This window comes from Pogoniulus pusillus, chromosome 37, assembly GCF_015220805.1.
Source record: "Pogoniulus pusillus isolate bPogPus1 chromosome 37, bPogPus1.pri, whole genome shotgun sequence".
NCBI lineage: Eukaryota > Metazoa > Chordata > Aves > Piciformes > Lybiidae > Pogoniulus > Pogoniulus pusillus.
In genome coordinates, this window is record NC_087300.1 from 9,385,744 (window position 1) to 9,446,691 (window position 60,948).

Here is a 60,948-nt window from a genome sequence, read left to right on the forward strand (position 1 = left end):
ACCCTTTCAAAGTGCTGCTTCTATTCAGTGAAGTCTGTATACATCTCCTGACAGTGGTTTGCTCACTTGGTGTTCCTAAAAGAGACACCTGCAGTACAGATTATTTGCTCCTGTAGCCCAGCAGCACCCTGGGTTTGCTTCACTCACATTTATTGGATGAACCCTTGCAGCAAGGGGGGGCATGAGGGCTATTCTAGAATGCTTCTGAAGCCCACAAGAATGTTACAGTTTCTTAATATTTAAGCAGACTAAGAAATGGTGTTTCACCAACACTTGTGCTCTCTGCATGACAATTGCCTGCATTGTACTTCAGTGTAGTTTCTGTCCTCAGGGCAACCAGGAGGAGGTATCCCAACCTTACAACCCTAGACTTTGATGGCTTCAGGGATCTTCTGGCCAAAGTATCATGGGACGAAGCCCTAGAGGGAAGAGGGGCCCAGGACAGCTGGGCAGTGTTCAAGGATCACCTCCTCTGTGCCCAGGAGCAATGGATACCAACAAAGAGGAAGGCAGAGCAGAATGCCAGAAGGCTACCTGGCTGAGCAAGGAGCTCCGGGACACACTGGCACACAAAGAGAGACTCTGCAAGGAGTGGAAGAAAGGACAGCTGGAATGGGGGGGATATAAGGAAGCTGCCCCAGCAGCCAGAGATCTGCTTAGGAAAGCCAAGGCAGAGTTGGAATTGAGTCTAGCCGGGGAGGACAAAGGGAACACCAAGAATCATAGAATCATAGAATCATAGAATCAACCAGGTTGGAAGAGACCTCCAAGATCATCGAGTCCAACCTAGCACCCAGCCCTAGCCAGTCAACTAGACCATGGCACTGAGTGCCTCATCCAGTCTTTTCTTGAAGACCCCCAGGGACGGTGCCTCCACCACCTCCCTGGGCAGCCCATTCCAATGGGAAATCACTCTCTCTGTGAAGAACTTCTTCCTAACATCCAGCCTATACCTACCCTGGCACAACTTGAGACTGTGTCCCCTTGTTCTATTGCTGGTTACCTGGGAGAAGAGGCCAACCCCCACCTGGCTACAATGCCCCTTCAGGTAGTTGTAGACAGTAATAAGATCACCCCTGAGCCTCCTCTTCTCCAGGCTAAACAGGCCCAGCTCCCTCAACCTCTCCTCATAGGATTTGTGTTCCAGGCCCCTCACCAGCTTCGTTGCCCTTCTCTGGACATGTTCCAGCACCTCAACATCTTTCTTGAATTGAGGGGCCCAGAACTGGACACAGTACTCAAGGTGTGGCCTGAGCAGTGCTGAGTACAGGGGAAGAATAACCTCCCTTGTCCTACTGGCCACACTGTTCCTGATGCAGGCCAGGATGCCATTGGCTCTCTTGGCCACCTGGGCACACTGCTGGCTCATCTTCAGCTTACTATCTATCAGTACCCCCAGGTCCCTTTCCTCCTGGCTGCTCTCCAGCCACTCAGTCCCCAGCCTGTAGCTGCTTGGGGTTATTGTGGCCGAAGTGCAGAACCCTGCACTTGGCCTTGTTAAATCTCATCCCATTGGCCTCTGCCCACCCATCCAGCCTGTCCAGGTCCCTCTGCAGGGCTCTCCTACCTTCCAACAGATCAACACCTGCTCCTAGCTTGGTGTCATCTGCAAACTTAGTGATGCTGGACTCAATGCCCTCGTCCAGATCATCAATAAAGATATTGAACAAGACTGGGCCCAGCAATCTCTACAGGTACATTGCTGGCCAAAAGCAGCCTAGGGAAGGTTGGGCCCTCTCAGAAAGAGAACAGGTGAAATGGTCACAAGTGACGTGGAAAAGGCTGAGGTTCTCAAGGACTTCTTTGCTCAGTCTTCACTGCAAAGGCCTCCAGACACACTCCTGCAGCCATGGAAGGTAATGGCAGGGGCTGGCAGGAAGAGCTGCCCATCAGAAGTGAAGATCAGGTTCGTGATCACCTGCTGTAGGGTAGGATGTCCCTGGGCATGGCAGGGGGGTTGGAACTGGATGATTCTTGTGGTCCCTTCCAGCTCTGAATGATTCTATGATTCTATCACAAACAGGGCAGTCTGGGGACTGTCTGCACTACTCCTGGGAACTGGTGAGGCCACATCTTGAATACTGGGGACAGTTTTGGGCCCCTCACTCCAAGAAGGACATTGAGGGGCTGATGCATGTCAAGAGAAGGGCAACAAAGGTGGGGAAGGGTCTGGAGAACAGGGCTGGGGAGGAGCAGCTGAGGGAGCTGAGGGTATTTGGTGTGGAGCAGAGGAGACTGAGGGCAGAGCTCATTACTCTCTAAAGCTCCCTGAGAGGAGATTGCAGTGAGGTGGGGGTTGGACTCTGCTCCCTGGGATCAGGCGATAGGAGTGGAAATGGCCTGAAATTGTGCCAGAGGAGTTAGATTGGAGATGAGGAAAAATTTCTTTGCTGTGAGTGGTCAGGGACTGGCACAGGTTGCCCGGGGAGGTGGTGGAGTCCCCATGCCTGGCAGTGTTCCAGAACTGTGTGGCCATAGAACCTGGGCCATGGTTTAGTGGCCATGGTGGGGCTGGGTTGGTGGTTGGACTGGATGACCTTAGAGGGCTTTTCCAACCAAATTCTATGAGTCTAAATGTTTTTGTTTGTTGGCTGAAATCATTGATTCCCTCCAGTGATGGCACTAAAAAAGCATGTACGGTTCAGCTCATTACATATTTTAAGGTAGATTAAAGCAGGAAAGGAAAAAGAAACCAAACCAAGCAACTGATTCTACAGCCTTGGTTGCAATTTCTTACATGACCAAACAAATTACATAACTAATTCAGATTAAATTGCTTGGAGCAGGCACTTCCCCAGGATGTGTGTCACCTTCTGAGATGCAATTTCAAGCAGTGTTTCATGGAAACAATCTCATAACTGCCCCTGAGAGCTCTATAAGAGTAGGAAGATAAAGTTTAATAGCAGATTGTCATGCCTGCCCTACTTCTAAACACATAGCCATTACTCTCCCACTGTTTTATTGGCTCATTATAAATACTGTGACTTTTAGAAAGGCCAAAGGACTTGTTGCCTTTCAGGGCACTGCAGCAGGACTTACCCAGCAAAGCCTAAACCAGCAGCTGCCTGTTTACCTTGCATTCACCCAAGCACAGGTTAAGACCTAATATTTTCTGTTCACCAGCACATAAAGGGAGGCTACCAGGAGGATGGAGACTTCCTTTTCACAAGGAGTCTCATGGAAAAGCCAAGGAATGACAGGGACAAGAGATTCCCATTGGACTCCACAAGAAAATGTTTGCCTATGAGAGCAGGCAGACATTGGGATCATCTCCCGGGACCAGCAGTGGAGTCCCCTGCACTGGGCAGCTTTCAGACTCAGGTTGCTGTGCCAGCTCATTTCAGCTCACTTAGACTGGGTATTAGGCAAAACTTTCTCACAGAAGTGGTTGTCAGGTACTGGAAGGAGCTGACTCGGGAGGCAGCTGAGCTGCCGTCCCTGAGCACATTTAAAAGCCATCCAGATCTGGTGCCTGCAGACACAGCTTAGTGCAGACTTGGTGGAGTGGCTGAAACTGTTCTTCATCTTGGAGGTCCTCTCTGGCCTGGATGCTTCTGTGATTCTGTGTGACTTCAATTGCACCTCCACCTAGAAATGTTGGACCAGATGGTCCTTGGGGTGCCTTCCAATCTGGCATTCTGTGACTGTGAAGCCAGACTTGTCTCTCTCTGGCTCTGCAGTGAGCCTTCCCCTGCATCCTTCAAGTGGCTCCTGGCATCTGGCCACAGGATGAGGTGTGTCAGGAAACAGCCTGTTCCACCCAGCTTCCTGCTGATCCAGCCCATCTGAAGGACAAGTTGGACCTTGCCAGGCACACAGGCGAGGGCATAATCTTCCCACACAGGGAGCAGATGGTGGCACTGCTCGGCAGGGAAACCACACACAAAGCACTGCTCCTCCACAGCTTCCCAACAGGCCGCTGCAGAAGGGCCAGGCCTAGCAGTGAGCTGTGCAGCAGTCAGCCGCCAGGCCTCGCAGTGGGTCCCCCTCAGCGCTGCACTCTCCCTCCCCACTGGGATCTCCTTCAGCACTGGGGTCTCCCTCGGCACTGGGCTCTCTCTCCGCTCTGGGCTCTCAGCACTGGGCTCTCCTTCAGCACTGGGCTCTCTCTCCGCTCTGGGCTCTCAGCACTGGGCTCTCCTTCAGCACTGGGCTCTCTCTCCGCGCTGGGCTCTCTCTCCCTGCTCTGGGCTCTCTCTCCGCACTGAGCTCTCTCTCTCCGCTCTGGGCTGTCTCTCTCCCCTCAGGGCTCTCTCTCAGCTCTGAGCTCTCTCTCTCCGCTCTGGGCTCTCTCAGCACTGAGCTCTCTCTCTCAGCACTGAGCTCTCTCTCTCCGCTCTGGGCTCTCTCAGCACTGAGCTCTCTCTCTCAGCACTGAGCTCTCTCTCTCCGCTCTGGGCTCTCTTTCCGCACTGAGCTCTCTTTCCGCACTGAGCTCTATCTCCACTCTGGGCTCTCTCTCAGCTCTCTCTCACCACTGAGCTCTCTCTCCGCTCTGGGCTCTCTCAGCACTGAGCTCTCTCTCCGCTCTGAGCTCTCTCTCAGCACTGAGCTCTCTCTCCGCTCTGGGCTCTCTCTCAGCTCTGAGCTCTCTCTCACCACTGAGCTCTCTCTCCGCTCTGAGATCTCTCTCAGCACTGGGCTCTCTCTCCGCTCTGGGCTCTCTCTCCGCTCTGGGCTCTCTCTCAGCACTGAGCTCCCTCTCCGCTCTGAGCTCTCTCTCAGCACTGAGCTCTCTCCGCTCTGAGCTCTCTCTCCGCTCTGGGCTCTCTCTCAGCACTGAGCTCTCTCCGCTCTGGGCTCTCTCTCCGCTCTGAGCTCTCTCTCAGCACTGAGCTCTCTCTCCGCTCTGGGCTCTCTCTCCGCTCTGGGCTCTCTCTCCGCTCTGATCTCTCTCTCAGCTCTGGGCTCTCTCTCCACTCTGGGCTCTCTCTCCCAGCTCTGAGCTCTCTCTCCCAGCTCTGGGCTCTCTCTCCCAGCTCTGAGCTCTCTCTCAGCACTGAGCTCTCTCTCCGCTCTGGGCTCTCTCTCCGCTCTGGGCTTTCTCTCAGCACTGATCTCTCTCTCCGCTCTGGGCTCTCTCTCAGCACTGAGCTCTCTCCGCTCTGGGCTCTCTCCGCTCTGAGCTCTCTCTCACAGCTCTGAGCTCTCTCTCAGCACTGAGCTCTCTCTCAGCACTGAGCTCTCTCTCCGCTCTGGGCTCTCTCTCCGCTCTGGGCTTTCTCTCAGCACTGATCTCTCTCTCCGCTCTGGGCTCTCTCTCAGCACTGAGCTCTCTCCGCTCTGGGCTCTCTCCGCTCTGAGCTCTCTCTCCGCTCTGGGCTCTCTCTCAGCACTGAGCTCTCTCCGCTCTGGGCTCTCTCTCCGCTCTGGGCTCTCTCTCAGCACTGAGCTCTCTCCGCTCTGAGCTCTCTGTCTCCGCTCTGAGCTCTCTGTCTCCGCTCTGAGCTCTCTCTCACAGCTCTGAGCTCTCTCTCACAGCTCTGAGCTCTCTCTCCGCTCTGAGCTCTCTCTCCGCTCTGGGCTCTCTCTCAGCACTGAGCTCTCTCCGCTCTGAGCTCTCTCTCTCCGCTCTGAGCTCTCTCTCAGCACTGAGCTCTCTCTCACAGCTCTGAGCTCTCCCTCCGCTCTGGGCTCTCTCTCCCCGCTCTGAGCTCTCTCTCCGCTCTGGGCTCTCTCTCCGCTCTGAGCTCTCTCAGCACTGAGCTCTCTCTCAGCACTGAGCTCTCTCTCACAGCTCTGAGCTCTCTCTCCGCTCTGGGCTCTCTCTCCGCTCTGAGCTCTCTCTCAGCAGCGGCGCGGGTGGAGCTCGCGCCCGTTGCCATGGCCCCCGCGGGCTCCGCCCCTCCCTGGCCGCGCATGCGTGGGGCAGCGCGCGGCGCTACGCGGGGTTCCGTCAGCGGCGGCCGCGCATGCGCGGAGCCTGCGGGGCTCTGTCAGCTGCTCCGGGCGGTGCTGTGCTCCTGCTCTCGGCCCGACCATGTCCTACGGACCGCTGGACCCCTACCGCCCCGGGCCGACGGCCCCGCCGCGGGACTTTGGCGCCATCATCCAGACATGCAGCGCCAACGTGCAGCGCATCGCGCAGTACAGTGAGTGCGCCGGGGCCCGGGGGGACGCGGCTCGGCTCGGCTCCGCTTGGCCCGGCCCGGCCCAGCAGAGCCCCGCCGGGGCCGCGGGGGGAGCTCTGCCGGGGTCCCGTGGGAGCAGCTCTGCCCAGGGTCCCGCGGGAGCCGCCGTTCCCCGGAGCTGGCAGAGCCTCCGTTAGGGTGGTGCCGGGCGGGGGAGCAGCACAGCCCCGTACCGTGGACAGCCGGCAGCGGAGCCCCTTCCTCCGTACGCGGTCGTTAGCAGCTCGGCTGCTGCCGTGGCTTCAGTGCGGGGTTTGTGTCACCGTGATCGAGCCGCGCGTTTCCAGCCGGACTGAAGCCCTCTGCCACCCCTGGCTTGTGCTCTGCTTCTGCTTCGTCTTGTGGGGCCGTCACTGAGGCGCTGAGGTGGGAGCGGGGACCAGAGGCTGTCACGGTTGTCCCCCCGCCTTGCGCAGAGCAGGGGCAGCTGCATGGCAGCTCTTGGCGTTGAGCTGCCCTTGCCCTCCTAACGGCTGGGGGGTCCTCACGGAAGGCTTCTGCTGCTGCCGGGCAGGTTGCTGCGAAGGCAATGAGTGGGCTTGCGGTTTCTTGGTCCTGTGGCTGTGGCTGGAGAAAGTGATCAGTGTCATCAGCTAATCGTTTGAAATCCTTGTATTGGTCGCTGAAATGCTGCTTCCTAGATGAGCCACTTCCAAAAGAGCCTTTGATCCCACCCTAAGTGCTAAAAACGGTGTTAACTGTCCCAAATTGCAGTTTTTAGGGCGAGCTCAGTTGAACGCTTTAGTTCTTCCTAAACTTGGTGACTTACCTGATTCGTTTGCACAGAGCTATTAGCGTAGCTGGCACTGCTTTGACTTTGCTCGGTCACGTTCCTTTCCTTGCACACAGGCGTGGCTGTTATCTGGATTGCTTTTGAGTTCACCAAAGAGCAAAGGAGTTGGCTGGGCTTTGTCCTTTTTTGCCTTTCCTTACACCCTGCCTCCCTCACACGGCACTGCTGTGAGCTTCCCTTCAAAGTGGTTCAGCTCCTCTTCCTCTCAGGGCAAGCTCCCACTGTCCCATGACCAGCAGCCGTCTTGTCTGGCACACTGACGTTCACACATGAAACAAACAGCCCAGGGTGGGTGGAAGAGGCAGGACATCTGACTGAACGTTCTGGTTATTCACTGCAGCACACATTTCTCAAAGCTCGCTGTTCAAGCCTGGGAGCAGAGATATGGAAGCCTTAAGCCTCTCCCCATTTCTCCTTCCAGTGGGGACTACTGACTATCATTGAGTGCTTTTGGGGAACTGCAGTTAGCATTTCACACAAAATGAACTGAAAATGAGTGACCTGAGGTAGCAAAGCTGTTACTTGCAAGACTGTTAGATTACCTAAGCACCTAGAGCAGAGATTGAAATGTCTTAGGAAATCTTAGGTATGAAATAGACACTACAGGGAAAGCTTTGCAGCCTAAAGTTGAAGAGTTTTGGAGACCAAAAGCTGTTATCCAAGGAGGCTCTCTGTGTGGTGTGAGCACCTACTATCCAAAGAATCAAGCCAGGAGCTCCAGCTCTTGCCTTTGGCCTCCCAGACACTTGGCTCTGATTTTGTGCAGACTCTGCTGGCTGAGGTAAACCGAAGTGTAGTGAACTGCTGGACAGGAAGCACAGTGCCTGGCAGAGAAATGGGACTCGGGAACAATCTTCTCCCAGTGGAGGAAGAAAATAGATCATAAAGTATCTGGACATTGGAACTCCTTGATACCCACATACAAGGTGTACTCCATGTGGTGTTTGTTTGAACTCTTCTGACCCTCGTGTGTCTGACAGAGCTGTCGGGCACCTGCAGCCTTGCTTGCTAAAGCCACGTTCAGCTGCGTGTAGGAGCTGCACAGCTCCTCACTGGTTAGGAGTCTGGAATTCCCAGAGCTGGATGCAAAGCTGGAATCCTTGCCTAAGTACTGATACATCGTATTGCAGCCTTAGCCAAGCTGCACTTGTTCTCAGCCACTGGCATTAAAAGAAGTAGCCGCTGGAGGACTGTGCTGTTTCTTCAGAAGCACAGTGAACAACTTGAAGTGGCTTGCTCCAGGCTGAAAGCAGTAATGGTACTGGTAGGATGTCACTGAATTGGAAAGAGCTCTTCACAGAATCACAGAACATTAGGGTTGGAAGGGCCCTCCAGAGATCATCCAGGCCAACTCCCCTGCCACAGCAGGGTCACCCAGGGCAGGGCACACAGGAACACATCCAGGGGGATCTGGAAAGTCTCCAGAGAAGGAGACTTCACAACCTCTCTGGGCAGCCTGCTCCATGCCTCCACTCCCCTCACACTGACAAAGTTTCCCCTTCTGTGCCCGTGGTACCTCCTCTGCTCCAGCTTGACCCCAGTGCCCCTTGTGCTGCCCTTGGACATCCCTGAGCAGAGCCTGGCTGCATCCCTGCACATCTTTAGCACAGCTCTGAAGGCAGCCATCAGGTTCCTCTGCTCCAAGTTCCCAGCCCCAGCTCCTTCAGCCTGGCCTGACAGGAGATGTTCACTGCCTGCAGCATCTTTGTGCCTCTGGTCTGGACCCTTTCAGGCAGTTCCCTGAGGTCCATCTTGAACCGAGGGACCTAGAGCTCGACACCATACTCCATGTGCAGCCTCACCAGGGCAGAGTAGCTCTTGTTAAGGAGATATTTCAACTCAGTTCAGCTGCCTACAGACCTTTATTAATCTGATCCTCCATAATCTTGCCTCTTAATGCTTGAGGGGGCAACATTTGGTTTCCTGAGCAATTGGAGTCAGCCAAACCTTGTGCTGCTGCCATGAGCACCCTTTGTCTCCAGCAATGCCAGGAATTGTGCCCCTGCAGAATGAAGTGGTTCAGCTTGGCAATCTGCCAGAAAAGATAATCTGAGGTGGGGACACGAGATGGGTTTGGGTTCAGGTGGGTTAGCAGTTGGAGGTGATCTCTGTGTGGCTGCATGATCAGCAGTGCCTGCAGAGGGCAAATGGGGAAAGAGGACTGAAGTGCAGTTTCAGACCAGTGCAGGTTGATCACGAAGTGCAGTTTGCAGTCTGCTGCTCCTGAAGAGTTCTTTGTGCTGGACTTGCAAAAGGTTTGGGCTGTCAGGAATAGAAAACTTTAGTTCTTTCTCTTTGACTGACAGTAAACCTTGGCTTTTTCATTGGGTTTTTGTGCTTGCCTTTGGGGTTAGTTTGTGTTTGGTTTGTTTGCTGTTGCTCTCAGTTTTGTTTTTTGAACACTGCACCAACAAGTAGATTCCGAATATGTAGAATGCAGAAATGGCAACACAGCATAATAAAGTTGTTGTGCAGCACTGGTAGCCTAAACCACTGAACTACAGGGCTGGGAGAGACAGCCTGGTGTGTTAGTTGTGCTGAGGAAATGAAGAGCAGTGCAAAGCCTTTAGCTGTGTGCCCTCGTCCTCGCTTCATCTGAGGGCTGAGTTGTGCCTAAAAAGGGATGTTTCAAAACCACTTTGCATTTAAAGCAAAGAATGTGAGAGAAGAAAAAAGTGAGGAAGGGATGTGTCTTGGCAGCTTCAGTCAAGTCCAACATTGAGATAAATTCTTTGGGGAAAGCTGGAAGAATACGTCCAAGGAGCAATAAAATCACTAGAGCTTGTCTTACTAACTCATCTTCTTATCTTCAGCTGCTCAAATAAAGAATTTGATGATCCAGCTGGGAACCAAGCAGGATTCCAGCAAGCTTCAGGAGAACTTGTAAGTATTCACTGAGCTAACATTTGTGTAGGTTCTCTTTCATTTTTCTCTGTTCTGAGAGGAACTTGCTCTGGAGGTGCTTGATGAGCTAAGTTTAACGTAGTGATACTGATCAAAACTGCCTAGCTGCATTGAGCCAGTTACTGGATGAATTAAGGGCTCTGCAGAAGCCATTCAGAACTACAGGAATGGTTAGAGAACATTTAGTTCACTCACAAAGGATCAGAGGACATCAGCTGTGTGTTAGCTGAGCTCTGACAACTCCCCACAGTAGCTTCACCTGTGATTTACAGCAGACCTGTGCTCTAGCAGACATTTGGCCCAAACATAAGAGCAGTAAGCAAAAGCAGCAAGGAAGATCCATAAATGCTGAGAAGGGTGCAGGTACCTTGTGGTACAGGTAGATTTAGGCACTAGGAAGATCAGCCAGCCTGTGTGGCAGCCACACTGCCACGTGGCACTTCAGAAGAAGGCTATGCAAGTGGGGGGTCCTGGAGGAGATATGTAACTGGACATAGTCCAAACTGACCCCTAGAGAGACTGAGCAGGCAGTCTGTGTGTCTGGGCATCTGTTACAGACTTGGGATGCATAAGGAGCAAGTTAGGAGAAGATTAATTTATAGAGTCATAAAAGAAAACTTGTAAGTTCTGCCATCATCCCCTGACATAAATCTCTGAATGTGCAACCTCCCCATTTCCAGAGGAGCTGAGTGTTTGGGAAGTCCATGGCTGCTCTTGATAATCACCTTACACTAGATGGGTGGGATCAGGTGAGATTGGAGCCTGGTTGGTGGAGAGAGGAATTGGCCTGAGCTGCTCAGTTGCCTGGATCTGTATTTAATCTCTAGATTAAAGAAGTAATCAGCAGTGACCCATGAAATAGCTTTCAGTGAACAGCGTTGTAGAAGTGGCCCTGCTCGTCAGGGTGGTTGTGCTCCACAGACTGTCAGCTGTCATAAAACATAACACCAAAATGCATGATGGGGCTATCAGCTCACCCACCCTGAGCACTCTGTAGCTCTGGGGCTGGTCAGCTTCACTTGGGCACCTTCCATGTGCTGCATGGCAAAAGACTCAGCCCTTGGCTCAGTGGTTTGTGCCTTCCTGGTTTGTGTGCAGATGACTGCAACCTGCAGCTCGTGGTTCTGCTCTCCGTCTGTCTCATCAGCTGTGTCCTGGCTGTGCCAGGTGATGTCTGCACATGAAGTTGTGTCACTGATGTCTGTCTGCAGTGTGCTACTGGCAAAGGTGCTGCTGCACAGATCCTTTGCAACAACACCTTTGAATTGCAGTGTTGTTGGACAGCATGAAGGCTCAAGGCAAAGCCTCACACTTCCAGGAGCAGAAGCTGGATTGTTCCTCTCCCTGGCCATTATTTTTCACAACAACATATAAGAATTTAATACCTCTGAGTATTGGACATTTAACCAATGGAGTTTGCAGTTTTCAAGTGGACAGTTACCAACTGGCACACTAAGAGTTCACCCTGAAAATGGTGCTGCTCACTGAGTGAAGTTCTCTGTCCCTTAAATTTCTCTCTCTGATGTCACCTCTGATGTCACTGAATTGTAAAATAAAGTGAAATATTTTATAACCTGAATTATCCTGGCCAGCAGGGAGCACAGAGCTCTGAGTTAAGTGTAGCCCAGAGTCAAGCTGATGGTCAAAGCTAAAAGTGCCTCTCTGTACCACATGGGGGAAAACCCAACCATAATGATGGAGAGGACCCAGGAGAGGGCATGGAAATGTTCAGGGGCTGGAGAGCCTCTGGTACAAGTACAGGCTGAGGGAGCTGGGGTTGTTCAGCCAGGAGAATAGAAGGCTCCAGGGAGACTTTTGAGCAGCCTGCCAGTACCTGAAGGAGGCCACAGGTAGGCTGCAGAGGGATTGTTCTCAAAGGCCTGCAGGGACAGGCCCAGGGACAATGGTTCAAAAGGAGAGCAAAACAGATGGAGATTGGATGTGAGGAACAAGTTCTGTACCAGGAGGCTGCTGGAACACTGCAACTGGTTGCCCAGGGAGGTGGCTTAGGCCCCATGCCTGGAGATATCCAAGGTGAGGCTGGACAGGGCTATGTGCAACCTGCTCTGGTGGAGGATGTCCCTGCCGAGTGCAGGGGCTTGGACTGGATGAGCTGTGGAGCTCCCTTCCAGCCCATTCTGTGATAAACTGTGGCCCATCTCAGATCCCCTGCTTGGTCATTGTGTTGGAAAGGCAAGTGCTCAGAGCCTGCTTTTGTCCCTGTGTTTGCCCTTCTGCAGACAGCAGCTCCAGCACTCTGCCAACCGCCTGGCCAAGGAGACCAATGAGTACCTCAAGGAGCTGGGCTCTCTGCCGCTGCCTCTCTCTGCTTCGGAGCAGGTAGGCTCACGGAATCTGCCTGTGCAGATTGTGCATCATTCACTTCATGCAACTAGCTTAGACCACAGCCTCACAGACTGCAGCCTGCTGCAGTGTTGCTGAAGGAGGGACACATCGACCTGGCTGCATTCCCAGTGGCAAACAGGTCCAAAACTTCATCAGATGAGAGTAAGAAGCCCTGAATGTTTGGGGAGAGCCCAGTGCTGCTTTTCTGAGTAAACCACTTTGAATAGGGTCAGAGTAGTTACACAAATTAAATGTAGTTACACACATTACAAACTACAAATGTAGTTATACAAATTAAACTTAAACATTCACAAGCCCATGGGCCCTGATGAGATGCACCCAAGGGTGCTGAGAGAGCTGCCTGAGGTTTTTGCTCTGCCACTCTCCATCATCTTTGCCAAGTGCTGGCAGACAGGAGAGTTGCCTGAGGGCTGGAGCAGAGCCAATGTCACCCCAGCCTTCAAAAAGGGCAAGAAAGAGGTTCCAGGGAACTATAGACCAGGCAACCTCACCTCCATCCCTGGAAAAATGATGGAGCAGCTCCTGCTGGAGGGCATCTCAGGGCACTTGGGAGAGCAGAAGTTACCAGGAGCAGTCAGCATGGATTTACCAAGGGGAAGTCCTGCTTGGCTAACCTGGGAGCATTCTGTGATGCTATAACTGAATGGGTAGATCCAGGGAGAGCAGTGGATGGAGTCTGCCTGGACCTTAGCAAGGCCTTTGGCACCTTCTCCCATGACATTTTAGTGAGCAAGCTGAGGCAGTGTGGGATGGAAGAGCAGGCAGTGAAGTGGGTTAGGAACTGGTTACAGGATAGAGTTCAGAGGGTGGTGATCAATGGTGCCAGGTCCAGCTGGAGAGCTGTGACCTGTGGTGTCCCCCAGGGATCAGGTTGGGGCCAGTCCTGTTCAAGATCTTCATCAATGCCATTGCTGAGAGCACAGAGAGACAGAGTCTGCTCAGCAAGTTTGCTGCTGACACCAAGCTGGGAAGCTTGGCAGAGACAGCTGCAGGCTGTGAGGCCATCCAGAGAGCCCTGGGCACAGAGGAACCAGATGAGGCTCACCAAGGCCAAGTGCAGAGTCCTGCACCTGGGCAGGGATAACAAACTGCAGCAGTCCAGGCTGGGAGGTGACTGCTGGAGAGCAGCCCTGGGGAGAGGGGCCTGGGGGTGCTGGTGGCTAACACCCATGGCACAGCAATGTGCCCCTGGGGGCCAAGAAGGCCAATGGGATCCTGGGGTGCATTAGGAGGATGTGTCCAGCAGGTCAAGGGAGGTTCTCCTCTCCCTCTGCTCTGCCCTGCTGAGACCTCGTCTTGAATTCTGTGTTCAATTTTGGGCTCCCCAGTTGAGAGGGACAGGGATTAGTGGAGGACTGCAAGGATGAGGAGGGGACTGCAGGGCATGGCTGATGAGGAGAGGCTGAGGGGCCTGGGGCTGCTTAGTCTGGAGAAGAGAAGACTGAGAGGGGATTTGATCGATGTTTATAAGTATCTGAGGAATGCCAGGAGTGGGGGGACAGGCTCTGGGGGTCAGGATTGGGGGGACAGGCTCTGCTCACTGCTCCCTGGGACAGGACAAGCAGCAATGGGTGTAAGTTGCAGCACAGGAGGTTCTGCCTCAGCACAAGGGGGAACTTCTTTACTGTAAGGGTCACAGAGCCCTGGCACAGGCTGCCCAGAGAGGTTGTGGAGTCTCCTTCTCTGGAGACTTTCAAGGCCTGTCTGGATGTGTTCCTGTGTGATCTGTGTTAGATAGGATTGTCCTGCTCTGGCAGGGGGTTGGACTCAATGATCTCCTTGGGTCCCTTCCAACCCCTAATATCCTGTGAGCCTCTGAGAGAGGGGATTCTGTCCCTAGACTCTGCTCTGCTGAGGCAGAACCTCCAATCCTGCTTCCAGTGCTGCTGTCCCCAGCAGGAGGAGGACTCAGAGCTGCTGGAGTGAGGCCAGAGTAGGCCACAAAGATGAGTCGAGGGCTGGAGCAGCTCTGCTGTGAGGGCAGGCTGAGGGAGCTGGGGGGGTGCAGTCTGCAGAGGAGAAGGCTCCAGAGCTGCCTGCCAGTGCTGGAAGGGATCCAGAAGGGATCCTGCAGGAAGGCTGCAGAGGGACTTTGCATGAGGGTGTCTGAGCCAGGCCAGGGGGGAATGGTTTGAAGCTGAGGCAGAGCAGGGTTAGAGTGGAGCTGAGGAAGAAGTTCTTCAGTGTGAGGGTGGTGAGAGTCTGCTGCTCAGGGAGGCTGTGGCTGCCTTCTGCCAGGGGGTGTTCAAGCCCAGGTTGGATGAGGCCTTCAGCATCTGAGTCTAGTTGAGAGGTGTCCCTGCCCGTGGCTAGGGGCTGGAGTAGATGATCTCTGAGCCATTGAGTGGATGATCAACCAGAGCCATTCTTTGACTCTTAAAAGAGTCTGAAACACAATTATTTATCAGCAGAGTTATAACGAAGTGCTTGGTGCTCTGAGGCAGCTTTTGGGATAACTCCTAGCCCACTACATGTCAGTGTGAGATGTGACCACACCAAAAGCTTCTCCTTGCATGTGATCTATCAGCAGCAGGGAAGAAGCTGACTCACCTGACTTGTATTTGAATACAAAATGCAGCCAGGCAGTGACTCTGTCTCTTGCCAAACAGTCTTTTGAGTTCTCCCTTCCAGTTCTCTGCTGCTGGCATTTGCTTCCAGTCAGTACCACAAGAGTGATCTCTCTGGATGTGGGTCAGCAGATGTTGTCCCACTCTCAGTCTGTGCTCAGAGGTTTGTGCGTCAGTTGCAAGCATGGCCACGTTTTGCCTGTTTGTTCTGGAAATACCTCTCAGTTAATCTCCCTCTGGTGAACAAATTCCTGTCACGTGCATCTCACTGAGTGCTGCAGTCACTTTGGGAGCCCAGTGAAGGCTGCTGGAGCAGTCCAGGCAACACCTGCAGCAGCTGGCAGGACTATTGCTCCTAGCTGGCTCGGCTGGAAACTGCAGTGTGTTAGGAGGCTGCTGTAGTGGTTTGTTGCAGGAGAAATTAATTGCAAACATTCATTTCCTTGGAATTGCTGTGGCCTGGATAGAAACTCGTTGAAGGATTGCAGTACTGGAAAGCCTGAGGCAGCTGTTGGGAATACCTTTAATAGAGAACATAAAAACTGAGCTTTGTGTCCAGGTCTGAGGCCCCCAGCACAAGGACATGGAAAGGTTGGGGAGGATCCAGAGGACATCATGAAGATGATCAGAGGCTGCAAAACCTCCCTTGTGGGGACAGGCTGGGAGAGTTGGGGCTGTGCAGCCTAGAGAAGAGAAGGCTGCAGAGAGACCTCAGAGCAGCCTCACAGTACCTGAAAAAGCTCTAGGAGAGCTGGGGAGGGACTTGTGACAAGGGCTGGGAGTGACAGGATGGCTTTGAGGTGGGAGAGGGGAGGCTGAGACTGGAGATGAGGAAGAAATTATTCAGCGTGAGAGCAGTGAGAGACTGGCACAGGTTGCCCAGGGAGGTTGTGGATGTCCCCTCCTGGAGGTGTTCAAGGCCAGGCTGGATGAGGCCTTGAGCACACTGTGCTGGTGGGAGGTGTCCCCTGCCCATGGCAGGGGGTTGGAGCTGAATGAACTTTGAGGTCCCTTCCAAATCAACCCATTTCATGATTCTATGACCAGAGTTGTGAGCATCCTTGGGCCAAGTTTTTTTCCCAGCTCTTGTTTCCCCTACCTGGGATGTCAGCACTCCAAAGAGATGCTCTCTGGAAGCTAAATAAGTTGATACTGTAAAATGGAGAGAAAAGGTAAACTGAAATGCTTATCAGGACTAAGGATGTTCTCTGATCCAGCAACAGCAGGCTTGTGGTGTGGTGTGGCTGGGAGAGACAGCTAATTGAAGTGGGGTCATGGGTTCTGGCTGGGGTCCTGGAGGTGTGGGGCTTCCTGTGACTGTGAGATGATTGAGGGGCTTGGCTTAGCAGGGCATGAGGAGGTTGAGTAGCACCAGATTGGCAATGTGAAGGCATTATAGGTACCAAAAGGTACACCATTAGATGTGGCAAATTACTGGGCCATGATCTGAGTGAAAGCAGTGATGTAGCAGAGCTCTCTACTTCACACCTAAAACTATAGACTGAAATTGGAGAACCTTCCTGCCCCAAATCTGTTCTGCAGTAGGCAAGGCACAGAGCACTGGGTGTAAGGAACTAACCAGGGTGGGAGTACCCCAAAGGATCCTCGAGTGTCAGCTCTCACTGTTGCTGTTGCCAGGAAGGGTCTGGCAGTTACATGACCATGGATGACCACAGCTGAACTCTTGGTTTTGTTTCTCTAGCGCCAGCAGAGGCTCCAGAAGGAGCGTTTGATGAACGACTTCTCCACAGCCTTAAACAACTTCCAGGCAGTACAGAGGCGAGTGTCAGAGAAGGAAAAAGAGACTGTGGCAAGGGCAAGAGCTGGCTCCCGCATCTCTGTGAGTATGGGTACAAAGCCTGGTGCTGATGTAGTGAGCTTGGAGGTGTGGAGAGGTCTTGTACCTCCCTGCCAAGCTCACAGCTGTGTGCTGACACCCTCCTGAGTGCAGGTGGGGTCTGGGTGCATTGGCTCCATTCTAGATGTTGTAAGCAGGCACCAATTTCAGTGTGCTCCTCCTGAGTGTTTGTAGAAGGGGGTCCAGAGGAGTGCCACAAAAATGATCGGGGGGGTTGAAGCACCTCTGCTACAAAGACAGGCTGGGAGAGTTGGGGCTGTTCAGCCTAGAGAAGAGAAGGCTCTGGGGGCTCCTAATAATGACCTGCTGGTGTCTAAAGAGGCTACAAGCAGGCTGCAGAGGGACTGTGCCCAAAGGCCTGCAGGGACAGGACAAGAGCAATGGTTTGAAATTTGAGCAGAGCAGATTGAGATTGGATGTGAGGAACAAGTTCTGCACCAGGAGGCTGCTGGAGCGCTGCAACAGGTTGCCCAGGGAGGTGGTTGAGGCCACATCACTGGAGATGCTCAAGGAGTGGCTGGACAGGGCTGTGGGCAGCCTGCTCTAGTGGAGGATGTCCCTGCTGAGTGCAGGGGTTGGAGTGGATCAGCTTTGGAGCTCCCTTCCAGCCCAGACCATTCTATGACTCGATGAACCTGGTAGTTGCAGACGTGAGGATGAGCTGGGGATTCACTGTGCAGCTACTAGCAGAGTGCTGCAGGCTGCTCCTTGCTTGACACCAGCCCTAGGCTGTGAAATGTAAGAGATCATTTGGAAGCTGCTCACACCCTAAATTACATCTTAACTCTCACACTGTGTTTGTTTAGTATCTTGTAGGCTCTTGTCCTGCCAGTGCCTCCAGTGTATGTTCAAACCTTCTCTCTGCTGGGTTTCGACAGCCCCCTGAGAATTTGTAATAAACCAGCAACCTTTGTCCCCTTGCCCTGGGGCTGTGTGTTAAGTAACCACTCTTCCCTTCTCCAGGGGAACCTTCGTCTGTTGGGTTACACTCTGAGAGCCTTTTGCTGTCTGTTGAGAAAAGAAGTGCTGAGCAATGGCAGCAGAGCTGGGTAAACAGAGGAGGTGCTACGATTGCTCTGACTCAGAGACAGTCTGAATCTAAGAATTAAATCTAAAGATGGATCCAAATCTTAAGCAGCCTAATTTAAATCTGGAAGTTGAAGTGCCAGTGGCTTTCCCAAAGATGTCTCTGGACAGAGATGCTCTGCTCTGCCTGCTCAGGCCACATCTGGAATATTGTATCTGATTCTGGGTCCCTCAGTTCAAGAAGGACCTCAGAGAACTGCTGGAGAGAGTCCAGCACAGAGCCACAAAGCTGCTGCTTTGTGGCTCTGTGCCACAGTGAACATCTCCTGTCAGGCCAGGCTGAGGGAGCTGAGGCTGGCAGGTGGCAGCAGAGGAGCCTGAGGGCTGCCCTCAGTGCTGTGCTAAAGATGTGCAGGGCAGTGTCAGGAGGATGCAGCCAGGCTCTGCCCAGGGGTGGCCAAGGGCAGCACAAGGGGCACTGGGTGCCAGCTGCAGCAGAGGAGGTGCCATGGGAACGGGAGGGGAAACTTTGCCAGTGTGAGGGGGGTTGTGGAAGCTCCTTCTCTGGAGACTTTCCAGACCCCCTGGATGTGTTCCTGTGTGCCCTGCCCTGGGTGACCCTGCTCTGGCAGGGGAGTTGGACTGGATGATCTCTGAAGTCCCTTCCAAATCCTAACATTCTGTGATTCCAGATCCTCCTGTTGATCTGGATCCTGACAGCAAGACTAACAACTGATTTCTGCCTTGCAGGCTGATGAGCGCTTCAGAGAAGAGCAGCTTGTGTCCTTTGACAGGTAACAGTTCCTTCTGCTCCTGATTTTCTGCTTTTAACTCTGTGTCACTGAAGATTTTGTGATGAGAGATGTTACTGGAAATTGGGCAAGGCTCTGCTGGCTGTATGCAAAGCAGAAAGCTTTGAAATGCAGCTATTGTAGAGCTTTAAATATAGAGTGTGAAGAAAGAACTGCCTATGACAGTTTTGTCCTCCTTAAATGTAGATTTGCAGCCCTGAGGAGGATAGCAGAGTCCCTAGAGTCTGGCAGTTGGAGTTCCTCATATTCTGGACTGTGAGCACAAGATTACCAGACAGGGTTTCACTCTCTGTGACTTCTTCCACAAAGTGACACTGTCATGGGTTTGGGTATTCTCCAGCAGCCTGCTTGGAGCTATTAGAGAGTAGTGGATGAGGCTGCCTTAAACTGAGAAGTGCTAAATGTTGTGCACTGGCAAACTAGTCCTGGAATGTGCACACAACAGAGGATTCCTGTCACTTGCCAGAGCAGTATCAGTGTGCCTGCAGAGCTGACAGGCTTGGGAAATGCTCTTAACTGCCTGGGGTGGTAGAGAGAACTCAAGGCACTGCCAAAGTGTCTGTGGCCCTTGCCCCTCTTCCTATTGGCGTTGGAGAGAACTGGAATGAAATCTGTCAGCCCTACCTGTATAAACCAAGAGGCCTGGCTTACACACCTCAGCTGCACACAGGGAAGTGCAAACTGCACCTCAGCTTGGCAGCCACCTGCTGTGCAGCCCACGCAGTAGTCTGTGGCCAGTTGGGCTGCCCAGAGAGGTGGCTGAGTCACCAATGCTGGATGTGTTCAGAGGTCATTGAGATGTGATGTTTGGGGATAGGGTTTAGGGGAGAACTTTGTAGAGTAGGGTTAATGGTTGGACTTGGTGCTCCTGAGGGGCTTTTCCAATCTGAATGTTTGTGTGGTTCTGTAATACACAGATGCTGTGATGAGTGTCACTGCCAGGGGAACCAGACAGGTACCTGTTCATGCAGAGGCTCCCATTGGTGAGATAGTGACACATAGCAGCTACTTCACACTCAGAGGTGTGCTACAGGGCAGAAAGTTCTGCCTTAGGTATTTCAGAACCCTGCTGGCATGGTCAGCTGTCTCTGAGCTAGTCCTGTGGTTTATCTTCACTCCTCTTGGCACCTTGAGACTTGCTGTGTGGTGTCGTAGAGCTGACACTGAAATGTCAGTGCCTTTCAGCACACCTCCGCTGAGAAGAGTGAGATGCTGCCCTTGAAGAACTTTATATGGTGAACATTGTAGGTACTGTAGGAGGTGCTGCCTTCCCTGTAGCTTGTGCAGCAGTTACCAAGTGCCAGCTCATCAGGAGAGAGGTGGACTGGGATGCAGAGCTGTCTGCATTCTAGCATCTCTTCTGGTGTGTGAGGTTATAGCTAGACCAATGAATAAAAATACTAAACTCCTTTAATCTCCAAATGCCAAATAGCAGCTGAGACTCTTAGAATGCAGAGTCTTTGTTCTGCTCCTGTTGTGCTTGCAGGCTACTTTCTGTCAGAACCTTCACCTTGATTTCTCCTGGTTTAGGGGATGGTGAGAGGAGGAAGGAAGAGAGGTTTAAAAAAAACGCAGGAGAACTGCAGAACCGAAGTAAGATGTCTCCATCTGTAGTGCTGCAGATAACTGCCACCTGTGCACTTCACCAAGTGCTTTCCAGCTGCTTCATCTTTGCTGACCTGTCTCTGTTTCAAATGTTCCAGTTTGTAACTTGTCACAAACCAGCCCTGTCTGTGTATACAGCTGCAGGGCCAGGAGCCTGGGGGTTGTCTTGTAGGAAACTTCTCAGCTTGAACTCACTGGCACCTGGCTGTAAATGCAGTGTGGTAATACCTGTGCTCAGAGAAGGAGTCCAACTTCCTTTCCATCTCTTTCTAGTGGTGAAGATTGGAATCAAATGCAGTCTCAGGATGAAGATGTGGCAATAACTGAACAGGACCTTGAACTCATTAAAGAAAGAGAAACAGCAATCAGGCAATTAGAGGTGACCAGTAGATCCTGCACACTGCGACAGGATTGGCAGTTAATCCAAAGAAGTCTTGCAGTGCTAATGGATGGGATGGGCTGAGGAGATGGGAATGTGGAGGAGCAGTTTCTTGTGGAGAGGACAGATACCAGGCTCAGTCTCTCTGCTCCTGCTGAAGGACACTAGGTGTATTTTGCTTTGGTGTTGACTGGTGGTCCTTCAGAGGTGGCAGCAGTGACTCCTGTTCAGATCATCTCAGTCCCAGACTGTGCTAGTTGCTGGTGCCATGAAACAGATATTCCATAGTAGCAATATTGTGGGCTCCTGTGTTAACCTCAAGTTCCATGGGTGGTAGCATCAAGTGACCTTGGTCAGTGAATGGTGGTGTCTGTCCTGACAGTTTGGCAATGGTCAGAGGAGGAACTGAGAATGAAGATCAGAAAAATGGTACCTAATGTTTGTTGTAACTTCTCAACCTGTTGTCTTCAGGCAGACATTTTGGATGTCAATCAGATATTTAAGGATTTAGCCATGATGATCCATGACCAAGGAGATATGATTGGTAAGTGTCTCAGGACAAGATATTTCTTATTGGTTACCAGTTTTGCCTATGTAAATTAATTTTCCCAATGTTTTGTCTCACAATACTGCTGATTTGGTTTGATTTTGGCTTTTAGACACCTGCAGTTCTGCCCTGTGTTGCAATGAATTCTCTTGTTTTTCCATAGATAGCATAGAGGCAAATGTGGAAAGTGCAGAAGTCCACGTGGAAAGAGCCAGTGAGCAGCTACAGAGAGCTGCCTATTATCAGGTAAATTCTGTCTGCTGGGATCACTGAGCAGAACAAGACACAGAGTGGGGACTGCAGCACACCAAACGTTATTGAGAACAGCTCATGCAAGCTGGCACTCGCTCAGGTCTGTGCTGCAAGGAGTAGAGTCAAAAACCCAGCACTGGCATGAGCCTTCTGCTGCAGAAGATGCTCAGTGCTCAGCTGTCATTGCTGTTCCCAGGAGTGAGAGCAATTAAACAAGAACAAATTCTCCTGTCTTATCCATCTTGGAAACAGCCAGGGCACTGATGCACAAAAGTCCTTGCCCAGGGTCAGGGAGCTCTCAGCACCTGGGACTTCCAGCACCTTTCTTTCTGACTGCTGGGTTTCTATGCCTGTCCTCCCTGTCCCATCAAACCTCCTGCAGCAGTTCTCACTGCTGCTTCAATCTCCTGTGAGTAATAAGGGTCCTGCTTCACTCAGTCCCATGCAGAGTCTGACTGCTAGGACTTGAGGCTTCCCCACAAGACAGCAAATGGGACTCTCAAGCTGTTCAGTGCAGGGCATTAGGAGGCAGTGAAACTACTGTGCTGTTTAGCACAAGGGTGGGAAAGCAGCTTTCACTATCTGGCAGCATTTAGTTAGTAGTTTTCTCTCTCCATAGCCTCCTTTAGAAAGCTTTGAGGTGTGTTACAAATTTAAGTCTGGGAGCTTTGGATGTGTTTTTCTGGGTGGAGAAGGAAGTGGTTCTATAGAACTGTCCTCAGCTACTGAGTGTAGTGGTTCAAGTTTCCCCCCACCCCAAGATTCACCAGCCCAGCTCAGCTGGCCAAGGTGAAGGCTGAAGCTCCATTTTAGGGCCCAGCACAGATGGACAAGCATATGTACACAATAACCACAGGCACTTAGAACTATTTACATTGACATTTGGGGTAGAAGTAATACAGACATTCAGATCTCCTCCCGAACAGTAGAACTGCCCAGGAGGGTTCCCAACTAACTCCTCTCCTCCTTCCCACCCCCTCCCTTATCTCAGAAGACTTACAGCAGTGCAGGGGTGAGATGCAAATAAGGGTTAGAAGGAGAATAATTAGATTGAGTTAACTCCAGGCAAAGGAGTTAACAAAGCAAGCAGCAGCCAGAGACTAAGAATCTGTATTCATGTTTTGGCTTTCTCTTATGTCTAAGCAAAACCAGTGGCTATCACAGACATCACTGTTTGCTTCTTTTCACAGCCAATGATCTAATTTCTCTCATTAAAATATTCCAATTGGCCTCAAACCAGCATCCTGAGAGATCAGGTTAAAAATGCTTGGTGTGCATGGACTGCCTGGAGTTTGCTGTGGTGAATGAAGTGAGCCAGGCTGTCCAGTCCAAGCACAGTAACATCACAGTAAATCCCTTAGGCTGTACAAGTGCAGCACTATTTCCACACCATCCCCCAGTGGCTAAGGGGATTTTATCAGAGAACTGTTCAGCAGTTTTACTGCTCACCTGGAAGACCTAAACAGAGATGTTTGGCCTTCCCCTGAAGCCACGCTGCTGACAAGCATGTGGTTGGTGTCCCCAGGTTCTCTTTTTCTAGCCAGCTTGACAGTAAGCTTCTATTTTTCCTTTAAGGCAGCAAAACTTGTCATATTTAGACTTAAATGCATCTCTTAGACCACTGTGCTCCTAAAACTAAAAACAGCAGTTTAAGGGACACACAGAAGTTCAGACCACACTGGTTGCTTCTCCTGAACAAGGAGTGGCATCAGATGCTCTGGTTTGCTGAATGAGTGCCATTAGCTGGCAGACTTGCTTTTCATTTTCACCTCTTCCTGGTGTCAGTGGCTGTTTTGTCTTCTTTTATCAGAAGAAATCCCGTAAGAAGATCTGTATCCTGATTCTTGGCCTTACTGTGGCATGTATAATCATAGGAATCATTATCTTGCTGACAAACAAATGAAAGCTCCAGGTGGGACCCAGTCTCATTGCTGAGATTCCTTTCCCTCAGAGCGAACAGGCTGACCAGGCTCGGAAATGAACTGAGAGCACAAGCTGGAACTACTCCTGGTAATAGATATTAGCAACTAATGTGCAGATAAGTAGTATTTGGAATTAGTGAACCATGGAGACAGTATTTATCAGTTTATATACAAATTATATTGTTTTATGTAACAAAGATCTCGTGGGTTTGCTTTCTCTACTGTATTATTCCCTGTCCCAAGTGTATGCTGAAGTGTGATCAATAATTGGAGCTGTCTTGCTTTTGACAAGTGGCAAACCTGTAACCTTTTATGTGTGTGGGTAACTCTGGTGGACTGGAATAAGAATGACCTTCAAAGAGGGCACAACACTGATTTCACACAACCTTAGTCCAGCAGTTTCTGACGTCTCCAGTATCTGGCCCATGGTTTTATTAGTTCCCAAGTGGTTGTGGTCGTCGATTCTCTTGAAGAGAAGGATGTCATTACAGGTGTGAATGGCAAGGAGAAGCATGCATGGGTGACAGTTGGAACCACCATGTGCTGGCCAGTGTAGCCTTGTGATGTTTCATTTTCTCAGCATGGTTTGAGTGGTTCTTCTGTCCAAAATTCTACATTTGAGGACAAGATGTTCTTTGACTTAGAATCTAACAATGCAACTTCCTTAGAGACTTCAGCTGGTTGTTTATTCCTGGACAAATACCTTCCAGTGCTGACTCCCAAGCACTAGAAATACCAAGTTTAGCTGTTCTGTTTGTCTGCAGAAACTTCCAGGGTGAAAAGTCACGTTAAAATAAGGAAGTGGGCACCAAAGTTTACCAGCTAGCAAGATAGATGACTGGTAGATGAAATCTTGCTCCTGAAGAAGTACCCCTGGAGCTCCTTTGTAGCATACTAGTAAATATCACGCGTGGCTTGTTAACACCTGGTGGTTCCCCTTCTTTCTGACTCATAGAGCAGAAGCTGGCCGAGTGAAGTGCTGGGTTTCTCAGGCTGAGGATGGGGGTGCAAACAGAAGCTGGCTGCTCCCAGCTGTCTTTCTAGTAGGGCTAGTCTGGGTAGCAGCCACTCCCCGCTCTGATAGAGCTCTGAACTGACATTTACTGAGGGAACAAAAATCTGTCCAGAGCCCAACTGAGTGTGGTGAATGCAGCATACTGCCCCATTTTGTATTTGCTCCTTATTCCGTGTCTCCTGTGTAATAGTCAATGTGAAACTGGGAGGGAGGTGTTCTCCCCCCCGCAGTGCTCTGCACTCCTGCACCATCATTCCATCTAACAACCATCAATAAACGCTTTTAAAAGCCTGGATCAGAGCTTCTGTCTCTTGCAGTTCAGACGCTGGCACAGGGCTGGTTGCAGGGCTGTGAGCTGGGCAGACTTGGTACCGGCAACAGCAGTGTTTCCTCCAGCTTTAATTCCGTGGCCTCTGCTTGCTACAGAGTGAAACCAGCTGCAAACAAGGAATTGCTTTCACAGGGGCGTACACAACTCCTGCGTGGAGTAGCTGAAAATCAATCTGATGCCTTAGAAATAGTGTTGGGTCAACTTTGACTATTTGCCTGTGCTAGACTGTCAGGCCTGCTCAGTCTGAACAGTGACATCTGACTTGACAGCAGGGGAGCCGTGTGTCATTCTGATCCTGATTTTAAAGGTGCACCCCCCCCTCAAATGCTGGTGCCTGCTGCTTTTGTGCACTGCTGCAGGGGGAGAGTCCTTTGGATGTCACACTTCTGCCCTTAGCTCCTCACCATGCTGAAAGGGAGCCTGAGTGCACTGTTGGTAGGATACGTCCTTACTCTACTGTGTTTTAGTCCCCTGGCAACTGGGATCGAGAATGCCAGTCCATGTTGTTGCACTCAGGATTGCTGCCATACCTTGACTCCTTTCCCCTCTTTCTTGACATCATTGAACTCAGCAGCAAAACTGCTGCAGAAACTCTTTTCGACCACTTTTGACTAATCTTGTGACCACAAGAAACCACTGTTGAGAGCACCTTTCGCTATCGCTGCAGCAGCCTGGCACTGAGCTTTCCTGGCTCTCGCATGTGTCTCCTGCCAGTCGGAGAGCTGCTGGAAACGTACTCTGGGAGGCCTGGCGCTCGCTGTGAGAGCCAGCGAAGGGTTAGCTTGCTCCTGGCGCTCATGGGAGCTCTGCTTGTGCCGCACGGCAGTGAGGGCCTCTGAGTGCAGAGCTGTGGCTCCCCGGGGCCATGCCGGAGATGTGTGGAGTTTGTCTCCGACAGCAGCTCAAGGCCCCTGCACCTGCCACCTAGCTGGCTTTGCTGCTCGCCTGCCAGACCCCGTGCGCTGAGAGCCCGCCCGGGGGCTGCTGGGGCTGTTCCCCTGCCGTCACACCGCAGCCTTTTACCCACCCTCCTCCGCCCGCGGCATCTGCGGCCGCGAAGCCTGCCGCTACACGGGGCCTGCGGGCACACCGAGCCACCGCAGGAACCGGCGCTGCGCCCCGACAGCCACCCCGGCCCCGCGGCCACCGCCGCGCCTAGCGCCCAGCCCCGCCCGGCCCCGCCCGGCCCCGCCCAGCGCCCAGCCCCGCCCAGCGCCCGGCCCCGCCCAGCGCCCGGCCCAGGGCAGCCGAGCCCACGGCTGGCCCCGCCCCGCCCGCTCCGCGCGGGGCACGCTGGGAGCGCCGCGCGCACCGCCCGCCAGCTTCCCAGGCTGCCCCGCGCCCGCCTGAATGGGGCAGAGGCAAGATGGCTGCCAGCGCGAGCGCGGCCGGCGGCGGCCTCTCGCTCTTCGAGTGCCCGAGCTGGTGAGAGCCGCCGGGGCCGGGGCCGGGAGCCGCGGGCCGGGGCCGTGCGCGGGGACTGCGGCCGAGCGCGGGTGCCCGCCGCGCCGGGGGAGCTGCGCGGGGCCGGGGAGCGTGGGGCGGGAAGGGCCGTGGGGCTGCGGCCGCCCGCCCGGGCCTGCGCTCCCCGGGCCCGCAGGGGTGCGGCTGGCAGGGGCTGCCTCTGGCAGGGGTGCGGCTGGCAGGGGCTGCCTCTGGCAGGGGTGCGGCTGGCAGGGGCTGCCTCTGGCAGGGGTGCGGCTGGCAGGGGCTGCCTCTGGCAGGGGCAGGCTCGGGGCGCATTCCCTGCGGGGGCATCCTTCGGCAGCGGCTGGCAGGGGCTGTCTCGGCGCCGCGCCACAGGGCAGCGCTGGGTGAAGCTCCGAACGCTGCCCGGAGGTGCCGATTCTCTTCCCGAGAGCCTAACACAGTGTGCGATGTGCTGCAGATTCCGTTCTCGGCTCAAGTTACCTATTCCGTTTGCGAAATCAGCCGGCTTGGATTTTTTTGTCGCGTTAAGATGTGAGGGCAAAGCAGTGTGCTGCTGAAGCAGGATCGGGTTCGTGGACAGGGCTGGTTTCAGACCCGCAGAAATGCTGGACGAGCTCTCTGGACATCACCCGGTCCAAGTCTGTGCTGACAGCACGGCCTTAGGTCAGGTTACCTGGGCCCTGTCTTTGGTTCGGGTTTTGTGATCCGTTGCTGCGTAGCTCTGTGCTGTGTACCCTTTGCTGTGGTGCCAGAACGCTGACGACTGAGGGCATGGCTGCAGGTTTAAATCGCACGCAAAAGGGCAGAGCACTGCAGCTGGAGCGCCAGGCCCTGTGGGGGGGAGCTGGCTGTGTGCATGCACGGCCGCAGGCTCCAGCTGCGTTGTCATCTGGTTTACACCGCTGGTCCCTTACCCTTCAATCTTCGGTGCACTGCTCAGTGAATGGATACTTAGCGAAGATGCTTGTGAATGTCTTCCCAAGTGCTTGCTGTAAGTAGTAGGAACATGTAACCCTCTACGGGGAAACAATTGCTGTGTAGCTCAGTGCTTTATTTGTACTGAACAAAGGCAGTAACAGATGTACAGGAGTGGAGCAGGTAAAGCCAGAAATTACCCAGTGGTAGCACTTTCTGGAACCTGACATTTGGAGTAGCATGTTTTTTTTGCCCTTGGTGCCTTTATACAACAGTGTTCATTCTGTTCAGTGGTGAATTTAGATGACTTTTGCCTTTGAAAGGTGTGGCCTGAACACCTGGAGAAGTCTAACCTGTGCAGTGCTTCCTTTCAATTGCCCACATGCTGTTGGTGCTGCTTTGCTAACCTGCAGGCTCTTGCACTACTTGTCAGGCTGCTGGAACGTTGGAGCAGGCTGCCCAGGGATGTGGTTGAGGCCACATGCCTGAAGATATTCGAGGTCAGACTTGACAGGGCTCTGGGCAGTCTGATCTAGTGGAGGATGTCCCTGCTGAGTGCAGAGGGTTTGGACTAGATGAGCTTTGGAAGTTGCTTCCAACCCAGACCTCTCTTGATTCTGCAGGGAAGGGCTGGCACAGCTGTAGCTGTGAGTGGGTCTTTAGCTACATACTGCCTGGCTTCTGGTACAGACAGCAGGGGCCTGCAGGCAGACAGTTTTCTTCACTCTGCTGCTGACCTGATTTGGGTTTGAAGCACAGCCTGTTGTGCTGAGTGCCAGAGGAATGAGGTGGATGAGTTGTCAGGGAGTTGATCCAAGCCTGATTTACACCTAGAAGTAAGAGAGTGATGTGTGGGTGCCAGGGCCTCTTTCATTCTAACTTTTCTAAGATTCTGGTAATCTGGTTTTTTGCAGCCTGTGTGGGCCTTTACCACAGCACTCTCAAATCCTTCTCAGGCCAAACAAGGCTTGCACAGGGACTCTGCATTCTAAGGAGGTTCCTTGTCCCATGTGGCTCTGTTGTGTGTGTGCACATTGCAATATTTTAGAGAGTGAGTTTGGGGAAACTCTGTGTTTTCATATTGGTGTCTTGAAAAACCTACCCCATGCAGCCTGATCTTAGTCCTGCTCTCATGCTCAGAGCTGACAGTTACTGTTGGTGAAAGAGTCCTTTTTGTGTGGAAAAACTTTGCATTTAAGACTCTTCTTGAAACAGCTCCTTTGTTGTTTCCTAAGTGTGAGGGAAAAAGGCAACAAAAAAAACAACAGCAGGACAACAAAATCAAACCACAAGGCGAAACAACAACAAAACTCCCACAGCAGGGAACACCCCCAGGAAAGCCCCCGAGTGTAGCAAGGAATGGTAATGGGCAGATTCCAGTTCCAGTGATTGTATTCTGCTAAATGGAGATGCCTGGGGAGTTGTGGCTGAGGTGTTCCACTGCCTCATCCAGCAGGGAGGAGGAGCTCTTCTACCAGGTGGATTTATTTACTTCTGGTTTATTTTCCTAGGCTGCACAAGCAGCAGAGTATGTTTCATGTTAAAGCTGTGCATGACCTCTGCTGGCATCTGCAGAACTACAGATTCCGGCTCACAGTTTTACAGTCCTTGTGTGCTGCAGAGCAAAGAGCACTTGGTGATGATGCTGAATCAGTGATGGGCCTGTCACAGCAAGGATTCTTCAAAGTGGTTTGCAGTAGCAGGCTTAGGCCAGTGGTATTGCAGGTTCTGACTACCAGAAGGTCCTGGTGTAAAGGTATCCTGCAGGATTCTTGATGTCTTATACAAGCACTGTGAAGTCTGTGCAGGTAGTGCTGTAGATCCAAGGGAGGCTGTGGATGTCCCCTCCCTGCAGGTCTTCAAGGCCAGGTTGGATGAGGCCTTGAGCAGCCTGGGCTAATGGAAAGTGTCCCTGCCCATGGCAGGGGAGTTGGAACTGGATGAGCTTTAAGGTCTCTTCCACCCCAACCCATTCTATGATTCTGTCATCCTCACAGGGAGAGCTTTGGGTGACAGAAAAACCAAGAAGCTGCAGAGAGTCTTCACGAGCAGCTTCTCATGAGGCTTCTCCTTCTGTAGTGAATTGTCTTCCACCTGCTCATGCTGCACTCAAACCCCCAGCCCTTACCCATCTGTTTGCTTCTCTGCCTCGAAGCAGAGCTGCCCTGGGGACAGCAAACACAGATCAGATGTGAAATCAATCTGAAGTGTAAAAACAGAGATAGTTTCTCTTTTCTGGTCTCTCAGTTGCTTCCTGTGCTGTTGAGTTTTGCCTTCCTTCTTGTATCTGTGCTTTCCTGGTTTGGACACTGGTTTAGTGTCCAGCTTCCAGAGGAGCCCCCTGCCCAGAAGTGCAGGGCTGTTGTTGGCTTTAAGTTCTGGCTTCGATGCAGTTTGTGCTGTTCCAAGTTACTTCTTCAGAGTCCATAAAACATTTATTCTTTGTTGTCTGTGTTTCCATCAGGACAAAGGAAGGATAACAAATGCTGGCTCAGTAGGGCTTGCTTCTGCCTGGGCTCTCACAAGGACGTTGGCTGTGCAGTTAAAGTTGGGATAGTTGGAATCAAGATGTTGCCAATGCTTTCAGTGGGTTCAAATCTACCTGTTCCATGAGATGAGAAAATGCCTTTAGGTAACCATTACTGACTCTGGGTTTATTAAGACTTCTTCATCACTTCTGAGACTATTTTAGTGAGTAAAAGTCATTTCCATGAGGTACAAATGCTCTAAGGCATCATTTTGAAGTGACCATTAGATGTTTAAGGGATACAATGAAGGGCAACAGAGCTGGTGAAGGTCTGGAGAACAGGGCTGGGGAGGAGCAGCTGAGGGAGCTGGGGGGGTTGAGTGTGGAGGAGGCTGAGAGGAGACCTCAATGCTCTCTACAGCTCCCTGAGAGGAGGCTGCAGTGAGGTGGGGGTTGGGCTCTTCTTCCTACTGCCAGGTGATAGAAGGAGAGGAAATGGCCTGAAATTGTGCCAGGGGAGGTTATGTTGGAAATCAGGAACAATTTCTTTGTTGATGGAGTGGTCAGGGACTGGCAGAGGCTGCCCAGGGAGGTAGTGGAGTCCCCATGGTGGGAGGTGTTCAAGAAACCTGTGACCATGGCTCTTGGGGACATGCTCTAAAGGCCGTGATAGGGTTGGTTGGACTGGGAAGTCTTTCCAACCCAAACAATTGGGTGATTCTGCACTGCTCATCTCTCTTTTCTCCTGGCTTAACCTGCCTGGTGAACTTTTCTTCACTCCATCTTGACCCACTCCATTTGTTGGGATGTGAAGCTTGTTCTGGAATGGACCTCACTTTCTAACTGAAGGCTTCAAAGGCAGCAGCTGTTCCTCTCTGCTCTTCCCAAGTGCTCATTGTACACAGGTCTCTGGAGAAGATGAGATCCTGAGCTCTGGAAGTTCCACCTTCTCCTTGAGGCTGGCCATGGAGCTGTGTACAGTAGTCACAGAAGCCAAGATTTTTAGGAAGTGGCTAAATTTAGACTTCTGAGTCCACATTTAGAACCCTCAATAGCTGACCTGATTTTAAAGTAACAGAGCGGTTTAAGTTGTCCCTTCTGTGTCCCTGTTAGCTGCAGCTCTACATCTCTCTAGCCTGGGCAGGCTGTGCTGCAGGGGGCTGCTCTGGGGGGCTGTTGGGTGTAGCTGCTGTAACCCAGCTGTGTGTGAACACTGAATTCAGCCTGTCCAGGGGGCACTGCCAGCTGCTAGACTTTGTTCTCTTACTGATTGATCCCAGGGGATCAGGGGCTTGGTTCTCTTTCTGAAAGGGTTTCTGTGTGTTCCTCAGTGTGCTCCTTTCAGGACCTTGGGTTTGCATTCCTCTGCTTGATTCTCTCTCCCTGGTGTTTGCCGTTCCTCCAGAGTTGTGCAGTAGAGAGTTTGTTAGTGGCAGACATAATCTACACCAATTCCCCCCAGAGTCACCCTGCTGGCATGCCCAGAGCAGTGGCCTGGCCTGGGGATCCCAAGGTGAGGCACACAGGAGGACTACAAGCAGGAATGTTGCTGCAGATCTTTTCACGCTCAGAGGCCTGCACTGTGACTTGTTTTGCTTCGCTTGTGTCCCTCTTGCTGTTAAGCTTTTTAAGCAGCTGCTGTCTTCCATAAGGCCACAAATCCATAGATGCAGCTGCTGTGGGAGAGCCTGAACTTCACTGTGTCCTGAAAGATTGTATTTTGAAAGTGCTGTTTGTTGAAGGCAGAGCAGTAGATGTGCTGTGTCTGCCAAAGGCTGACTTTGTGATGAACACACAGGAGGTGATCATTTTGGGACGCAGTGGAGGGGTTATTGGAGAGCCCTGAGTCGGTAAGGAATGGGCTTTGAAGCAGCAGTAGCAGCTGGGGTGGGCCTAACCCTTTCAGAGTTTTCTGTTGGTGACCTTAATGAAAGTAGCCAGAGTCTGCTTAGTGACACAGGCATGAGCAGCAGGGAGGCCAGAGCATTATCCAGGCCTTTTTGGTGTAATTTAGACAGCAGAACAGTAGAAGCAAGGTAAAACTAAGATACAGAAAATGGAATACAGAGACTAAGACCAAGAACTTCTCAGAGCCCAGAAGCACAGCAGTCAGCAGTGAAAGGACACAGGCTCATGTCTGGAGGTAAAGCTCTGCTGACACAGGTGCATAGGTTAAGCACAGCGACCAGCAGTGACCAGGAACAGGTCACTGCTCAAAAATAAATGCAGGACTTGCTCTGTAAGGCAGGGAGGAGTCAGTGCAGCTGCAGAAGGCACTGATGCAAATGTGCACATGTGGAGGTCTGTCCAGGCTCCAGTGCTGTCAGTGGCTTCATCTCAGCCAGTGACATGGGCAGTGGCACCCTCACAGCAGGTTTCCTGATGACACCAAGCTATGTAGTGCTGAAGTCACGTGGGGCAGGAATAGCATCCAGAGGGATCTTGTCAGGCTTGAGAAGTGACCAGTGCCAGCTGCAGCAGGTCCAAGTGCAGGGATCCTGCAGCTGGGTGAGGCCAAGCTCAAGCACAAATCCAGGCTGGGTGCAGAGTGGGTTCAGAGCAGCCCTGAAGAAAGAGCCTTGGGGCTGTTGCATGCTGAGCAGCTCCCCAGGAGCCAGCAGTGCCCTCCTGCAGCCCAGCAGGCAGCTGTGTGCTGGGCAACAGCCAGAGGAGTGTGGGCAGCAGGGCAGGAGAGGGGATTGTGTCCCTTGATTCTGCTCTGCTCAGACCTCATCTCCAATCCTGCCTCCAGCTCTGCTGTCCCCAGCAGGAGGAGAACTCAGAGCTGCTGGAGAGAGGCCAGAGGAGGCCACAAAGATGAGCCAAGGGCTGCAGCAGCTCTGCTGTGAGCATAGGCCGAGGGGGCTGGGGGGGTGCAGCCTGCAGAGGAGAAGGCTCCAGGGGGAGCTCAGAGCTGCTGCCAGTGCCTGAAGGGATCCTGCAGGAAGGCTGTAGAGGGACTTTGCATCAGGGTGTCTGAGCCAGGCTGGGGGGGGAATGGTTTGGAGCTGAGGAAGAAGTTCTTCAGTGTGAGGGTGGTGAGAGCTTGGCCCAGGCTGCCTGGGGAGGCTGTGGCTGCCTCCTGCCTCGGGGTGTTTCAGGCCAGGCTGGATGAGGCCTTGAACAAGCAGTCTAGTTGAGAGGGGTCCCTGCCCATGGCAGGGGGATTGGAGTGGCTGATCTCTGAGGTCCATTCCAACCTGAGCCATTCTAGGATCCTCTGACACTTAACAAAGCTGAGATCAAACTGAAACAGACACAGTGGGGAAATGCACTGCTGGGGAAGCAGCAGCCTTGCTTTTGCAGACCAGAGCTTCAGCTGCCTGTCCAAACAGGGCTGGGGCTGGGAGGATTTTAAACTGTTTTTAATAGCTGAAGGGAAAGAACAAAAAATGTAGAATGGAGATGAAATAATTCAATCACAACTTCAGGGTGGAAATCTAAGTGTCAGAATGACAGGGCTCTGGATCAGCTGCCTGGTAGGCATAAAGGTTACAGTCTTGGCTTCTGTTAACTTGATTCCTTCAGGTAAATCACACTCCAGCAGAGCTGCCCTCCCTCTGGAAGTGTGCCAATTGTCCTACATTGTCATTGCATTTCACTACCTAAGGATTCCTATTCCTATGCATTTGGTGATGTCATGAAACCTGTAGCTCTCTCCAGCAAAATATTTATGGTCCTGCTCTGAGGAGCTACATTTTGTGTCTAAGCTCCACATTCCACTGTATTCCATGGAGACTTTAGCCCTCAGTCAGTAACCAAGGGAGCCCAGGGGAGCCAGCGAGATCTGGGACTGTGCTGAACTGCCTTGTCATGAGGAGGCTTCCCCACTGCTGAGGTGAGGCTGGGCAAAGGCTTTAATGCAAGTGGAATGCTTTGTGCAGTTGAAGCAGCCCCATCTCTGAGCAGGGACCTTCCATGAAGTGCTTCTCCAGCACAGCCATGGGTTGTGCTCAGCTAAGGTCTGTGGTGATCCTTAACTGCGTTGCTCATGGCTAGCAGGTTGGCAAGTGTGACCCCAGTCCTTCTGAGAGCAGAGGAGATCATAAATCATGGAATCACAGAATGGTCTGAGTTGGAAGGGACTTTGAGCATCATCTAGTTGCAACTTTGCCATGGGCAGGGACCCCTCCTACTAGACCAGGTTGTTCAAGCCCTTACCCAAGTGCCTGCCACCAACCTGCCCTGGTTTTTGAAGTTCAAATGGCCTGACACCCTGTTACCTCCAGACAAAATAAAGTTGGCCAGCTCTGTATCCAGACCCTGCCTCCCATTCTGTGTGAGCTGGAAGAATTGCCCAGAGGGTTCTGATCGTGTCTTTGCCTTGCTGAAGTGAGGGTGCCTCAGCAAGTTCTGGTGCCAGCCTGGTCTCAGTTCCTGCTGTGGCCTGTGTCTCGTTTCCATTGCTGAGGCACAGCAGCAGCATCTTTGTGTTCAGCCAGCATCTTGGGAAGATGAGGACTTTCCTTTAGTCTCATTTCTATCTACAGAAAGGACCTCAGACTTGCTGTATGAAGTAAAAACAACAACCCAGAGGGTTTTCTATCACGCTGTGGTAGTGACCAACAACTTCTGTGTCAGCTTGGAGTGTTCCATCTGCCCCTCCACCTTCCAGGCGTTTGGCTGTCAGAAGCAAAGGGATGCTGTGAGCTGAGGGCTCTGCCTGGGAGCTTGTGCTCACCAGCTCACACCAGGCCTCATTCCACACATTTTCTAGTTCTTCTTTATTAATTCACCCTAATTCCCAAAGCTGAGGGACAGTTTATGAAAGGCTCTCCCTTGCCGACCCAGGGCTCCTTCCTTGCTTCAGGAGATAATGAGCGCCCTGGTTCTGTGGCATTCATTAGGAGCACAAAGGCAAGGAATGCTTGTCCAGCTTCTCTCCAAGCCTCTGGTGTCATGCACTCCAGCTTTTGTCCCCATACATGAAGCCTTGCATGCTGGTTCTCATCTTGTGTCCTTCCCAGCAAGAGAATCACAGAATCAGTCAGGGTTGGAAGGGACCACAAGGATCATCGAGTTCCAACCCCCCTGCCATGGGCAGGGACACCCTACCCTAGAGCAGGCTGCACACAGCCTCAGCCAGCCTGGCCTTAAACACCTCCAGCCATGGGGCTTCAACCACCTCCCTGGGCAGCCCATCCCAATCTCTCACCACTCTCCTGCTCAACAACTTCCTCCTCACGTCCACTCTGAACCTCCCCAGCTCCAGTTTTGCTCCATTCCCCCCACTCCTGGCACTCCCTGACAGCCTCAAAAGTCCCTCCCCAGCTTTTTTGTAGGCTCCCTTCAGATGCTGGAAGGCCACAAGAAGGTCACCTGGGAGCCTCCTCTGCTCCAGCCTGCACAGCCCCAACTCTTTCAGTCTGTGCGCACAGCAGAGCTGCTGCAGCCCTCTGAGCATCCTCGTGGCCCTGCTCTAGCATCTCCACATCCTTCTTGTAATGGGGGCTCCAGAACTGGATGCAGAACTCCAGCTGGGGTCACAGCAGAGCTCATGCAGCATTCCAGGTGGGAAAACATCCTATTTTTGTAGTTCTCTTTCCTGTGATGTCTTTGCTCTGTCCAACATCTGGGCATACACTGCCCAGGACACAGCTTTCTCTGCAGATGGTTTCCAGCCACTCTGCCCCCAGCCTGGAGCTTTCATGAGGTTGTTGTGAGCCAGGTGCAGGACCCAGCCCTCGGCCTTGTTGGATGTCATACAGTGGGCCTCAGCCTGGCCTGGGCCCTCTGCAGCACAGCCACACTCCCTCCCAGCTTAGTACCCTCCACAGACTGGCTGAGGCTGCAGTAAGTCTCCTCATCCAGATCACTGCTAAAGGCATCACAGAGCCTGTCCCCAGCACTGAGCCCTGGGGAGCACCAATGGCTGCTGTGGCCAGCAGGGCAAGGGAGATGATTCTGCCCCTCCATTCTGGTGAGACTTCACTTTGAGCACTGTGTCCAGTTCTGGAGCCTCTATTACAGGAAGGATCTGCAGGTGCTGGAAGGTGTCCAGAAAAGGGCTGCGAGGACGATCAGAGGGCTGGAGCTGCTCTGCTGTGAGGACAGGCTGAGAGAGTTGGGGCTGTGCAGTCTGGAGAGGAGAAGGCTCTGAGAAGACCTTAGTGTGGCCTTGCAGTGTCTGAAAGGGGATACAAGAAAGCTGGGGAGGGACTTTTTAGGGTGTTGGGTGGTGATAGGACAGGGGAGAATGGAGCAAAACTAGAAGCAGGTAGATTGAGATTGGATGTTAAGAAGTTCTTCAGCATGAGTGTGGTCAGACACTGACACAGGTTGCCCAGAGAGGTGGTGGAAGCCTCATCCCCAGAAATCTTTAAGGCCAGGCTGGGTGTGGCTCTGAGCAACCTGATCTAGTCGAGTGTGAGGTGTCTCTGCCCCTGGCATAAGCGTTGGAACTGGATGGGTCTTGAACCCTGACACTTCTGTGACTCTGCTCCTGGGCTTTTTTCCTGTATTTCAAAAGTAGCTGAGATCAGAGTAAATGCAGCAGCAGGAGTGACCCTGAAATCAGAGGAGGTAATGAAGATCCAGAGATTGCAAATGTCAGAAGATGACCACTGAGCAGGATTCAGTTTCCACAAGAGGAAGGTGGTTGTGTTGGAGCACTTGGGAGCTTTCCTATGACCTGAGCAGGTATGCTGAGGACATGGCTATGGTGACTGCAGGACAGGCTGGCCACCGAGTTCCAGGAAGAGACCGCTGAAAAGCAGAGGGCAGGCTGAGGAAGTGAGCACAGTTGCTTGTAGAGTTAATGTCTTGAAAGGCTTGCCTGTTTGGAAGAGGAAAGCAGCTTTGGTTTGCTCAGGCTGGAGTTGTGCTGCAGAGCACCTAGAGCTTGGTAATTTCAGTACAGTGGGGAAAACAGATCTGGCAGTGCTCAGGAGCAGCAAGAGAAAGCACTGAGAAGTGGACATGAGGCCATGCATGGAGCCTGCCTTCCCGTGGCAGAGGAGTGCTGGGATCTGAGGGGACCACAGGAAGGCAGCAGCTGCACTGGAGTGACTGCAGCTGGCCTGGGTGGCTTCCTTGGGAACACTTTCACTTGCTGGTTTTCCTCCCATGCCACCATGATCCCCCTCCCAGAATGCAGTCACCATGTTAGCAGGTAGCTCTGGAGCTTTGCACCCTCTGCTTTTGCTGCTGCTGTTTGTTGAGCCAAAAGAGCAAGAATCACTCTCAGCCATATCCCTCTAAACACAGTCTTGTTAAGGGGGCTTGTGCAAGGGCCAAGTGGCATATTGGAGAAGAGCCAGAGAGATCTGCACAGGCAGTGTAGTGGCTTTGGAGCAAGAGCAGTGCTTGTGTGAGCCTTCAGAAAAACTCAGTAGGAATTCCACTGGCTGTGTGTGAAGTTACCTAGGGAAGTGTGTCTGGAGTAACCCAGTGACCTGAGGAGGCTGAAGAAGCCTGCAGGTTGTAAGGCACATCCCAGGAACACAAACTTCTATATTTATCTGCTCAGCCAGCTTCAGTGACAAGTGGAAGATTGCTGCCCGTTGTTGCTGTCCCCTGGCTGTGCCCCGTGCAGCCAGCAGAGCAGCAGGTGGGAGTGTGATCTGCGCTGCAGGTGTTCCCCAGGAGGGCAGCAGCGTAGCCAAGAACTGGGCCACTGCCTAGAAGGTTGGCAGCAGCAGAGCTGTTACCAGGGCAGAGGCACTCCAGATGCTCAGAGATCTGAGCAGAAGACCATCTGCACTCAGCAGACAAAGATCACAGGATGGCTTGAAGGGAGCTGTGGAGATCTTCAAGTCCAACCTCTGCCAGAGCAGGAGCAGAGAATCTAGAGCAGGTCACACAGGAACACCTCCAGGCAGGGCTGGAAAGGCTCCAGGGAAGGAGACTCCACAGCCTCTCTGGGCAGCCTGTGCAGGGCTCTGGACCCTTCCACTCAACAAGTTCTTCCTCATGCTGAGCTGCAGCTTCCTGTGCTGCAGTTTCCATCCCTTGCCCTTGTCCTATCCCAGGCACAGGTGAGCAAAGCCTGTCCCTTTCCCTCCCTCCCTGGCCTCAGCCCTCAGGTATTTACAGCCATTGCTGAGATCCCCTCTTAGCCTTCTCCTTTCCAGACTCTCAGCCTCTCCTCCTCAGGCAGTGCTCCAGGCCTGCAGCATCCCTTGGACTCTCTCTAGTAGACCCCTGTCCCTCCTGAACTGGGAAGCCCAGACCTGGGCACAGTACTCCAGATGTGGTCTCACCAGGGCAGAGTAGAAGGGGAAGAGAATCTGTCTTGCCCTGCTGGCCACACTCTTCTTCATGCTCCCCATGCAGAACTTGCTGCCCACCAGCACTGCCAGGTGCTTCTCTGCAGGCTGCTCTCCAGCAGATCACCTCCCACCCTGTACTGGTGCAGTTTCTTCCTTCCCAGGGGCAGGACTCTGCACTGGTCCCTGTTGAGCCTCATGAGTTCCCCTTTCCCAGCTGTGCAGGGAAGGGCACATTGATGGCACAGTCATGTCCTGCCTTTGGGCACTGTAAATACCAAACCTGCTTTTGTTGCTGCCAATCCTCCTAGGTTGCCCTGCACGTTGGCATTGTTTTGCTGGGCACTGCCCAGAGCCCTGTGCTCACTCTGCCCCAGTGGCAGTCACACTGCCTGACTGGTGAAGCTGCTTCACAGAGAGCAGGGATGGAGCTGTAGGGCTGGGGGTGCTGAGCTGCTGCTGTTGGTTTGGGAATTTGGTGAATGTACAGGGTTAACACTGCAGGGGGAGTAACCCTGAACCTCACCCTCGGGGTCTTCACCCCTCCCCAGGGGTGGGTCTGAACACCACCAGGTAATGGTTCGCCCACTCCCCCCTTCCTGTCCCATAAGAGCAGGGGGACTGCCTGTTCCTCTCTCTCTCTTGCCCTGCACCGCATCTCTCCCTCTGCCTCACTCCTTTCCCTGCACACCCCGAGGCAGACAGGAGGCAGCCAAAGCCACCAGCACACACTCGGGTTGTATTTATGCCTTTTGTATTTTGCTGTTTTCCCTTCCCTATCCTTTGTAAACTTCCCTACCTCAGATACCCTTCTAAGTTATTGTTAAACTCTCCCTTTTAACTTCCTAATTGAGTGAGATTGATTTATTTGGGTGTGTTTATCTCTCTCCCTATATCTAATCCCTTCCTTTGGGAAAGGAGGGGGAAGAGGGGAGGGCACTCTACAAATTGTTATTGGGTCTATCAAATTTATTGGAGTCTCTGGGAATTTTAAGTAGAACATTGGAGAAGAGTTGCAGTGTCATGGGGTGGAGGTGTCACTGCCATCTAACACTGGTAGCTGTGGTGGTGGGAGAGGTTGGCCACAGAGTGAATGTGGGGACATTGGCTAGTGGCCAATGTTTCTACTGTGTCACAGCAGCTGTGGAGCCCTTCTATGTTTTCTGCCGTGTCCAGTCCTAGAGAGGATGGATGGTAGAGGCTCCCATTCCTTTTAGCAGCTAAGGGTAGAGAACTGCTGTTTGGAAAGTAGCAGGAGAAAGCTGAGCCATTCCTTTAGCAAACAGTCCCAGCCTGTCCCTTTCTCCACTTGTTAGCCTCTTCCTGGCTTCACATCATGTTCTCCTGACAGGTCCTGCCGCTGGGCCACAACAACCCCTTGGTGAGCTGCAGACCTGGGGATGTGTGGTTGGAAAGCTGCAGCTTGGATAAGGACCTGGGGGTGTTGGTTGGCAGTCACTGAACATGAGCCAGCAGTGCCCAGGTGGCCATCAGGCCAATGGCATCCTGGATTGGGCTAGAAACAGGGTGGGCAGGAGGGGATCATCACCCTGTGCTCAGCACACACCTGTGTCCTGCTCTGGGCCACTCACTCCAGGAAGAACATTGAGGAGCTGCAGCCTGTCCAGAGGCTGAAGAGGGGCCTGGAGCAGCTGGGGGTGAGAAGGGCCTGAGGGAGCTGGGAGTGTTGAGGCTGAAGCAGAGGAGGCTGAGGGCAGAGCTCATTGCTCTCTGCAGCTCCCTGCAGAGAGGTTGCAGTGAGGAGGGGGAAGCCTCTGCTGCTTGCTGCCAAGGGACAGGGGCAGGGGAAATGGTTCCAGGCTGCCCCAGGGGAGGCTCAGGATGGAGCTCGGGAAATATTTCTGCACTGGAAGAGTTCTCAAACCTTAGCTCAGGCTGCCCAGGGCAGGGCTGCAGTCCCCATCCCCGGGGGTGTTCAGGCAGCTGTGGAGCTGAGCTCAGGGACATGGCTTGGTGGTGACTCTGCAGTGCTGGGTCAGGGTTGGAGTGGATGAGCCTGGAGAGCTTTTCCAGTCAGATGTGTTCTGTGATTCTCTTAGGAGCTGCTCTGTTCCTTTTATAAAGGAGCTGTTTTTCACCTGGAGAAGTAAAGCTGGAAGTGCCTCATGTGCTGTTAGCTTAATTCTTCCCATGAGCAATCGCAGTTTGTGTGTGGCCAGGAGCAGTCTGCCAGGGGAAAAGGAACTGCAGATGCTTTTGTATTCCCCCCAAACAGTTCTACATGGTTGTAGGTTGGGTCTGTAGCTCTAACAGAGTGTTAGCTCCAGTGCTTTTATTAAATATTTTGATACTTTATTTTCCTTTCTTTGTTTTCCAGGGCAGGAAAACCACCACCTGGCCTACATCTGGATGTAGTCAAAGGAGACAAACTCATTGAGGTATGAAAATGGAGTTTGTGTGCATTTGGTGTACCCTAGACACAAGCACCACCAGTAGAACACTTCCCAGAATTTTCTGCTCTCACTCACAAGTATTTTCTTTCTCTCAGGTTCTTGATGTTCAAATCATTTTGGTGTACTCTGAAACTTCATTCTGAAGGGAATTTTCCTTCCCTGTATGCCAAGGAGCTCTCACACTGGGCAGTTAGAGGCAGTATTTGAGAGGACACAAAACTGCAGTGCTCAACTAGCAGTGACACTTTGATTCCTGAACATGAAACCTGTCCCAGTAAGAGAAAGGGGAAAAGAAAATGTTTATAAGGGAAACTTCATAATTTGCAGAGCTTTATTGCTTCAAAACTTCATTTTGAACTGAAGCTGACCTTTTGTTTCCTGCAAGATGCTTCTAGAGGAGGTATCAGACTGCAGCCAGAACTTAGGAACTGCAGGAGCAGAAACTGAGACAACCCAGGGAAAGAAATCTCAGGGACAAAAGAATGGCATTCCTGGCTTTGTGCTGCTGGTTTGTGACAGCAGCCAAGCCAGGTCACTTGGTGGTGCCGTGGGCCTGGCACTCTGTACCTCACAGGATTCTTGCCCTGTCCCACAGCCAAGAGCACTGTGATTTTTTTTTTCTCCTCTCACGTGGTGGATCTGCAGACTGCGTTGTGATTGGCACAGGCACACCAAGGGACTTCTGTTACAGCAGAATGTGTCTCAGGTGCTCCACCTCACCCTCCACCTCGGCTTTTGTCATGTGTCACACAGAAGCTTGTAAATAAAAAGCTCTTTAACCTGGTTGACAAGAGAGGACCCAGGCTGGGGACTCCTAACTTGCAATGCACTGAAACAGAGAAGTGTTTCTGGGCAGCAGAAGTCTGCAAAGCCAAGCCAACATTTCTGAACAGAAACTTGGAAATGAGCTCAGTGTTGGAAAGGTTTTATTGAGAGCCTCATGGATGGTTTGCTTAAAGATCAGCCAGCTCCAGCCCCCTGCCATGGGCAGGGACACCTCCCACCAGCACAGGTTGGCTCAGGGCCTCATCCAGCCTGGCCTTGAACACCTCCAGGGAGGGGACATCCACAGCCTCCCTGTGCAACCTGTGCCAGTGTCTCACCACCTTCACTCTCAAGAATTTCTTCCTCATCTCCAGTCTAAATATTCTGATAGCTTCAAACGTGGCTGGATTTTCATGTATGCTGCCACAGGAGCATTGCTCAGTGTCAGCTGTTCCTTCTTCTGGTGTCCAGCCAGAGAGGTGCACTGGTTTGGGTAAGTTCCCAGCATGTGCTTTGCCACAGGGCCTAAGCCAAAAACCAGGAAAATGCTTTTCTTCATGGCTCACTGCTGTTGATTTTGCAGACTGGAGAGGGCCTCTTACTCTGGATCTACACAGAACCACAGAAACATTCCAGTTCACCAAGTCCAACCTATGTCCCTGCTCTGCAAGGTTCACCTTAAACCATGTCCCCAAGCACCACATCCAAACGACTTCTAAACACACCCAGGGCTGGGGACTCCACACCTCCCTGGGCAGCTCAGTCCAGTCCCTGACCACTCTTGCTGGGAAAAAAACCTTCCTAATGTCCACTCTAAACCTGCCCAGTGGCAGCCTGAGGCCATTCCCTCTTGCTCTGTCACTAATGACCTGTGAGCAGAGCCCAGCAGCAGCCTCTCTGCAACCTCCTTTCAAGTGGCTGCAGACAGCAGTGAGCTCTGCCCTCAGGCTCCTCTGTTTCACACTACCCATCCCCAGCTCCTTCAGTCTCTCCTCATCAGATTTATTCTCCAGGCCCTTCACAGCTCCCTTGCCCTCTGCACTGGCTCCAGCACCTCCACTTCCCTCTGGTACTGAGCTGCCCAACACTGCACACAACACTCGAGCTGTGGCCTCACCGGAGCAGAGTACCAGGGGACAATCCCCTCCCTGCTCCTGCTGGACACAGCATTGCTAACCCCTGCCAGGATGCCTTTGGCTTTCTTTGCCACCTGGGCACACTGCTGGCTCTTACTGAGTTGATTGTCTGTTACACCCCCTAGGTCCCTGTCAGCTAGGCAGAAGACACAGAAAACTGGAAGAGTCAGTCCTGAGCAAAGAGCTCTGCTCTCAGCCTGAATTGGAGTGCAGTTTGGTACTAACACACATCTAGAGCTGCTCAAGGCATGTCTGAGCTCACAGCTGACCTTCACTGGCCCTTGCTAGGCACTGTAGCTTTCAAACCCTTGACTTTGTCCTTGTCTTCAGATCAGGGACCATGGATTCTGTGTCTCCTGGTACTGTGACACCTTCAGAGTCATTTTCAGTGTCAGAGGGCCTCTCAGCTCAGCCTCCTCACTGCTATGGTAGCAGGAGCATCTGCTGTGAGGCTTGTGCTTGGCACTGGCTTTCCATCATTTCTTTCAGGCCATGTAGTGAGGTTCAGAGAGCAAAGCAGTGACCTCAGGTGGTTAAGCATGTGGCAGGTGGTCAGACACAATGCAGCTTTCCCACCTAGGAGACTCTGAGGTTTTTTCTTGTTGTGTTTCCTTTGGAGTTTTGAGCTTACAGAGCCTTAGGGTGAAAGAGTTTGCATGGAGCTCTGTGCTGAATTCATCCTCAGGTGCTTGGCAAATGGAGATGATGGAGCCCTGACCAGGACTGAAAAAAGGCAGCAAAATGCCATATGAAAGCTGAGGATGAACCACTGGTTTTGGGAATGGCTGGGAAAGTTGGAACATCATCCTGCTGGCTGGGCTGCTCAGAGCTTTTGGACCTGCCAGAGGCCCAGTTTGGTTTTGTACGGCTCGGGGTCCCTGTGTGTTGTGCCAGTAGGTGGTACAGGCATCCTGCTGCCCTCTCAGTAACCTCCAGGAGGCTCTTTTTGCTGCTGTGCAGCTTGCTGGTGACAGCCATTGCTAGTCTGCAGTCCAGGTGCTCCCAGGTTCAGCAGAGGATGTGCTCTGTGCTTCACCCAGAGTGGCTGCAGTTGGTGTCTTACCTGCTGACTGTGCTCAGTGCTGCCAGTCTGCCCTGGCTGTGTCCCACGGTGAGCAGGGGCAGGTCCCTGTCTGCAGCTCAGAGCTCTCCTTGCTGTCGTGCCCCTGCCTGCTGAGCAAGAAGAAGGCCTTGCTTGGAGGGCAGGTTCAGCAGCACACTGCAAGCAGGAGATGGCTGTGGGGGTCACATGAAGCAGGGTGCTGGGTGTGTGAGGAGCTGAGCAGCAGCTCTGGGCCCTCTGCTTCCCTCCTTGGTACACCTGGCAAATGGTGCTTCAGTGGTGTGTCTTAGGCAGGCAGCAGCAACCGGGGAAGAACATTCCTGTGGGCTCCCTGGTTCAAGGACAGGGACTTGCTGCAGGGGGGATTGGAACACCTCTGATGGGGAGAGGCTTTCATCTGGAGAAGAGCAGGCTGGGTTGGGGGTCTCATCGATGCTGATCAGTACCTCAGGGGTGGGGGTCAGGAGGATGGGGTCAGGCTTTGTTCAGTGATGCCCGACGACAGGCAGTGGGCACAGACTGGACCATCAGAGGCTCCGGCTGAACATGAGGAGGAGCTTCTTTCTGTAAGGGTGTCAGAGCACTGAAGCAGGCTGCCCAAAGGTGGCACTCTCCATCTCTGGAGACATTCAGAACCCTCATGGACACGTCCCTGTGTGACCTTCTGTAGGTGACCCCCTTGGCAGAGGGATGGGACTGGATGATCTCCAGGGGTCCCTTCCAACCCCCTCCAGTCTGTGATTCTTGTGGATTGCTGAGCACTTGATACTAACCAAGCCATCTGTGTCCCAGGTCTTGTGCAGAGGCCAGAGGTACACCTTGTGATTGCTGGGTCTGAAAAGTGCAACACTAAAGCAAGCCATGAAGTGTTTAAGCTCAGTGTGTGAAGGATGACACTGGGTTATAGCTCAGAGGCACAGAACAGCTTGGAAACATCATCTCAAAGTACAGGCAAGGCTTCCTGATGGATGTGTCCTTGCAGTGTTTCCAACCTATGAATTCATTTCTGTCCTTGCAGAGTCTCCTGCAGCTCTGCCCAGTGTAAATGGTGGTGGTTTGTGCCTGGTGCTGGTGGTGGGGTTTGGGTGCTGGTGCTTTGTGCCTAGTGGGAGCAAATGAAAAATTGGAGGACATTTCTTTTGGTTCAGGTGTGGAAAACAGCAAGAAATGGATGGACCAACTTTTAGGGTACTTGAAATGTTGAGGTCACTGCTTGCAGAGCTGAGCACTGAAATATGGAGTAAGGAATCACCTTCTGAAGGTCGACTCTCACAGAGTCACAGATTGCATCAAGTTGGAAGGGACCCTCAAGGGTCATCTTGTCCAACCCCCTGCAGGCAGCAGGGACATCTCCAACTAAAGCAGGGCCACGTCAAGTCTTGAATGTCTCCAGGGATGAGGCCTCCACCACCTCCCTGGGCAGCCTGTGCCAGTCTCTCCCCACCCTCACTGTGCACAACTTCTTCCTGCTGTCCAACCTAACTCTGCCCTGCTCCAGATCCAAACCACTGCCCTTAGCCTATCGCCACAGGCCCTTCTGAACAGTCCCTCTCCAGCTCTCCTCTAGCCCCTTCAGATACTGGAAGTCTGCTCTGAGGTTTCCCTGGAGCCTTCTCTCCTCCAGACTGAGCAGCCCCGACTCTCCCAGCCTGTCCTCACAGGGGAGGTTCTTCAGCTTCTGATCTCCTCTGTGGCTTCCTCTGGACCTCTCCAGCAGTTCCATGTCCTTGTGCTGTGGGTACTGGAGCTGGACAGAGTGCTCCAAGTGGGGTCTCAGCAGAGCAGAGAGGCAGAATCCCCTCCCTGGCCTGCTGGTCACCAGCTGCTTGGTTTCACAGAACTTCTTGAAATTCAGTATCTGGTGGTGCCAGTTGCCTCAGAAGTTACTTGATGCAGTTGTGGGGAGCTGTTAGGTGCAGGCACAGCTTGATCACCTAAATCTTGTTACTCTGAGGAAGCAGCCAAAGTATGTAGACCTCACAAAGCATTTTCTGTCACAAAGTCATGAGTAAGATGTACACCCTGAGGTGGTTTGGATTAAGCCATTAGCAGATTATTACCAGAGGGACCAATTAACTGTAAAGTCATGATGTGTACTGGCAGGGGGTTGAGTTGATCAATTCACTCTTCTGGTGGCCTAGAAGAGACCAGACAAATACATCAGTCAGTGGAATTCTTGCTACTGGATCCCAGGGTGGGAGAACTCCAGCCTGGGGCCTGACAGGCATTCAAAGAGCAGGGAGAAAGCAGCTTGGCAAGTGTGGAGCACATCTGAGGGGCAGAGCCAAGAAAAATGAGTGGGGAAGTGCCACCTGAAGGCAGCAGTGCTGCAAGCCTTGACCTTCATCACTGCTGAGCAGGTAAGCAGCTGGGCCTTTGCAGGCTCCTCTGTTACTGCTACACTCACAGGTGTGCCAGAGGGCTACAAATGCTGTCTTGTGCCAGGCTGCCTCATCTTCTGTGTGGAGTGGCAAAGGGTCATTGTGCCAGGCCTTCCTATAGCTCACAGCTCAAACATCTGCCTGTAGCTGCCCCTTTCTGGCTGAGTCTGTGGTTTGTACAGCAGGCAAAACTAGGAAGAAACAACTGGGTGCCATGGATGCTGCTGCCAGAAAGGGAGCTCACTGCTCAGCACACTCCTGGTGCTTGTAGTCCACTGCTCCTCTGGAGCCAGCAGATCCTCCTCTGGCTGCAGGCAAACTGCTCCAGGCCATTAAAACAGCAGGTGACTAACGTGGCAAAAAAGGGCTTTGCAAGCTGAGAGCTTTGCTCAGGTGTGGCAGGAGAGGGTGGCAGAGCTGGGGCTGAGAAGAGGGAGAGGGGAGACAGTCCTTGTGCTCCCTCAGACCAAATGTTCCTTCAACTCAGAGCATGCCACGATTGCCTTCCTGCCCTGAGCAGAGCTGCTTTCCCCTGATGGCAAATGCAGCAGCAGCCTTCATTGCTCCGGTGGCTGAGCTGCTGTGTGGGCATTGGTGAGCACTTCAGAAAGCAGGAGAGGCCATCTGGTGACAAACCTCTGCTGCACTGCCAGCCCCGGCCTCCTGCAGCTGGGTGAAGAAGCTGGAGTGCAGTGAGAAGAGAGGCTGCAGTGCTCAGGGCCTTCAGCTTTCAGGAGCAAGAGGTCTCTCTGAAGAGCAGTGTCTGCTGTGCGCTCCGGGGGCTGTGCCACCACCTCCCGTGGCTTTTCAGACTGCTGCTGTGAGTGCTGTTGTGCTCTGTGAGGTCTTGCCTGCAGAAGAGACAAGAACAGGGATGAATTAAGAAGTGCCAAGCAATGGTTTCATGAGGAGCCCAGCATGGATCCATACCACAGTGCATGCTCAGTACAGCTTCCAGCTCTGCTGCAAAGGCCTGGACTCTCCTGCATGTCCATTTCTGGACAGAAATGCAATTGTGATGTATCAGCCTGGAGATGGAGCCTGGCTTGGGTGCCTGGCTTAGACAAGGCCCAAGGTCATCTGCATGGGCCAATGTGCCAAAATGGCTGGGAGGTGAGAGTCTAGCCTGAGCCAGGCTCATGCCTTGAGGAGTTTCTCTTCTCCCCAGGCTGTCTCACAGTGGCTGCTGGAGGCAGTAACTGGGCCTGTCTCGCGTTCAGCTGCTCTGATTTCACGGGGAGCAGATTGGAGTTTCTGTCTTTCCCAGTGCCAGATCAAACAGAGAACAGAGCTGTTGCTGAGCTGTGGTGCTTCGTTTGCAGCTCCCTGTTTGCCCATGCTCCTGAGTGTTCTCAGGAAGATGCAGAGTCTGAGAGCCTGACCTGTCTGTGCTTTGTCCTCCCCCAGAAGCTCATCATTGATGAGAAGAAATACTACCTGTTTGGGAGGAACCCTGACCTCTGCGACTTCACCATCGACCACCAGTCCTGCTCTCGGGTCCATGCTGCCTTGGTCTACCACAAGCATCTCAAGAGGGTTTTCCTCATAGATCTCAACAGCAGTAAGTAGAATCATGGCATGGGCTGGGCTGGAAGGGAGCTCCAGAGCTCACGTGGCCCAACCCCTACACTCAGCAGGGACATCCTCCACTACAGCAGGTTGCTCACAGCCCTGTCAAGCCTCATCTTGGGTATCTCCAGGCATGGGGTCTCAGCCACCTCCCTGGGCAACCTGCTGCAGTGTTCCAGCAGCCTCCTGGTGCAGAGCTTGTTCCTCACATCCACTGTAAATCTTTTGCTCTGGTGTGGAGCCATTGCTCCTTGTGCCAAGCAGTGTGACAGTTAACCAGACAGAAGCTTAACATTTCTGAACCCAAAACACTTCTTCCTCTGTTATTGTCTGCATTGTGTAGACAGATGACCATAACCTGAATTACCATCACCAAGGGTTAGGACCAAAGGAGTGTGAGCTGCAGTCAGCTCGGATCTGCTTCTCTCGGTATTCAAAACAACCTTTCTGGGCTCTTCAGAGGCTAAGGGAAAGCAGGAAGTGACTTGACCTTTCCTTCACAATTGCTGTTCTTTGCCATGACTTGGTGAGGATTTGTGACCGGTGTTAGCTTGGCTGGTGAGATGGCAGCTGCAGAGGACATCTGTGTCCCGGAGCAGCAAGGAGGTTTCTGAACTTCTGAGGCAGAATCGGAGCAACATTCAGGTTGGAAAAGACCCCTGAGATCACCAGGTCCAGCCATTAACCCTGCTCTGAAAAGTCCACCCCTAAACCACATCCCCGAGCACCACATCTAAACGACCTTTGAACACATCAGGGCTGGTCACTCCGTCCCCTCCCTGGGCAGCTCATTCCCGTGACTGACCACTCCTGCTGGGGAAAAAATCTTCCTGATTTCCAGCCTAAACCTCCCCTGCTGCAGCTTGAGGCCATTCCCTCTTGCTCTGTCACCACTTACCTGTGAGCAGAGACCAGCACCAACATCTCCACAGGCTCCTCTCAGGGAGCTGTAGAGAGCAGTGAGGTCTCCCCTCGCAGCCCCAGCTCCCTCAGTCACTCCTCACCAGATTTATTCTCAGGGCTTGAACTGGAACTCTCTGGGCTCCAGCTGGGGGCTGGCAGACTGACCTGCACTCTGGTGTCCTCAGCACATGGCACGTTCTTGGGCCACATCCGCCTGGAGCCTCACAAGCCGCAGCAGATCCCCATTGACTCCACGGTGTCGTTCGGCGCCTCCACGCGGGCATACACCCTGCGGGAGAAGCCCCAGACGCTGCCCTCGGCCGTCAAAGGAGATGAGAAGATGGGGGGGGAAGACGAAGAGCTCAAGGGCTTGCTGGGCCTGCCAGAGGAGGAGACAGAGCTGGATGTGAGTATGGTGGCACATTGTACCTAGGTGGTTCTTCTGGCTAACCTGGCAGTGCTCCCCACCTAGAGAATCCTAGATCATGGGAACACAGACTGCACTGGGCTGGAAGGGACCCTCAAAGGTCAGCCCCCTGCAGGCAGCAGGGACAGCTCCAACTAGTGCAGCCTGCCCAGGACCACATCAGGTTTAATCCTGAATGTCTCCAAGGATGAGGCCTCCACCACCCATCCCTGGGCAGCCTGTGCCTGTGTCTCACTGCCCTCACCGCACAACTTCCTCCTGGTGCCCAACCTAACTCTGCCCTGCTCCAGTTTCAAACCATTGCCTCTTCTCCTATCCCCACAGGCCCTTATGAACAGTCCTACCCCAGCCTGCCTGTAGGTCTCCTTCAGATATCAAAATGCTGCTCTAAGGTCTCCAGCTTCTTTGCTTATGTTCAGGCTCTTAACCTCTTGGCCTTGAACATAGTCTGAGGTGTCCTCTGCACTCAGATGTGCACAAGCCATCTGGTTTTGCCATGACAAGCCTGAAATGCTGCTGCTTCCCAGAATCAGTGACCTAATCATCCTGATATGATCTTCTCAGAAAGGCTTGCCAGGGATGCAGATCCTCCAGCTACCACCCCCCCAGGTTAGGAATGATTTCCCAGGCTCTCCCCCACTGGCAGGTGACAGTGAATGCTGCCCTCTTTCCCAGCCAGCTTGTGCAGAAGGCAGTGTCTGAGACACGCACAGGATGGTTGGCATTGGACATGACCTCTCAGGATCATCTAGTCCAAGCAGGGTCAGCTGGAGAGAGCTGCCCAGCACCATGCTGCCAGGCTCTGAATGTCTCTGCAGCCTCCCTGGGCAGGCTGCTGCAGCCCTGGAACCCTCCTCCTTCCTGGGGCTTTCAAGCTGCAGCTAGGCAGTGTGCTGTGGTGGTTGGGTGTGCACAGCCACAGGATGAAATCAGGCTTCATACAGGAGCTGCTGACTCTCTTTCTTCTGCCATGTGCCCCTAGAACCTGACAGAGTTCAATACAGCCCACAACAAGAGGATTTCCACCCTGACCATCGAGGAGGGGAACCTGGACATCCAGAGACCAAAGAGGAAGCGGAAGAACTCCAGAGTCACCTTCAGTGACGATGACGAAATCATCAATCCGGGTAAGAAGCTTGGCTTAATCTTTAGGTGATGCCCTGAAGACCTTCTTCCCAGTGTTCCCATGGATGAGGGGAGCAGAAAGGTAGCAGTCAGTGTTTGGCATCTGCTGTTTCAGAGAAGCTACCACATGTCCCACCTGGAGCTTTGAGCTCTCACCATTTCTTCTACCTGTAAACCAGCTGCATGCTTTGTGCAGGACAGGGACATCACTGCCCAGAATCATCCACCTCGGAACAGTCTCCTGGCTCCAAAAGCAGGAATATGGTTTCATTTTTTTGCCTTCTTTAGAACCTAACTGGGAACTGAACTCGTTTGGTTTTCATCTCTCCCTTAGTGCTTTCCTTACCTGTTGCCCAGGGCATGTCTGTCTGAAGCTCAGAGATTTCTGAGTACTGCACCTCTGAAACAAGTCACCCTCATCCTTCGTGCCAGCTCCCAGTTAGTCATTTTTCTCCCTTAGCTGTGTTATTTTCCTGGCATTCCTATTCCTGATGGCTGCTATTCCATTTAACAGGAGTAGCCTGTTCAGGAGCATGCATTTTAAAGGAGAGTCTGGGGCTGGTTTCCCCTGGCAGCAGCATGCCCTGGTTTACAGGGTGTGCAGGGCAGTGCCCAGGACATCCTGCTGCCAACAGCAGCCTTCACACCACACAAAGATTTTTTTCAGACTTTCAGACACTGCTTTGAATTCTTCTTCAAGGCTCCCCAAGGATTTCTGGGGCTTGCTGCTGTTCCTCTAAACATGTGCAGAGCCTTGTCAACAGCAGCTCTCAGCCCAGAACTCCTCCTGGTCAGTGTCATCTGCTCCCCTTCCCCCTTCTCCAGCCTTTCTCACCAGGGTGACTGCTGAGTCCTACTCCAGACACAGCCACGAGATGTCCCCTTGGCTCCAACTGAACATGAGCCAGCAGTGTGCCCAGGTGGCCAAGAAGGCCAGTGGCATCCTGGCCTGGATCAGGAATGGTGTGGCCAGCAGGACCAGGGCAGTCCTTCTGCCCCTGTACTCAGCACTGGTCAGGCCACACCTCGAGCGCTGTGTTCAGTTCTGGGCCCCTCAGTTTCAGATGTTGAGGTGCTGGAAGGTGTTTGGAGAAGGGCAGCAAGGCTGGGGAGGGGCCTGGAGCACAGCCCTGTGAGGAGAGGCTGAGGGAGCTGGGGGGGTGCAGCCTGCAGCAGAGGAGGCTCAGGGCAGAGCTCATTCCTGTCTGCAGCTGCCTGCAGGGAGATTGTAGCCAGGTGGGGTTGGGCTCTGCTGCCAGGCAGCCAGGGAGAGAAGAAGGGGACACAGCCTGAAGCTGTGCCAGGGCAGGTTCAGGCTGGGTGTTAGGAAGTTCTTCACAGCAAGAGAGAGTTGCATTGGAATGGGCTGCCCAGGGAGGTGGTGGAGTCACCATCCCTAGAGGTGTTGAAGAGGAGGCTGCTTGAGGCACTTGGTGCCAGGGGTTAGTGAATAGGTTGGACTCCATGATCCTAGAGGTCTTCTCCAACCTGGGTAATTCTGTGATTCCTGTGATCTGGGCCTGAGAGGGTCCAAGTTCTCCATGTAGGCTCCTTCACCTGGCAGCTGTTGTGTCTCCTCCTGTACCCTTACTGAAGCCTTCCCTGCTCTTGCCTTTTCAGAGGACGTGGACCCATCTGTGGGGCGCTTCAGGAACATGGTGCAGACAGCAGTGGTCCCTGTCAAGGTACAGAGTAACTCCCAGCTCTCTAATCCATACATGAACACATTCCAGGGGTCAACTCCCTCTAGGAATTACCCCTCAGGAGCAGAATGTTCTGTGGTGGAAGGTGTCACTGTTAAGCAGAAGCCATGGTCACATTTCACAGCAGCTGTGGTCACTTCCCTTGAAATCCAGCCTGGGCTCTTCTCTTTCAGTAACAGGTGGGGTCAGTGGCAGGCTCGGGGCTTTTTTTCTCCCTCTAAGAGAGAAACACTTGAGGACGATTTCAGTGTGGTGGTTTCCAGGCAGCAGTTAAAATTGTGGGAAGCACAGAAAGCAGAAAGTGCAAATGAGAGGTTGGTGGTTTAAAGATTTCCTAAGGCTGCCTGGTGGAGCTGGCAGGGTTTAGGCTTTGCTCCGGGGCGAGGCTGCTGCCAGTGCTGTGTATAAATACTCTAGAAGGGAGGGATTGTGAAAGTTGAGGGTAGCCAAGCCCCAGGGTGACAGCAGTGCCACTTGGTGCTGCTGTGCAGTAGGTCATGTGTGGGAAGGAATAATTCTGCAGCAGTCCAGGCTGCAGCAGGAGATTGAAATGGTCAGGAGCTAGACAAAGCCACCCAGGAGATCTAGAAGGTGCAGTTCCTTACTGTGGGGAGAAGGAGACTGTGCTACTGACCCAAGTCCTGCTCAGCCCAGGGGTCAGGACAAGCTCAAGACTGGAGGTAAGCAGGTGCCCTGACCTGGGCTCCTCCTGTTGCCCCTTCCTGCCCTGTGCACCTTCAGTTTTCTGTTGGGTGGTTTGCAAGGAAAACCAGAAGAAAGCTCAGGGAAAGAAGCTGCCCGCGGTCCGTGCCCGCCTGTGGGCAGCAGGCTGGCTCCTGGCCGCGCTGACGCTGTCCCTGTCCCTGTTTCCCCGCAGAAGAAGCGCCTGGAGGGCTCGGGCGCGCTGGGCAGCGAGGAGGCAGCGTCGCGGCGCCTGCAGAGCTTCCCCTACAGCGGAGGACTCTACGGGGGGCTGCCGCCCACACACAGCGAGGCTGGCAGCCAGCCGCACGGCGCCCACGGCACGGCCCTCATCGGCGGGCTGCCCATGCCCTACCCCAACCTCGCCCCCGATGTGGACTTGACTCCCGTTGTGCCCTCGACAGTGAACATGAACCCGGCTCCGAACCCTGCCGTCTTCAACCCCGAGGCTGTGAACGAGCCCAAGAAGAAGAAGTACGCGAAGGAGGCGTGGCCGGGCAAGAAGCCGACCCCGTCCCTGCTGATCTGAGCCGGTCCCTGCGGGGGGGAGCTACCAACTCCAGAGACTGTGGATGTGCAGTATCGTCTTTTTAAACTTCCAGTGTCCTAACCAGGTGTAAACCCGAGAGGGGAGAAGTGAGATGTCCTTTACAGACCTGTCTGCAAAGCTTTTTATATGTCTGTTTAAACACAAATACAGCTGTCACCTTTTGAACAACAGCACCTGGCAGCCTTTTCTTAGCCATTTCTGGCCCCAGAGGTACTTTTGATAATGTCACCACCCCTCTGAGTTCTGATCTGTGCCCTGAAGGGGCAGAGGCATCGATTTTAAATCTCACTTAGGGCATGACCCTGCAGGTCTGTGGCTGTGTGGCTTTAGGTGTCGTGCTTACTACAATGAGTACTGTTCCTGCTGGCCCTGCTGCTGGCAGGGCAGCTGTATCGCAAGTCCACGTTTGTGGGGCCAAGCCTTTGGGAGTGCTCAAACTTGCAAAGTAGAGGTCAGCTTTTATTTGTTACACTTTGAACCCCCCCAGCATAGGGCATTACCGTTTGGGGGTTGCTTTGGGGTTTTAGTTTGGCTACAGCTTGTTTGAATTCCCACCTGAAACACTGCAGCATCCTCTTGGGGCATGAGGTGCAGCTGTGCTGGATGAGAGTCTGAGCTTGCTTGGCTGTTGCCCAGCGTTCTGCAGTGGAGTGCTGGGTGGGTGGGCAGGTGAAGGGGTGCACACAGGGGTGGTCCTGAGCTGGTGTGGGTGCTGGCAGCATCAGACAAGCATGGCAGCCCTCCAGCATTTGCCTGCTGAGTGAGCAGTGTCTACACTTGCACGAACAACAGAGCAGAGTTGCATCTCTCCCCTGTGATGACTGAAGTTGAACACAGAGCAGCTTCTTGGTGTCCCTTTGAATAGCTTCATTTTTGTTTGCAAATGGCACTTGGGAGCTTAGAGTGTGGGAGATGCAACAAGACAGACAGGGTAGGAGGACACAACCTGCACCCTGGCTGCCAGCGACAGTGCATGGGAGCTGAGTGCTCCTCAGAGCCGGGATGGGAGCTCAGGAGAGGCTCTGCCTTGCACAGGAGTTGGTTTCATAATGCTGCCTTTTTTCACTACGTCATCACCTTTTCTCAGTGATGAGAACCAGACCCTTGGTCGGGTTGCTGCCCTTCACCTCCCTTGGCTCTCACCACCTGCTCTGCCCCTGTCCAGACACTGTTTTGTCTTTAACCAAGGTCGGGCTGCAGCTCTGTTTCCCTTAGGCTCACTCTGGGCTGTTGTACATTCTCCAGTCCAGCTGTGCAGTTCCACTCCTTCGTGGGGGGATCTCAGCGGGAAGTGGCACAGGCTGGCAGCAGCATGCCCAGCTGGCCCTGCTGCCAGTGCTCAGGCTGCCTTGAGGAGGAGCGCGGCGGCAGGCGGCTGGCGCGGCGGGGCCGTGGTGTGGTGGTGCTGTGGCTGCTGTGCTGTGCTGTGCGCACTCGGGGCTGTGTGCCAGGTGCTCCCAAACCAGGGTGATCAGAGGATTGCTTCTGTCACGTTGCTGAGCTGGCAGTGGGCTGGGGGCTGCTCCTTTCACAGGAGGGAGGGCGTTAAAGGATGCTCTGTTCCACTCCTCACACCATCAGATCCAGCTCAAGCTGCTGCACCTCCTCCGTGGTGTGATTGTGCCCCTCTGTGTTTAGTCCTCAGGTGTGCTGCTTCCAAACACTCCATGCTGACTTCAGATCTTCCTCCTGTGGTTTTTCATTCTGCCTCTTTCTGCTATGTAGTTTTCTTTTCCCAGGCAGCCTGGTTCAGGAGGGCAGCTCCAGGGTAAGACTAGGTAGGCAAATAAATCTGAGCAGGTCTTGTCCTTCCTTTGTTTCCATTTCTGGCTGTTGGTGGGCTGGGGTTTTTTGGGGAGGGGGTGGGGAGGATGTTTTGGGTGCTTGGGTTTGGGGTTGGTTTTTTTTTTGCAGATGGCTCTTTGCAGGATCTTTCTTGACAAGGGAAGCTTTGCTGCTCGTGGAGTTTTAAAGCTCTTCTCCTCCTTGCGTTTGAACAGGCTCTCATTATTTCAGAGCTGTGGGGCCGCAGCTGGCCCTTAGGGAGGGGGCAGGCCAACATCCAGGGGCTTTGTACAGAGGTTTGTACACTTGTGTAATATGTAAGAGGCCTTTTCACACCTTCTGTTGAGCTTTTTACCTGTAACCTTTACTATGTTGTAAATTAAATGCAGATTTTGCCAGTTTGGGGAGTGTTGTCTTCGCTCCCAGCCTGCACCCTGCGTGCTGTGCTGGCCTGGTGAGGGATTTCTGCTCAGGCTGCAGCTCCTAAAGCTTCTTTGGCTTGAGCTGCTCTGCTGCCATGTGCTGCAGCTCTGCACACAAGTGACATTGGACAGCTCTGCAGTTGCTTTTGTTTCCTGAGCCAAGTTTTATCTGGTTCTGGCATAATCCTCTCTGCAAAACTTTTGCTTTAGAGCCCAGCTTTGCTCTTCTCAGTGCCCATATTGCTGCCTCTGACAGAGTGGCCATGGGCAGTCGAAATGCACCGACCAGCCTTTGTCACACTGTGCCTCTGCATCTTGTCCTTCGCTCGCTAGGGAGAGCTGTAGTGACAAAGAGTGAGCTGCACAGTGCCTGCAGCGAAGGGCTGGGAGGGATATCCAAGCTTGGCAGAGTTTAGTACCACTATCGCCTGAGTATTCACACTGAGGAGCATTTACTTCAATTTAAAGATAAATTGAAGATTATCAAGGGCTCAGCAGGGAAATCAGGCTGAGAGCCTTCTGTGCCAGGGGGTCCAGCAGGGGAGAGCAGTGCCTGTTGTCTGCCTCAGCTTCAGCAAGGTTTGGCCCTGTCCCACCCCATCCTCCTCGGGGAGCTCAGGCAGTGTGGCTCAGGTGAGTGGGCAGTGAGGTGGATGAGGACAGATGAGTGACAGGCAGTCCCCCTGCTTTTATGGGTCTCTAGACAGGAAGGGGCAGTGAGCTAACCATCACCTGGTGGTGTTCAGACCCACCCCTGAGGAGGGGTCAAGACCACCTAGGGTCAGGTTCAGGGTTATTCCCCCTGGAGTGTAAACCCTATACAGTGTGTGAGGTGGAATGGTGCCCTCTGGGTGAGAACTGGCAGTAGCTGTATCCACCAGCTGCCACCTGAGCAGCAGGGACACACAGAACATCATCTGCCCACAGGGGCCCTGCCCACAGGGATGCCCACGAGGGCAGCACCTGCCTGTCACTGTTTCAGTGCAGATCCTGAAGTGGTGTTTGGGGCACAGCACGGCAGAGAAGCTTGCCCAGGGCTCACTCAGGGTTTCAGTAGCCTCAGGAACTGCCATCTCCAGCTGGTACTGAATACAGCCCATGGTGGGCAGCAGGGAGGTTGCTCAGAGAGTGCTTTAAATCTTCTTAAGAGAAATGCAGAACTTGGTACAAGCTCCAGTCTGAAGCAGACAACTGTCAGGGTGGTGACCACTGTGGTGCTCTGAAGCTTCTCTGTCTCCTGCCAGCCTCAGCTGCCAGAAAGCTCTTTGAATGGCACTGGCCAACTGTAGATGCTCCTATGGGATCCACCAGCGAGCTTGGTGCAAGCTGAACCCATCCATGGGGTCACTGCCTGAAGACAGTGCTGGAGTTCAGCTGCAGGAAGAGGTCCCCTTTACCCCAGCACCTGCTTGCTCTTCCCTTCTGGTCACCAGCCTGGGAGCACAGAAGCTGCCCCTGCTCTACAGGAATCCTTTGCTCTATGCTTCTGCTTCCCCTTGGGCTGATGTGTGCTGGGTTAGCTGTGGGGGCAGGGGCATGCCCAGTCCCATCTAGTAAAGGGACGTTCCTGCCTGGCCTGCACGGAGCTGATAGTGGCCCTCTGGTGACAGTTGGTAGCCAGCAGGTTCCTCATTGGTATCACTGAGCACATCTGGCTTTGTGCTTTGCTTGTTACCTTTTAACAGCTTTATCTCAGCTGCTCAGGATGCAGAACTCAGGTGGCTGTGCAGAGATGCAGGCATTAAGCTGCCTGCTGATGAGCAGAATCCTGCTCAAGGCCATCACTGGTCCCTGCCCTGCATTTGCAAACTGATCCCGGCAGTTTTCACCTCTGTGATGCTAACCAGGACGTGTCCTGCTCTGCCGAGCAAACACAACTGCAGGGCAAAAAAAGCAGCTGCATCTTTTCCTGGCTCACTGCCTGAGGCAGAAAGTGGCAACTTCCTCTCCTGCAAGTTCTCTGCTTCTACTGCCTATTGCCACCACTCTTCTTAGGGCCTCAGCAAGGTAAGAAACAAAAGTGCCACTGGGTCGTTTAAGTTACTCTGACTTACAGAGCAGAAGTGTTTAGAGTGGCCTCACTCTGCTCCTCTCCCAGCCCAGCGGGGGTGGTTCCAGCACTCCCACAGGTCCTGGCTGCCTTGATCACTGCCGAACGCTGCCAGATAAGTGCCAATGGTGCCGCTCCAGCAGCAGCTCCCTTAGCAGTCGTTAGCAGTCCTAGTGCAGCACCTGGCACCTGCTGCTTGGCATAGCAGGGAGAGTGTCCTGAGTTCATCTCAGAGAGGGAGAAGTTTGGGGCTGCACGGAAGGTTTGGCAGCAGCTCAGTGAATGCAGAGACTTAAGGGCAGAAGGGGGCTGGAAGGGACCCTCAAAGGTCACCTTGTGCAAACCCCTGCAGGCAGCAGGGACACCTTCAACCAGAGCAGGCTGCTGACAGGCTGATCTTGAATGTCTCCAGGGATGAGGCCTCCACCACCTCCCTGGGCAGCCTGTGCCAGTCCCTCCCCACCCTCACTGTGCACAACTTCCTCCTGCTGTCCAACCTAACTCTGCCCTGCCCCAGTTCCAAACCATTGCCCTTGACCTATCCCCATCCCCACAGCCCCTTCTGATCAGTCCATCCCCAGCCTGCCTGCAGCTCCCCTACAGATATCAAAATGCAGCTCTAAGGTCTTCCCAGAGCCTTCTCCAAGCTGACTACTCTCAGCTCTTTCTGGATGTCTTCACTTCTGGATTGCCTGCCCAGATCTTACCATTTCTAGCTTTTCATTTGGGAAACTTCTGGTAGGTCCCCAAGATGTTAAATAAAACTGCTGCTGCTCCCTGCTGCTGCTCCTCCTCTGCAGGCTCCTCAGGCCACTCCTCACTTCCTCTGCATTCTTGACCCTGCCACAAAGCAGGATCTGCAAACGCATTCTGGGCTGGGGCTGTGGTGGGGCTGAAGAGAGTTTTGGAGTCCTGGACAGCACATCCTCAGCCATGTGGGTCTGTGTGCCTCCCTGCCAGCCAAGGGGGCCAACTTTGCCACATGTGTATGGAGTTAGCCAGGTCTCTGCAACCAGAGCGTGCTCTGCAGCTGCCTCCCTTTTCAGCCCATGCCACTGATGCTGTCACCGTGTGACAGGGTACAGCAGGGCTGAAGGGGGCACCAGGGCCCACACAACATGCAAGGCTTTATGCACCTTCCTAGCCTGCAGCCACCTCCTCCTGTAACTGATTCTTTAACTTTCTTTTTTCTCACTTGGAGGTTCCCCTCACTCCCATTCCCATGCCCCTGCTCTCACCTGAGCTCCATGGCTGAGCAGTGGTCAGCAGTGCCTGCAGCAGCATCTCCAGCCTCGGCTCCAGCTCTCCTGTCCAGACCCACCAGAGCAGCTGTGCATGCCAGGCCCCTAAACCAACGTGTTCCCAGTAGCCACAGGCACCAGCTCGCCCTGCTCACCCAATGAGTCTGCCAGCCCCACTGCTTCTAGCCCATGGAGCAGCTCTCCCCTTCCCCCCTTGCCCTGCCCCTCCACCCCCATCCCCTGGCCCTCTTCTGCAGCCCCAGGGGTCAAGAGTCCACAGCCACAGGGACAGGGTTGTCCGTGCACCCGTGAGTGCCAGGATGCCTGGGCTTGGCTTACATCCCAGAAAGGACACAGCCTGTGCCCAAGGCCAGGCCATAGCTCAGTCCCCTCCTTGCTGCCCTGAGGATCTCACCACAGCTGGCCAAGCACTGGGGCCCCCACTATGCACCTGGTGCTTGCTAATGCCACATGCCATGGCTACCTGTGATGGGAATCACTGAATCACCAAGATTGGCTGGGACCTTGAGACCTCATCCAGGCCATCCCACAGCTCAAGCACCATCAGCAGGAGCTGGGTGCTCAGACTTTGTCCAGCTGGGTTCTGTCTCCAATGATGGAGACTCCATAAGCTCTCTGGGCAGCCTATCCCAGTGCTTGGCAACCATCACAGCAAAGAGATGTTTGCTTCTGTCCAGAGAAGTTCCAAAGGTTTCACTGTCTGCTCACCCTGCCCATTCGTCATTAGCTTCTCTATGGGACATGACAGCAGACAGTGCCAGCAGCCTCCCTGAGTCAAAGGGAGGCCACCCCCTGCTCCCCCCTCCCCCCAGCCTGCTCCCTCCATCGCAGGTGCTTGCAGGTTGGGCAGTCTGAGTTCCCTCTGTGCTTTACAGTTCCAGGCACTTCTTCACCCTTCCTGTGACTGGAATCCACAGCTAGGTGCTCCAGCAGCTTCCTAGGGCTTGAGTGGAGCATGCCTGGCCTGTAGGACCCCTCTGGCCTGCCTCAAAGGCAGCAGTGACCCCCCCCGAGTGTCCATGGTGTCTCAAAGGTAACAGTGGTCTCACAGTCAGGACTCAGGCGCTGTAGACCTAAGTGTGTCCATGCTGCTCAGTGCTTTCCTCCTTGGTCCTCCTCCACCAAGGGTAGATCTTCCTTGCTCCAGACTTTTGCCCTGATCTCAGGGGAGCTGCTGAAGGTTGGTCATGTCTGTAAAGACTGTAGCCAGGAAGGCACTGAGCATGCTGCCCTTCACCACATCCTTTGTCACCAGGTCTCCTGCCCCATTCAGCAGCAGACCCACATTTTCCCCTGCCCTTTTGTGCTGACCTACTTGTAGAAGCCTTTCTTGTTGCACCTCACATCTCTTGACAGATCCAGCAGGCTTTGGCTTTTTCAACTCCATCTCTGCATACTAGATTATGTCACTGTGTTCCTACCGGGCCACCTGCCCCTGCTGCCACCACTCATGAAGCTGCCTCATGTCCTGAGTTCACTCAGGAGCTCCCAGGCACTGGACAGGAGCTCAAAACCACCTGTGGGCGCTCTGAGGACGCTGTAAGGGACAGTTCAGAGGGCAGTGAGGGAATTTCCAGCTTGTTCCATCACTGGAAGTGTTTAAGGTCAGGTTTGAAAGGATTGATGAGACTTGGAGCAACCAGACCTAATGAGATGTCCCTGCCCATGGAGAGCAGTTGGACTAGCTGACCCTTAAAGGTTCTTTGTAGCCCAAAGCATTCCAGAGTCCATAAACTGCTGGTGGCGGCATCTTCTCTGAGGAAATCTCCTCCTCACCCTGCAGGGTCTCTGTACAAAATCTCAGGCAATGAATGCTGCTTGTCCACGGATGACCTGCCCAAAGTCATGGCTGTGGAGCTGCAGAAGGTCGTTTGTGAGGACATAGAGGGCAGACAATGGAGCTGCCACTGACCTTTAAGGGTGAGTGGGGCTGCCCTGCCCCGGCCTGCACCTCATGGGTACCTTCCTCCTCAGGGGGGACCTTTCAGCCCACACGGGCTCACACTCGTTGTCCCACAGGTCTTTTCCACCCTGCTCCAGCCCTGCACAACCTAACACTGCACAAACCCCTCCTGAAGGACAGCAAGCAGCAGGGCATGATGCTGCAGCAGGTGCTGGGGTGGTGGGACAGGCAGCCACAGCTCCTCCTGTGCCCTGCCATCAGCCCGCACGCCCTGCTCCTGCTCCTGCACCCTATCGATGAGGTGCACGCAGCCATGCACCGTGAGTCCCCGTGGGGCAGGAGGGCGCCTGGGGGTCTGCTGGGGTTGAAGTCGTTGGGGTCAGGGTAAGAATGATGCAAGGTTGGGATGGGGCTGCTGCAGAGTTGGGATGGGGGTGAGATGGAGGTGCTGCAGTGGAGCGCTGGGACCACCGGTGCGGGCAGCTGCAGGGGGGCTGCAGTGGAGGCTTCTTGAGGGCGAGAGCCGAGCGCGGCTGACGGTGCTGTGCCCCGCAGTGCGGCGGGACCTGGACGTGGAAGATGTGGCGGAAGAGATGCAGCATGTCCGCGTCGCCCGGCCGCTGCTGCTGAGCGAGATGCTAGGGATGGAGTCGGCGTGGCCCCGCTCGCCGTGGGGGACCGGCTGGAGGGGCGGGGGGTGCAGGGAAGCGGCTCCGGCACCCGGCTGCTCTGCTACGGCGGCGGCGGGGAGGAAGACGAGGAGGAGGAGGAAGGCGAGGAGCTGCTGTTGCCGCTGGACGTGAGAGGTGGCTTCGTGGAGGAGGCGTCTGACAGCAAGAAGTACAGGCTGCCCTGCGAGGTGCGGGTGGGGGCCGCAGAGGCGGCGCTGGAGCGGGACCCGCTGGCCGCGCTGCCTGCCCTGCAGCTGGACGCTCCCCTGGACCGGCCCTTCCTGGTGGGCAGCTTCTGCGAGGAGCCGCAGGAGGGCTTCGACATCCCGCCGCGGCGGCTGGACCTCTCCGTCCTGCTAAGCGAGGGACCCGCCCGCCCCCTGCGCCCTCCGCTCCCGGCCGGAGGAGCTGACCGAAGCCTTTCGCTACCGGCTGCGGGCGCCCGCCCCAGCCGGCGCGGCCAGGGACGGGCCTCGGGGGCCGCCGCCCTGCGCCCCGCCGGTGCCCGGCGCCTGTCAGCGGCCGCTCGGCTCCTGCGCTGCCGCCGCTGCCGCCGCTGCCGGGCCCGCACGGCCCGAGCCCGCCCCG

At 53.6% G+C, this 60,948-nt stretch overlaps 2 protein-coding genes and 1 non-coding gene across 3 annotated transcripts; all 3 read left to right on the forward strand.

The window, feature by feature from the left end:
* The first annotated feature begins 5,896 nt into the window (after positions 1–5,896).
* STX12 (syntaxin 12) lies at positions 5,897–24,473 on the forward strand. The gene is made up of 9 exons (XM_064172858.1): positions 5,897–6,092; positions 9,738–9,807; positions 12,069–12,168; positions 16,465–16,602; positions 18,397–18,440; positions 20,337–20,442; positions 20,914–20,986; positions 21,153–21,235; positions 23,052–24,473. The coding sequence occupies exons 1-9, from the start codon at positions 5,981–5,983 to the stop codon at positions 23,142–23,144; spliced, it is 819 nt and encodes a 272-aa protein (XP_064028928.1). The 5' UTR covers positions 5,897–5,980; the 3' UTR covers positions 23,145–24,473.
* Positions 24,474–25,823: 1,350 nt separating this feature from the next.
* Positions 25,824–54,453, forward strand: PPP1R8 (protein phosphatase 1 regulatory subunit 8). Its single transcript, XM_064172857.1, has 7 exons — positions 25,824–25,934; positions 39,868–39,928; positions 46,696–46,849; positions 47,946–48,166; positions 49,170–49,314; positions 50,933–50,997; positions 51,893–54,453. Exons 1-7 carry the CDS (start codon positions 25,876–25,878, stop codon positions 52,244–52,246), a joined length of 1,059 nt encoding a protein of 352 aa, XP_064028927.1. The 5' UTR covers positions 25,824–25,875; the 3' UTR covers positions 52,247–54,453.
* On the forward strand, positions 43,664–43,829 carry LOC135191020 (small Cajal body-specific RNA 1). The gene has a single exon (XR_010308710.1). It is a non-coding gene; the product is annotated as a small Cajal body-specific RNA 1 (non-coding RNA).
* Positions 54,454–60,948: the final 6,495 nt, after the last annotated feature.

Excerpts from the sequence above, each read along its gene's own strand:
- STX12 (XM_064172858.1), top strand. The coding sequence starts at position 5,981 with ATGTCCTACGGACCGCTGGACCCCTACCGCCCCGGGCCGACGGCCCCG. Across the intron at positions 12,169-16,464 it reads CTCTCTCTGCTTCGGAGCAG|CGCCAGCAGAGGCTCCAGAA; the intron begins GTAGGCTCACGG and ends TTGTTTCTCTAG. Across the intron at positions 20,987-21,152 it reads TGACCAAGGAGATATGATTG|ATAGCATAGAGGCAAATGTG; the intron begins GTAAGTGTCTCA and ends GTTTTTCCATAG.
- PPP1R8 (XM_064172857.1), top strand. The coding sequence starts at position 25,876 with ATGGCTGCCAGCGCGAGCGCGGCCGGCGGCGGCCTCTCGCTCTTCGAG. Across the intron at positions 48,167-49,169 it reads AGGAGGAGACAGAGCTGGAT|AACCTGACAGAGTTCAATAC; the intron begins GTGAGTATGGTG and ends ATGTGCCCCTAG. Across the intron at positions 49,315-50,932 it reads TGACGAAATCATCAATCCGG|AGGACGTGGACCCATCTGTG; the intron begins GTAAGAAGCTTG and ends TTGCCTTTTCAG.